Source organism: Chenopodium quinoa, unplaced genomic scaffold, assembly GCF_001683475.1.
Source record: "Chenopodium quinoa cultivar QQ74 unplaced genomic scaffold, ASM168347v1, whole genome shotgun sequence".
Classification (NCBI taxonomy): domain Eukaryota; kingdom Viridiplantae; phylum Streptophyta; class Magnoliopsida; order Caryophyllales; family Amaranthaceae; genus Chenopodium; species Chenopodium quinoa.
The window spans coordinates 1663087-1735175 of record NW_018744718.1 but is presented as its reverse complement, the minus strand read 5'-3'; the positions used below and the strand labels follow the sequence as shown (position 1 = coordinate 1735175).

The 72089-nt window shown below is 38.4% G+C and overlaps 3 protein-coding genes across 3 annotated transcripts; 2 read left to right on the top strand and 1 right to left on the bottom strand.

Moving 5' to 3' along the window:
* Nucleotides 1-43479: 43479 nt before the first annotated feature.
* Nucleotides 43480-47378, top strand: LOC110703306. The gene is made up of 12 exons (XM_021881091.1): nucleotides 43480-44335; nucleotides 44598-44639; nucleotides 44737-44788; nucleotides 44865-44942; nucleotides 45043-45732; nucleotides 45823-45963; nucleotides 46046-46120; nucleotides 46209-46444; nucleotides 46539-46587; nucleotides 46666-46839; nucleotides 46927-47067; nucleotides 47164-47378. Exons 5-12 carry the CDS (start codon nucleotides 45328-45330, stop codon nucleotides 47248-47250), a joined length of 1308 nt encoding a protein of 435 aa, XP_021736783.1. The 5' UTR covers nucleotides 43480-44335; nucleotides 44598-44639; nucleotides 44737-44788; nucleotides 44865-44942; nucleotides 45043-45327; the 3' UTR covers nucleotides 47251-47378.
* A 5804-nt stretch (nucleotides 47379-53182) lies between these two features.
* LOC110703164 lies at nucleotides 53183-54683 on the top strand. Its single transcript, XM_021880907.1, has 2 exons — nucleotides 53183-53868; nucleotides 54042-54683. The coding sequence occupies exons 1-2, from the start codon at nucleotides 53434-53436 to the stop codon at nucleotides 54297-54299; spliced, it is 693 nt and encodes a 230-aa protein (XP_021736599.1). The 5' UTR covers nucleotides 53183-53433; the 3' UTR covers nucleotides 54300-54683.
* Nucleotides 54684-59964: 5281 nt separating this feature from the next.
* LOC110703305 (protein FAR1-RELATED SEQUENCE 8-like) lies at nucleotides 59965-65128 on the bottom strand. The gene is made up of 7 exons (XM_021881090.1): nucleotides 64245-65128; nucleotides 62481-63804; nucleotides 60998-62267; nucleotides 60862-60924; nucleotides 60493-60780; nucleotides 60342-60404; nucleotides 59965-60201 (listed from the first exon to the last, which is right to left on the bottom strand). Exons 2-3 carry the CDS (start codon nucleotides 63776-63778, stop codon nucleotides 61025-61027), a joined length of 2541 nt encoding a protein of 846 aa, XP_021736782.1. The 5' UTR covers nucleotides 63779-63804; nucleotides 64245-65128; the 3' UTR covers nucleotides 59965-60201; nucleotides 60342-60404; nucleotides 60493-60780; nucleotides 60862-60924; nucleotides 60998-61024.
* Between the last annotated feature and the right edge of the window lie 6961 nt (nucleotides 65129-72089).

Sequence of the window (72089 nt, the reverse complement as noted above, 5' to 3'; positions counted from 1 at the left end):
TGATTGAAGCGGAAGCCTATATACAGGCGACTGATCTTTGTAGTACGGTAAAACAGTCAGACGGGAGAAGGTCCGACAAAAGAGAAGGACGACAGAAACAGTCGTCAAACAAAGACGAGAAGAGAAAAGAGGTCTGGGCGGCTGATTCCTCTAAACAGCCGGCCCAGAAGAAGAAAAAAGAATTCAAACCATACTCCCCAAAGTATGCGTTTAACAAGGATAGCCAATTTATCTAAAGGAAATCAAGGGACAGATCTCAATTGAGAAGCCGGTCCCCATGAAGGGTTCTGCAAACAACCGGAACCAAGAAAAATTCTATGATTATCATGAAGATGTTGGTCATCACACCAATGAATGCATCAGTCTCATGCGGTATCTGGACCACCTGGCTGAGCAAGGTGATCTTGACACTTATGTCAAGAAATCTACGGGGAACACTTCCTCGAAAAAGCAGTCGGCCAAAAAGAATCAACAGGCCGACAGCTCCGATACAGATGATGCAGTCGTCTACACCATTGCAGGCGACTTCTCAGGAGGCGGCCCCACTATTAGGGGCAACAAAGACAATATCAGACGGTTAGATTTAAATTCCGTTCACCAAGAACGGCCCTCCAAATATTCATTTCCTGAGATTGTCATCACTGAAGAAGATCTAGGAGGGGTAAGAGGGCCGCATGACGACCCTATCGTTATTGAATGTAAAGTGGCCAACCAAAGAGTTGGCCGAATCCTCATAGATACCGGAAGCTCCTCAGATCTCATCAGTAGCAAATGTCTGTCGAAACTAAAATATCAGACTGATTGCATACATCCGGCATCCCACCCTTTAGTAGGGTTTGGAGGAGGAGGAGTCCACCCAGTGGGACGAGTGGATTTATCCATCCGCCTGGGCGAAAAAGGGGAAGGACGACACATGGTAGTCCGGTTCCTGGTAGTAGAAGAACTCTCGGCCTACAACATGATTCTGGGACGACCAACCCTGAATAATTCCAAGGCTGTTATAATCCCATCTCTTATGTTGCTCAAGTTTGAGAGGGATAATGGAACAGTCGGGTCCCTAAGGGGAGATCAGAGGATGGCCCAAGAGTGCTATCTCTCGGATGTCAAGCCCACTTTTATGGCCACTGGGTCGAGAGGTAAAAAAATAGACCTTGACAATGTCAAGGAGAATGCGCCTGTTCAAGAAGCAGGCTGCAAGAAGAGAAAGGCATCCCAGACGGGGGCCGCAAGAAAAGACAGAAAATAGCAATCATTGGCAGAGGAGCGGTTGGATGAATTCCGCCCTCAGCCAGCTGGTGAGCATACGGACCTGATCTTAGATGACTCGCGTCCTGACAGAACAATCAAGGTTGGGACGACTGCTCTAAGGGACCTGGGTGACGACTTGCACAAACTATTGAAAGAATACAAGGACATCTTTGCATTCAAAGTCCATGAAATGCCAGGCATTAGTCCTGATCTGGCGGTACATAAACTGGCCGTGGATTCGAAAAAGAAGCTGGTACGGCAGAAGAAGCGGAACCATGGCGAAGAACGAAGTCAGGCGGCAGCCGCCGAAGTTAAAAAATTACTTGATGCAGGGTTCATTCGGCAATGTTACTTCCCAGACTGGGTTGCAAATGTGGTGCTTGTTAAAAAGCCGAATGGCACCTGGCGAATGTGTGTAGACTACACAGACTTAAACAAGGCGTGCCCCAAAGACAGTTACCCTCTGCCTAAAATTGATAACCTGGTCGACTCAACAGCCGGCCATGCTTTGATGAGCTTTATGGACGTCTACTCTGGTTTCCATAAAATTCCTTTATGGAAGAAAGATCAGGAGAAGACGGCCTTCGTCACTGATCAGGGGTTATACTGTTACACGGTCATGCCGTTTGGTCTTAAGAATGCCCCGGCCACTTTCCAGCGAATGATAAACACTGTGTTCTTTGATCAGATTGGGAGCGAGGCATATATTGATGATATGATTGTCAAGTCTAAACTTCAGAAAGATCATCTGTCGGACCTCCGAGAAACTTTCGCCACACTCAGGCGGCACCATGTCATGCTCAATCCCAGGAAATGTTTCTTTGGAGTTGAGTCTGGGAAATTTCTCGGATTCCTTATCAATCAGAGAGGAATAAAGGCGAACCCTGAGAAGGTGCAGGTGGTCATCGACATGCAGTCGCCTCGTACCATCCGAGAGGTTCAGAAGTTAACAGGTTGTCTGGCGGCCTTGGGAAGATTTCTAAGCCGATCAGGCGACAAATGCCTATACTTTTTCCAGGCAATTAAGAAAAAGGCAAGGTTTGAATGGGGGCCGGATGCTGAGGCGGCCTTCCAGAAATTGAAAGTTCACTTGCATTCCTTGCCGAGGCTGGTCAGCCCTTTGCCCAAAGAAGTACTCTACATGTACCTGGCCGTCTCTGATCATGCGTTAAGCGCTGTTCTCCTTGCTGAAAGAGACGGCTGTCAGCTCCCGGTCTACTTTGTCAGTCACGTACTGAAAAATGCCGAGTTGAGGTATCCCTTAGTGGAGAAATTTGGTCTTGCACTCTTCATGGCTGTTAAAAAATTGAAGCCCTACTTTTTGGCACATGCAGTCGTCGTGTATACAGACCAACCTATCAAGCGGCCACTGACCATCATGGAGTCGTCAGGCCGAATGATCAAATGGGCCATATAAATACAGAGCCTCGAAGTTACCTTCGAGCCTAGAAAAGCAGTGAATGGGCAAGCCTTTTCTGACTTTATTGTTGAGATGACTCGTCCTCCTGACTCTCAAGTTCCAGACCAAGTCTGGAAGGTATATGTGGACGGAAGCTCTACTTCAAATGGTTGTGGAGCAGGCGTCATATGTCAGTCGCCAGAGGGCGACAGGTACGAGTATGCTCTACGCTTCAGTTTTCAGGCCTCAAACAATGAGGCAGAATATGAAGCTTTACTAGCCGGAATCCGCATGTGCAAGGCGGCAGGGGCAAGAAAAATAGACGCATGTTCCGATTCACAATTGATAGTGAGTCAGTACAATGGCGAATACGAAGCAACCCATCCGGCCATGATCAAGTATTTACAGGCGGTCCGACAAGCAGTCGGCTCCCTTGAGGATTTCCATCTGACCCAAGTGCCGAGATCAGAAAACAACCAGGCGGATGCACTTTCAAAATTAGCATCATCCGCCTCCTGTGATACTCCTCGAACTGTTTTTTGGGAAGTAATGGAGAAGAGAAGCATCGAGGAAGACCCTATTGGAATCCTAGACAGAAGCTCAACCTGGATGGATCCAATCAGGGCATATCTGACAAACGGTACCCTGCCGGATGATCATCAACAGGCGGCAGCACTGAGAAAACGAGCAACCAGTTTTGAAATAATAAAGGGAGAACTTCACAAAAGGGGGTACCTTCAACCCTTCTTAAAGTGTGTTACTCCAGAAAAGGGACGAGAGATACTAGACGATCTTCACTCTGGTTACTGATATACGTGTTTTATACAATGGTTTTCCCCGGTTTTATTGCATGATTTTGTATGGTTTTGAGCTCTACGGAGCTATTTCTTGCTAACAATCTCTTCTTTAGTGTATTCGATTGTTTTAGTAAGCTTTTCAGGAATATGAAGCGTTTCTAGGCAATTGGACGTGTTTTTAGTAGATTCGGAAGAGTTGATAGCCAAGAACTGAAATTTATGTGGAATGCCCGATCGGGCAGGCTTCGCCCGGTCAGACCGGGCGATGAAGAAATCAAGTTATGAGATGCAATTTTGGAAACGTGTTACGCGCGCCCGACCGGGCGAGGTTCGCCCGGTCAGACCGGGCAAAGAAGGAAAACTGTCGTATTTTACGCAGCCTTCCTCCGCCCGATCGGGCGAGGTCCGCCCGGTCAGACCGGGCAAAGCTCAAGAACGCGTATTTTCTTATTTTTCCGAAATATTATCTTTTGGGGGTATAAATACCCTTTTGTAATTAACTTTTAGACAGTTAGTTTTTCATTAGTTTTCTCCTTAAGCCCTAGAAAACTCTCAAGAACCCTAGTTTTATTTTCTTAAGCAATTTCAATCTTTAATCCTAGTTTTATTAATTGTTCCTCAAGAATTCAAGATCATCAATTGAAGTATTTGGTATTTCTTACTTTCCATCTCTTTTATTTATTTTATAGTTCTTTAATTATGTGTTCTCTATTAGATCTTGTTTTTGATTTAATTATGATTTGTGAGTAGTTTCCTTAATCCGGGATCTTGCTAAGCCCGATTATGATTGATGTATAAAGTAGATCTTTAAATTCCCCAATAATAATCCCAATTGACATGCTTAATTGATTGTGTTTATGCCAATACTAGATTAGGGATAATTAGTATTGTTATCATCCCTTTGTTCTTATTGCAACGGAAGTTGGGTATTAACGGGATTAGGTTATTTCAATTAAGGGTTTGAAGATCATCACGGAAGTAGATGATTGAATAATTAGGAATCTAGGCATGGTGTTTAATGTCCCTTATTCGCTTGATTCCACGGAAGTAGGCTTGATAGTTAATTTGGGAAGCCATTGATAACTCGGAAGAGACCTTTGGTATTATTATTAGGGATTGCTTTTCTTCTTGTCAATTGATTTATATATTGGGGGTAGATTTATTAGTTTATCAATCATAATCGTGGTGATGCTTGATCTTGGATGCTTTAGTTTATTGATTAATATTTCCTCTAGTTAATTGTGTTATTTAATAAATTAGTTGATTATTATCATCCATTATTGATTGGTCACGTGCTTAGTGATTAATTGAGTCTGATTAATTGAATGAACCATAGTCTCTTGGGATTCGATCCTTACTTGCCCTACTACACAGTTAGAAGGAATAGTTAGGTTATTTTTGTTAGGTACGCGATAAGCCTATCAAATTTTGGCGCCGTTGCCGGGGACTAACGGTTTTCATCTAATTATTTGTGATTCGTTTTTGCTAAGATTTTGGTTTGTTGCTTTGGCTATTATTAACTTCTTTTTCTCTTATGAGTTGATGATATACATGCCTTGGAGATGGATGATTTATTGTCACGTCTTGCATCTGGCCATTGTTCTTGTTATTATCTTTATCATGAAAACCCTGATTGCCCTTATAGTGAGTATTTTGTTCGAGCTCCGGATGATTTTAGAATCTTTCCATTCATATATGATTATTCTAAAAAACGGTTTGTTCTAAATGAAATTTATTGGAGGATTCATGATGAATATTATCATAATTTGTATAATACGTCGGAGGAAGAATCATTTGTTGAAGAACCGATGGTTAAAGAGTCATTGGTTATAGAATCAGTGGTTGAGGTATCATTGGTTCCAATAGAAGAAGAATCATTAGTTGTAGAACCATTGGTTGAAAAGTCATTGGTTGTAGAACCAATGGTTGAAAATTCTTTTTCTTTTGCTAATGAACTTATTCGTGAGCGTAAAATAATAGAGACGTTATTGGGTGATGATAAAGAACAAGACTACCTCCATGTTCGTTCTATTAATTCTAAATTTTTAGCGGAGGAAGCAGAAGGTTGTGGTGTATCTTCATCTTTTTCTTTTGATTTTTCTTTTTACCTTGAGTTATCTTTGTGTGCTCCTAATCTTTTCTATGTAAGGATTACTGTGCTTGCAATTGAGCCCTATATAGTGCTTAATGAAATGTTTGCAGGAGCGTATGATAAGTTACTCAAGGCGTTAAGTTCTTCTGATGGAAGGAGAATGGTCAAGCTTAAGACCTTGATAAACTAGCGCTTTACGGGAGGCAACCCGTATTTCATTATTTTTATTTTAGTCTTTTCTAATTTTTGTGTTTTCGTTTGTTTTATTTTAGAGAGGTAAGGAGAGGATATTTTATTCTTGTGGGAGTTTCTATATGTGTAGGTTTTGATCTAGAAAGGTTTCGATTTTAAAGGAGAAGAAAGCTGGATTGTACTCGGGTTCGCTCGGGCAGAGCTCGCCCGATCGGGCGCGCGTACGGATCAGCAAAACTGCTCAAGTTCAACAGGCCGTAACTTTTACGTTTCTTATCGGATTTTTGCGTGTGACCTATTGTTGGAAAGCTCTTCAAGTCTACTTTCCAACACAATTAGAATCACTGCATTATAATTTATACAAAAAAAGTTATGATCAGAATAGTACGCATAACTCAATTTTTATATTTTTCCCACTAACACTTTGTTTCATTCTTGCCCAAATTTGTTCCAAAGAGATGCATTGAAATCCTCGAGGCTTTGGTGACATTGTTGTGGTGATGATGATAAGTAGTAGTCGCCTTGACTACTAGCTTCCCTTTAAGACAATGAGGACATTGTCTGATTTTGGCTTGGGGGAGATTTTTGGATTAAGGTATCTTTCTTTTCTCTCTCTTTTTGTTTTTTGACGTATTCAGTTTAGTTTTATTTCTTTCATAGTCTAGATTTTATTGCTTTCTAGGTTAGATTTTATTGCTTTGAAAAAGAAAAAAAACATACAAAAAAATACGATCCAATGAATAATAAATCATGCTTCCCTGTGCCCCATTCATGAAAATTGTTTTAATTCTTGGTATATGATGACGAGTATTGTGGATAGGTTAGCCATGATTTGATGTTTGATTGCTTGGATGTCTTAACATGAGTCAATTTTGCCCAACTACTTGTGAATATAGTGCTTGACTAGTTGATTTGGTTAGGAATGTGTGTTAGTTCCTGGTATGTCAATGAAGTTGAGTATTGGTTTATAACTTTGAGTAACGTTTGCATGACTCATTAATATGCACATTGAGGAGGACGAAGGCATTTGTTCCTCTAGGTGGCCTTCAGACGATATTAGATACATTTGTTCCCTTCTTGCTACCCATGTTGTTGCTTGTGCCCTTTTATTGTTTATTTTGCCACATTACAAGCCTATTTAAGCCCCATTGGTTACTAGTCCCAAGCTTGGCTTGGGGGAGCTAATAGTGAGTGAGGTGAGGGAGTTGTAGTGTGCATGTAATTTGCACAATTTTGGGTGGATTTGAGAAGTTTTTTATTTGTTCTTATTGTTGTGGATTGAAAAAAAATTGAAAATTTATTGTGCAAAGAAAAAAAAATTCCAATGTGAGATAAAAAAAAGAAAAAGAAAGAGCAAAAGAAAAAAAATTGTTTCAATGTTCAAGTGTTCTAATTGAAGGCTGCTCAAGAAAAAAAAAAGAGAGTTCAAAGTTTGTTTGTTCACTCAAGTTCTATAATTTTATATTTTGTATATATGAGTGAAATTTTAAGTGTTGGAAATTTTTAATATAATTGGATGTTTGGTGAATTTTTGGTAGAGTTGAGTTGTGTTGGAGATGATTTGGTCATTAATTTATTTTGACCTTGGTTTTATTTATTAGGATTTTGGCTCCCTTAAGCATAGCTTTACTCTTACATTTTCCCAAATATTTCCTACCTTTTACCCTAGCCTTACATTACAAGCTTTGAAGACCTTCTGACCTTTGTGCATAGAGTTGTGTGAATGTGAAATTAGTTGTTTTCCAATGCAAAGAATGATTTGATATATTTCGAGTCGACTGCTAGGTTGAGTGCTTGTTTTCTTAAAACACACGAGTGCGTGAGCTTGGGAGGGCATTGTTCACATTTAAAGGAGTTGGATGGAGAGCGACCGAGTATATCTTTTACTCGCCACATAAATGAGAGTTGAGTGTGTGAACACTAGTCTTGAATTCTATATGCTCTTGTGGTTTGCTCTATTTGACCATTGTCAGACAGGATGAGTAGTTAGATGGATTTGATTGGTTGACTTTGATGCATAACTGTCGAGTTTACCTTTAATCGTATTTATTGATTTGAATTGCTTTTGGGGTGAAGTATTGATTTATTTATTCATTGCTTTGCTTAGGGACAAGCAAAGGTTTAGCTTGGGGGAATTTGATATACGTGTTTTATACAATGGTTTTCCCCGGTTTTATTGCATGATTTTGTATGGTTTTGAGCTCTACGGAGCTATTTCTTGCTAACAATCTCTTCTTTAGTGTATTCGATTGTTTTAGTAAGCTTTTCAGGAATATGAAGCGTTTCTAGGCAATTGGACGTGTTTTTAGTAGATTCGGAAGAGTTGATAGCCAAGAACTGAAATTTATGTGGAATGCCCGATCGGGCAGGCTTCGCCCGGTCAGACCGGGCGATGAAGAAATCAAGTTATGAGATGCAATTTTGGAAACGTGTTACGCGCGCCCGACCGGGCGAGGTTCGCCCGGTCAGACCGGGCAAAGAAGGAAAACTGTCGTATTTTACGCAGCCTTCCTCCGCCCGATCGGGCGAGGTCCGCCCGGTCAGACCGGGCAAAGCTCAAGAACGCGTATTTTCTTATTTTTCCGAAATATTATCTTTTGGGGGTATAAATACCCTTTTGTAATTAACTTTTAGACAGTTAGTTTTTCATTAGTTTTCTCCTTAAGCCCTAGAAAACTCTCAAGAACCCTAGTTTTATTTTCTTAAGCAATTTCAATCTTTAATCCTAGTTTTATTAATTGTTCCTCAAGAATTCAAGATCATCAATTGAAGTATTTGGTATTTCTTACTTTCCATCTCTTTTATTTATTTTATAGTTCTTTAATTATGTGTTCTCTATTAGATCTTGTTTTTGATTTAATTATGATTTGTGAGTAGTTTCCTTAATCCGGGATCTTGCTAAGCCCGATTATGATTGATGTATAAAGTAGATCTTTAAATTCCCCAATAATAATCCCAATTGACATGCTTAATTGATTGTGTTTATGCCAATACTAGATTAGGGATAATTAGTATTGTTATCATCCCTTTGTTCTTATTGCAACGGAAGTTGGGTATTAACGGGATTAGGTTATTTCAATTAAGGGTTTGAAGATCATCACGGAAGTAGATGATTGAATAATTAGGAATCTAGGCATGGTGTTTAATGTCCCTTATTCGCTTGATTCCACGGAAGTAGGCTTGATAGTTAATTTGGGAAGCCATTGATAACTCGGAAGAGACCTTTGGTATTATTATTAGGGATTGCTTTTCTTCTTGTCAATTGATTTATATATTGGGGGTAGATTTATTAGTTTATCAATCATAATCGTGGTGATGCTTGATCTTGGATGCTTTAGTTTATTGATTAATATTTCCTCTAGTTAATTGTGTTATTTAATAAATTAGTTGATTATTATCATCCATTATTGATTGGTCACGTGCTTAGTGATTAATTGAGTCTGATTAATTGAATGAACCATAGTCTCTTGGGATTCGATCCTTACTTGCCCTACTACACAGTTAGAAGGAATAGTTAGGTTATTTTTGTTAGGTACGCGATAAGCCTATCAGTTACTGTGCTTCCCATATAGGCGGTAGGACGCTTGATCAACGGGCAAGGCGGCAGGGCTACGGAGATGGTGAAAAAATGTGACAAGTGCCAAAGGTTTGGCAAGCTAATTCACCGTCCGGCTACTGACCTCACTACCATTCATAGCCCACTACCATTTTCTAAGTGGGGCATGGATATTCTGGGTCCATACACGCCTGCTACAGGCGGAAGGAGGTACATACTTGTTGCCGTCAACTACTTCACTAAATGGGTAGAGGCGGAGGCTGTAAAGGGAATCAAGACGAAGGATGTAATTTCATTCATTTGGAAAAATGTCATCACTCGGTTCGGGGTTCCCATGTCTATGGTTTTTGATAATGGTCCCCAATTTGAGACGCCTGGTCTCAAAAGCTGGTTGGGTGACCAAGGAATTGCACACTACTTTGCATATGTCGGCCGTCCACAAGCAAACGGCCAGGTAGAAGCCTTTAATAAAATCATCTCAGACGGTCTCAAGAAAAAGATTGAACGAGCAGGCGGCCTATGGGCGGATGAATTACCACATGTTCTCTGGGCCATTAGGACGACTGAAAAAGGGGCGACTGGAGAAACTCCATTCCTCCTAACTTATGGTGCGGAAGTTGTTCTTCCAATAGAACACTACGAGCCGACTCTTCGAGTAATGCTATATGACGAAGAGGCAAACTGGGAAGCCATGCGCCTGGCATTAGACTCACTTCCTGAAAGGAGGGGCAATGTTGTCTTGCGCCATGAAATTTACCGCCTGAGAATGACTAGATCATACAACAAAAAAGTACACAGGCGTCCACTCAAAGTGGGGGACTTTGTACTTAGAAAAATGGAAGCAGTTGGAAGGGCTAATGAGTCTGGAAAACTAACTCCCAACTGGGAAGGACCCTACCGAATCTGTGAAGAGGTCAGGGACGGTACCTATCGTCTGGAAACACCAGACGGCCAACCGTTGCCTCGAACTTGGAATGCAGATAATCTTAAGAAATATTTCTTTTGAATGATATAAATAGTCAAGGGCTACTTAATAAAAGTTTGCATACTTAATATTCAATTTTGTACTAAGAGGGGCACGCCTACTAACAAACAGTCGGCTACTCTCCATACTCAGTTTTCATTTTTACTTAAGAGGGGCATGCCTACTGACAAACAGTCGGCTACTCTCCATGTTTAATTTTTATTCTTACTTAAGAGGGGCAGGCCACCTATACATTTACAGTCGGCTACTCTCCATTGAGTATTTTACTCTATCTTCAGAGGGGCATGCCGTCTGTACCTTTACAGTCGGCTACTCTCCATTGAGTATTTTACTCTATCTTCAGAGGGGCATGCCGCCTGTACCTTTACAGTCGACTACTCTCCATTGAATATTTTACTCTATCACCATAGGGGCATGCCGTCTGGATATATAGTCTGCTACTCTCCATAGAAGAGGGCCGACTGGTTCCAAAGCACACAGCCACCCCCCTTATACTTAGCTAAAAATGATCAGGGCCTGGCCGACCCTGTGCCTAAACAGGCGGCTACCCTCCTCTTACTTAGCACCTACGTTCACCAAGAACTAACCAATTCCACAAGCCGAATGATCAGTCCAGGCGCCAAGCCAACTGATCCAATCTTTAAACTAATACGACCTGTCCCAACATCATAGCAGGCGTCCGGCGGCATCCCTCCGGATGAAATTCGTCACAGAGAGCAGCTCCCTTTTGGGTGGAACATTGCACTATAAACTAATTACACGGCACCTATACGACTGTCCCCAAGGGCAACCACGTAGCCGTTTTTGAGACAAGGATAACTCTATCACTAACCAAACCATGGGTAGCAGTTGACATCTGAGTCAGATGACCGCCTGTATTACTTGGGATAAATGCAGGGGGTACCTCTTGAGTTAATAGCCAACAAACATTGGCGAATCAAAAGGTTCAGCCGGCCTCCGCCGCCTGGTACCTTTACTACTCAAGCAGGAGTGACGGCGACTGAGTAACACCAAAGTTAACTCATAGTCACTCTCTCAAACTTAGTATGGAGCCTAAAAGGTATGAGTCGTCCGCCTGTTTTTAGCAAACAGGGGCTCTCAACCACTACTCCTGCTAGGTTAACAACCTATGAGTTAAAAGCCAACAAATATTGGCGAATAAAGGGGAACAACCGGTACCCACCGCTTGATACCTCTACTACTCAGTTACTTGGCGACTAGGTAAAAATCATGTTTACTTGGTCACTCCTTAAAAATTTAGTATGAAACTAAAAAGGTGTTCATACAACACCTGTTCACACTAGATTAAATATGGCGGGAAACAGTCGGCCTAAAGTCTCTAGCCTAAAAGCATGACAAGTAGGAAACAACTTTCCTACTTGGTTAATTTTACAAATGACAGGACCGCCTGCCTAAAGGGGATCCAGTCTTTAAAATGGTTCGAATACCGATTGGATAAATGGCCGACTGATCGTCTAGCCTGGAAACAGACAACCAGTCGTCTAGGGGCATAGGCGGCGTGACTAACTATCCGTACCTGTCTGCAACTATCGGCCATGTAAAACAGTCGGTATAGTGTACAATTGGATATCAGAATATTCAATACTTAAACAAATTTGAAGCAAAACAAAAATATTCATTAAAAAGAAGCCGGTCATTAAAGATCGGCAAAATATTCAGAGCCCCGGCCCCCTGGCCGGGTAAATACAAACAAACGGCACGCAGGCCGGGGAAAGAAGACATAAAGCTTATGAAGGGGGCAGATCTTCAATATTAGCAGCTGCCGCCTGGTCAGCACTCTTTTTGCTGGACTCGGCTTCAGCTGCATCCTTCTGTGATGTATTACCCCCAAGCGGCACAAGCGCCACCACCGGCTGCTCCTCCTCCTCCAGTGCCTCTTCCTCAGCAGCCGCCAGGATCTCTTGATTATATCTATCAGAACACTGGCGGTACGTTTTTTCCTAGGAGGCAAAGTCGGCATTAGGGAAAAGGCGGCCCCAAGTCATGCGCTGGATTTGAACAGAGTCTTCCATCATCTCCCGGACCAGCTCTTTCTTTTCTTGCTCGGCCTTTTCCGAGATCTCCTGAGTAAGACTCTTCTCCTGGGTCACCAGGCGTACCTTTACGCTCGCCAAGGATTTCTCCTAGGTTTTGTATGAGGACATCTTTTGGCGAAGAGGTCTCAGCTCGGCCTTGAGGTTGTTGATGGTCGCCTCCAGCTTGCTATTCCTCTTCTGGGCCGCCTCTAACTGAGCCCGGATAGCGGCGGTAGCCTGCGCCTGATAATAAAGAATATCAATGGTCAGAACTTCATTTTGGGCAATTTGAAACATTGCCTTATCACAGTCAGAGGCGGCCATAGCTTTTGTAGCCTTTACCTCTTTGTTCTTCCGGTCAAGCGGCTTGCGAAGGCCGTTCACTCGGAGCAGGGCCTAAGTAAAAAGGGGAACAAGCGTCAGTTTCCAAACAAAAAAGAAAACAGGCGTCCTGGAATTCAAATACTCAAAAATCTGCTAAGTATACCTCAGCAAGGACCCCTGCAATCCCGTCTAGGTCAAGGGTGCCGACACCCCTGACCGCCTCCCTTTCAGCTGGAGGAACGGCTTTGATCATAGACTTGGCCACTTCGACCAAGTTAGGCTCCTGAGGGCCGGCTGCATCAAGCATAAACAAACGGATTAGACCTAGTAAAGGAGGGAGCAAGTCTAAAATTTACAAGGACAATTTCATACTTCTAGGTGGCCCAGCTGGAGTTTTAGAAGAAGTGGCCGGCTGTTTCTCAGCCGCCACATGTTTCCTGGCAAAACCAGGAGAGCTCGCAACAGTCGTCCTCCGGGCCTTGGGGTCCGGCTGTTGGGAAGAAGAAGCTCTTGGAGCGCCCGTCTAAAAAAGAAGAAAAGAGTCAGTATATGCATAAACACAACTCCAAAAAGAGGGTGAAAGGTTCGAAGCCCACCAAGGGTGCCCCCTTGTTGGGGGAGTCGGTTGAAGACTGTTGCATGATGGAGGCCCGCAACATGGCCGCCGCAGTCTTGGAGGCGGTAATTTTGCTCATGGCGTACGCTGCAAAAACAAATAGCAAAGTTAATAAAAGTCATAACAAGAAATGCATGGAACAACAGAGTATTCGACAGGCCGACTACCTCTTGAGCACCGACTGCTGAGGCCACAGGCGGCCAAAAAGTACTCGTCGTAGAGCCATTTGAAGCTCGGGACGCAGTGCAGGGGTACTTGCTCTCGTACCCCTGAAGTAGAGTTCACCTTCGACTCTACTTTGAAGAGTCCTTTATCTAGGATCTCTTTCTTAGGCTTGGGGGGAACAGGCGGCATGCTGCGGCCGCCTGCAAGAAGGGGCGGATTCCTGTTCCACCTGTTGAAGCGCTTGTTCAGCTCTGTGTCTGAACTCTCAATGATAAGGAAGGTGCTCCGCCAGTCCTTCCATTTGTTTGCTTTACCTTTCGTCATGAGGTAGCCCCTGTGGCTCGTCAATTGATACCAGCCGGTACTGCCTGCCTTAGGGGTCCGGCTGAGGTAGTTCATGTGGGCGAAATCCTCGAAGTTCGGCTCCACCCCGTGCAGTTCGCACCCGGCCACATAGCCGAGTACGTTGGCCCAAGAGTTCGGGGCTAACTGCCATAACCCCAACTCATACCCATCCAAGATCCGCTGAACAGCCGGATGTAGTGGGAAGCGCAGCCCAGCCTTGATGGCCGCCTCGTAGCAGCCAAAGCAGGCGCCATCATAACTGGTACCAGCCGGCCAGACGACTGTGTCTTCTGGATCCGGCACGAACACTAAAAAGTCGGGGCCCATTGTGTGGTTTGCGATAAAGCTCTCCACTTTCTCTTGCATGGCTGTGATCCGGCCCCGAGGTACCGTGCAGTAGTAGGGGGTATTTTGCTCTCGGTGAGAGGCGGATGGCTCCGCCCAATCGTCCCCCTTCTCAACTGCGTGAGAAAGCCTCGCCTCTTGTAGGCGACTGTTTTTCTCTTCTGTGTCTAGAGAAGCATGGCCAGAAGAGCTAGACTCGGAATCTTCCTCTGACGAGTCCGAAGAGGACGACTCCTCCCCTCTCCCGGAGGGGCCCGCCTCCTCTCCTTTAAAAGGAGCAGGAGAGAATGTAGAATTGTCAACTGTAAAATGGGAAGGGGTCACTTTGACTCCTCCCTCAGAACTGCCGGCTTTCAAGCCGCTTTGTTTCACTTCCACATCTGGCGCCTGGTCAGATGTTTCACTAATCGGCACCCTGTGGGAGGAGCCGTCTGAGTTTGAGATCTTGGCAGTCTTTTTTGTTCTGGCCATCATGCTCTGCATAGACACAGATACAGTCGGACTTTGTATAAAGGGCAAAGATGGGTCCAGAAAAGGGCAGGCGGCACTCCTAGTCCTAGATTCAGCCGTCCCCGGTGATCGGCTGATCACTAACCTAGGTCGTGTCGTGTGCTTCCGTGGTGCCATTTCAAAAAAGAATAAAGTAAAGAGAAAATTAAGAGTAAGAGAACCGACGGTTACCTGAACGAGTGACGATTGATGAAGTTCTGAAAATCCTTTGCAGTCGGCTTGTCAGAGCAGGCGGTAGGCAGAAAGGGTCCAAAATGTCAGAGCAAGTTCAGGGGTCCGAATGTTCTCTCACAAAGTTTTCAAGTGTGAAAATGACCGAAGTCAACACTCCTTTATATAGGCGAAGAGAGAAGGCGAAGGGTCACTTCCAGAATTCAAAATTTTGGCGGGAGAATCTCTCGACCTCTCGCCGAGTGACACCTGTAGCAGGTCGTCGCCTGTTACAGGGCGATACCTGTCACAGGTAACACGTGACCAGTCACGTGCCACCTGTGAGGGGCAAATGATTAGGGGATTTTGCTCCCACCAATTGGAATGCGCCACGTGGGCCAATCAGGTCCTGCCAAGTGTCCCCCTCAGGGCTTGCCACGTGGCACACGCTTATTCGTCCACCCTGGACTTATTATGTCATGACACGTGGCATACTCCATGCCTCATGGAGAAGCCGGTCACCTAGGCCCAACTTCCGAGGGAAGCCCAATCAGCCCAAGGTTAACCTAAACCTAGATTGGCACGTTTCTCGAGGTTATAAATACCTCCCTTAAACCTCATTAAGAGAGATTACGCGAACAACGCAGATTACACACATTAAACACTCTCACCTAGAGAGACCCAATCACTTTAATTTCCGCATTAATTACTCCTTAATCAAGTACTAACTTGACCGTCGGAGGCGGATCTCCAACCATCCGGAGCATCCGTTTGTTTTGCAGGTACAGGAGTCCGGTTCCAGTCTCGGAATTGTAACTCTTCCGCAGGACATCAGAAAACCCCGAAACAATGTTGATCTCAGTGTAGGTTGGGTCACTTTTGTGAGAATTTAGGTTATTTTTGAAAAAAAACAAAAACTAATGAGATTTATGGAAATTTTATGTGAAGATATTGGTCACTTTTGTGAAAAAAAAAGGTTACTTTTGTGAAAATATGAGTCACTTTTGTGAAAAAAAAGGGTTACGTTTGTGAAAAAAAAGGGTCACTTTTGTGAAAAAAAATGGTCACTTTTGTAAAAAAAAAAAAAGTCACTTTTCTAAAAATATGAGTTACTTTTGTTAAAAAAAGGGTCACTTTTATAACAAAAAAGGTCACTTTTGTGAAAAAAAAAGTTACTTTTGTGAAAATATGAGTCACTTTTGTGAAAAAAAGGGGTTACGTTTGTGAAAAAAGGGGTCACTTTTGTGAAAATAGGGTCACTTTTGTAAAAAAAAAATCACTTTTCTAAAAATATGAGTTACTTTTGTTAAAAAAGGGTCACTTTTATAACAAAAAAGGGTCACTTTTTGTAAAAAAAAGGGTCACTTTAATGAAAATATTATTGTTCACATGCGCAAAATGTCGATGTACAATAAAATTATTGTAAACCGGGGGCATGCAAAAGTTTTTGAGTGATAAATAGTTAAATATTACATTACTTAGGCCCCGTTCTTTAGAGCTGCTCTGCTCTGCTTCAATCTGCTCTGCTCTGCTCTGATTAAAAATAATAAAATTTGTTCTTCTCTACTCTGGTTCAATCTGCTCTGCTCTGCCCAGAAGCTCAAAAGATCAGGGCATTAGTAGTGATGGTGGAATCCAAGTCAATGAGATGATTAACCGGGTAACTTGGATAACTTAATCAAGTACGTAGTATAAATTAAGTAGTGATAAATTGTTAACTAAATTTAGTATACAACTCTCATGCTTTAACTCTGATCAGATCAGACCAAATTATATAAGGGAGTGCAACTAGGCGCATAGCTTCTATATGTTTAGGATGCATATAGAAGGGTTAATTGGTAAATTCACTTAGTTTTTTAGATTTTTTTTATTGCTACAGTGGTATTTTTAATGTACCATTATACTTACAGTGGAATTTTTAATGTACTAATAGAGTATAAGCTATTTTAATAGTAATAGTGGTAGAAAAAAAAAATCCACCACTCTTTTGTCGTATAGCTGCTATTTACTTGACATGTAAATAGCATACCCAATACTTAACCTGCAAGTACTGGATAAAGCCTCAAGTAAGAGGAGTAATTTATATGGGTATTGGATAACTTGATCAAATACATAGTATGATTGGCTTAAAAAAAAAAAAGTACAGAGTATGACTTAACCAGTCTCTTATGTTCCTGTATCTGTGGCATTCAATTGGCATGCTTCAACTTTGATCTTGTAACTGCTTAAAGGTCTGTTCTGTTCAGCTTAATTTTAGTTTGGTTCCTAATTTTCTTCTTTCATAAACAATATATTTCAGCTCTATTTAGTTTAGTTCAATTTAGTTCAGCCTCAATCAATTCAGTTGTTTTTAATAAATCGGAACATACCTTAAGTTCATCCAACCTTTGCTTAGCTTCAAGAGTTAATGTGTTAAATTAAACTTGAATAATTTAATTAGTTATATAAAGTTTAAAAGCCATCATGTAGAGCATGTTAATTATTCAGTGGCATACAAATATACTTGTAAATTAAATTTCATAGCATGCATTATTATGAATTATGATGGATGAGGAATAATAGCCACTGCACGTCTGATTAATTTGATTATGATGAAATGGATCGGATGTGGAAAAGAAAACACGTCTGTTTGATTATATATTGTACATAAATTATCTGGCCTTATTATAAATGGTTGATCCAATTCGATCCATTAACTAAATTCATCCAGTATAATCAATCTTTGATATTGATAGAGTATAAAACATATTTCCGGGTCTCAACCATCAGTTTAAGCTTTTGGTTGAGATGGTCCATTAATATGGTATCGGAGCCAGTGTGACACAAAGGTCACTCGTTCGAATCTCATCCGCCCCTCCTTCAAAGTGGAATTAATTCGCCCCAAGTATGGGTGGGCCTATGTTGCATCCACATTTCAAGCCCATTCCAGGGCTTCAACCATCAGCTTAACCTTTTGGTTGAGTTGGTACACTAACAGATATAACAAGCTAGAACAAAAAGAAAATGAGTCAAGTCACAAAGTGTATGGTGGTGTTATTGATAGCCATGGTAATAATGCAGCCAATGCTTGTCACGGCCTTTGTCGGCGGCTTAGCCAACGATGTTAGCTGTGCGTTTAGTGGTATATTTGGTGGTCGAGCTTGCAACAGGGATCCACCACCAGCCCCAGTAGTGTTATCCAGGTGGTTGTGTGGTTGTTGGACAACCATAGTTGTTGAATGGAAAAAAAAACCGTAAAATGTCTGGCAATGGATTTGATCCCCCAGTTCCTCCACGGTACGCCATAGGAAACTTTCCAGTTCATGCACTAACCACTGAACTATGGAGATGTATATGGTATAAATGGCTTTTAATTTTTTTTAATTGTAATGCTATATGCAGCCCTTAAGCATTTAATATCCTTTCTTTTTAAATATTAAGTTAGGAATTTAACGACAATTCACGAGTAAATCGGTGTAATAAATGTTTATATATTGCTAATTCTTTTCACTTTTCGCTTCTTTTATGCACATATATATTTTTCCTTTTTTTACCCCTTTTTTTAACCCTTTTTTTCCTAGGTCATATGACCCACCTTGAATAAGGCTGGGTCTGCCACTTCTTGTAATGTATTATTTTTGGTATTCAATTCGCACGCTTCAATTCTGACCTTATAATTGCTTAATTAAATTCATCCAAGGCACGCATGACCAAGTCACCCAAACCTATTTACTACCTCCGTTTCGTATTAATTGCAACTTTGGAATATTTTATATCTCACAAATAATACCCCAAAGTTGCAACTAATAAGAAACGGAGGTAGTAATTAGCTTGGAGGGTAAACGTGCTAAATTAAAGTTGATTAATTTATATTTAAATTGGTTATTAATTAATAGTTTAAAACCCATCATGTACACCATGCTATTCACTGGCATATGTACATATATACTTGTAAATTTCAGATGGCTTGATCGAGGAAACCACAGCACATCTGTTCAATTTGATTTTGAAGTATATGGATGTGGAAACCACGTCTCTTTGAAGAATGTTTGATTATTATAATTAAATTTTACTACCTCTGTTTCTTTTTAGTTGACACGTATTCCTTTTTAGGATGTTTTTTTTAGTTGACACGTTTCCTTTTGAGGTAAATTTTATACCTTGCATTTACAAGCTACGCTCCACTTGTTTTTCATTCTTTCTCACTCTCTATCTCCCCCTTAATATATGTGCCTAAATCAAACGTGTCAACTAAATAAAAACGAATTGAAGGAAGTATATTCTACCACAAGGTAGCCTTAATTATTATAAATAGCTGATCCAATTCCACTTACTAATATTAATTTTATGCATCCGATCAAACACAATCTTTCATATTACAAGAACAATAAGAAAATGAGTCAAGTGACAAAGTGTATGGTGGTGTTATTGATAGCCATGGTTATAATGCAGCCAATGCTTGTCACAACAGACTTATTCGGCGGCATAGGCGACACTGTTGGGTGTATAGTTGGTAATGTATTCGGTGGTCGAAATTGCAGGGATCCACCACCAGACGCAGCACCAGTTATTATACATCATCAACCACTAGAAGTAGGAGCAGTAGTATATGATCCTTATGGTCCTGCAATTTATGCTGATGCAGTTTATCCAGGTGGAGCTTTTCCAGCTGGATATCCAGGTGGACAAGTGGTCATCGGACGACAACCATAATTGTATGAGAGGTTGTTATATACACCGAGTAGCAGGTGCACGATATACCCATGAGCATTTTGTTCTCATTTTAGTTATAGTTTTTCATTTAATCATCAAATGAAGAGAAAAAAAATTAACTTTGGGTGAGCTGGATCACGGTACAAAGGGATGCGTAATATTTCATAATCGTATTGCTGCCTATTTTTCTGCTAAATTTATATTTCTGAATTTCACTTTATTTATCATCATGTAATACATTTACAAGTTTCTTGTTTCTTTTTTTCATTCAACATTATGTACTCGTCAGTACTCGTATGTTATTAATTACGGAGTATAAATCATATTAGTTTTTTTTAAAAAAATAAATAAATTATAAAGCATATTACAAGTACAAGTACTTTATTTTTTTTTGTCAATAAATTAATTTATTGGAAAATTTGCGAGGAAGGTATTTTAAAGTGGTCGACCTTGTGAGAAAAACTCTTTTATTAAAGAGGTGGCATAAAAGATCCTTATATCTCATTTGGGTTGAGTGTAGGGTCCGTTGACCAACCTCGACTAAAATTTATGGCCGAAGAAAGCTTAAGTTACCTTTTTTTTCTTTTTTCTTTTTTCCTTTTCCCTCTTCTTCCCTCAATTTTCCCCTCTCCTCCCAAATGAAACCCTAATTTTAGACCAAAAGTAATCACAAATCTTGAATTCTTATCCTTCAAATTAGGGAAAATCAAGGGAAGAATAGGGAAAAGGAAAAAAAAAAAAAAAAAAAAAAAAAGGTAACTTATATATATATACTCCGTTTTTTTTTTTTTTTTTTTATATTTATATATTTCCAATACCACCCTAAAATGACAATGTTAGGGTAGTACAATACTTGCAAGTTGCAACAGTGCAACACTTTATAAGAGTTAACCACACAAATGAGCTTCACTTTTCACTCTTTTCGATGTTTGAGTACTCTTTTTTTTCACCGTTTGAGTACTCAATTCCGGCCAAATCAATTAAATACATCATAGAGTCTCTCGGGTTAAAAAGAGAGTCCATCGGGTTAACTTAACTAATGTCCAGCTAAGCACATATATCAAGGCACTTATTTGAGGAAAATACGAACCCCGTGGTAAAATGAGAAACGTCGTCGAAAATGATATGTTCTTGTTGGGAAAATACAAATTCAAAATCTGAGATATTTTGCTTCGTTTCTCGTCAAATTCTATTAGTCTCGATTGAAGTGAATATTATGTGTGCCTCTTTGGTGTAGATTTTCGTATGAGAAGTACTTGAAAAGACTACACATACAACTGTTGTATGTGGTCCCTACATACAACCTTAATTTGTCATGTTTTTATTTGCTAAAATTATGGGTCCAAGTTCCATTTGAATTCAATTTTAGATGATATTGTAGCTCTTGCTTTTAATTTCTCTAGTGTAGTTTGGTCTTTTGTTAAACGTGGTGGTAATAAGGTAGCGCACGAGTTGGCTCATTATCAACCTTGGGATGTGGGTAAACGAGTGTGGCGTAATGTAATCCCACCACGAATTTCTGCTTTAGCTACTAATGATATTCCAGCCTAAGCCCTCTTTGGGTTTTTCAAATAAAAAAAAAAATTATATATGAATCCTAGTTTTCTCCCCCTTTTGATGGTGTGTCAAATTTCTAATGGTATTGTATGTAGGGACTACATACAATGACTGTATGTGTATCAACTCTCGAGAAATACTATATTTGATGATTTTCTAGATGTATTTTGAACAGAATCGAAGGGGGTATAATAATGGAGTGTTGATTGAAGTTAATTATAGATCTGATTATGAGGAAGGAAATGAGAGAGTAAAACTTGAGCGGCGGTTAAGTTAAAGAAATAAAAAGAAAGAGGAGAGTTGAAACTGAGTACTTGTTAGGGTTCCTTTGTTTTTTAAATAGGCAAACGCTAACGAAAGCTAATTAAAAGTAGAAAAATTAAATTAAAACTAACATTAATTACACCGATCGTCGATGCGTGATTTTGTCATGCTTTCCCAAATCAATACCACTTTAAGTAAGAATTTAAATGCTTATCCAACACCCCGGGGCGTTCATTAGCCGAGATTTTTTTTTAATCATTAGCAAGGTTTTTTTTTTACAAAAACAAAAAACAATTGTCGATGTTTTAGTAATAATCATTAATTTTTTTTTTTAATTACCACCTACATTTTTCTAAAACACTAAAACTTCCCACCACTTTGTCAAACCCGATGTGTAGGGAATAATTTCAAGCTTTAATCCCACTAGCTTTAACCCCACTGTGATCATACACTAAAGTACGGTGGCGTCCAAAAGGGAAGAAGATAGAGCAAAAGAGTCGCCAACAAGTCTTTAAGGAACTTGTAAACCGTTCATAGGATGAAGGTTACACCCCTTAACGATCCAAGAGATCGTCAACTCCATAAGGTCTAGAACCAAATAAGGGTTCGGGGATGAAGGTACAAATCCAACCTAAAAGAGATTGAACCTGCCCTAATAATAGGCCTCTACTTTATTCTGATCGTATTCATGTGCGCTTTCTGATTAACATGCAATCAATAGGATTAACCCTAAACCTGTTTATCTATGTTGGTTGAATATTAATGCACAAATAAATCTATTATTGGCGATCACTTGAATTATAATCATATTAACCCTAACAAGATTATTAATTATCTTATTAAGCGTGATTACAAGTATAGAATTCCCTTTAAACATGCATAAAGGCGTGATCAAGCAATAACAATAAATATCAAGCAACATAATAAAATAATAATCATAATAATTATAATCATCACAATAATAATCATAATATTCATAATCATCATAAATTATAACAATTAAAATCATAATCATGTTCATGTTAATATTTAAGCATAATAATAATAGCAAGATCCTAGGCATGAAACTAACGAGATTAATAACAAACCCTAGCATGTCACTAAGCAATAAAAATCAAATCTTTAACCCTAACATGATACTAACAATCATAAATATTAGGAAGAACATAGGAAGCATCGTAACAATCATATTAAATATTAAAATTACCCTAGACATGATACTAGGAATATCATAATAACAATATAAACATGATTTCTACATCATAATATCAATTAAAACCATTAAAGCACTTACTTTGATGCCTCGTACCTCTTTCTAATAACAAAAAACACACGTTAGTAACTTCAAGGAAAATAATAAAATCAACAATTAAATTAAATAATTGAAAGAGAGATTTGGGACCAAACCCTCAGAAATTAAACCTTTCACGTCTAGGGCGAAGGCAACTTTGAATATGGCAAGGTGTTTCTAGATCTTGTGAATGCGGAATTTTGTATGGGAAAACAAAGTTTAGAGAAAGAGATAGAGAGAGAATAATAAAGAAAATCTTGATGAGAGTTAGTGAATGAAAACGGAGTTTTTAATACGATATTTATAGAGAAAATCAGCCAAAAAGATAAAATAAACAAAACAGATTCTGACGCACAAAAAATAGAGTTGGCGCAAACCCTGGCTAGCTGGCGCCAGGCACCAACACTAGCGCCAGGCGCCAAGCCTGGTTCCAGGCGCCAAAGCCTGGGGTCAGGCGCTAAGCCTAATTTTAACTCGTTTTCGAAAATTAGATAAGTTTGCCGTACTGGAAGATAAAATCATATAATTTCCTCGAAAATGCCATTTGATTTTGATTAAAACTCTGAAAAGTCAACAAAAGTCAATTTATCAATGCTAATTGAATTAGGAATGAAAAGAACCTTGTAGAAGATTCTAGAAGACTAAAACCATTCCTAATTGCATTAGGAATGATAAATCATATTAGGCCCTCCCCAAGATCATTGGGCCGTACATAAAGCTCAAACTGGGCCCAGTTTAGTAAATTGGCCATAACTTTCTCAATATTCATCGGAATTGGGCTTATAATATATCGTTGGAAAGGTCTTTGCAAGCCCTATCCAACTACTTTACTATTGGACCCATATCATGGATCAACCAAACTGGATTGGCTGTTTTTTTAAAATAAGTTTTCAAAAACAGAGAGAAGAGAAAAGAAATTAAAACTATCCGCAACACTAGACTTTCCACACTTTCACTTCATTCGATTATGATTCGGCGTGAAAGGTACTCATCACTGGGTTTGGTTTTGGGGAGACACAAATGGGTGTCTACAGAAGCCCCCACTTTGACTGAGTTTGGAGAAACGCGAGTTTCGAAAACAAAAGTCAAAGTATCGATAGGGACGGAGAATGATTCAGAACGTTCCGCAATCCTAAATCATTCTTGTAACGCCGATACCTGCAAAACTAGCGTTAGTTAAACAGATAAAAGAGTTAAGAAACGCGTATCTTGCACCGTCGAGCACACGTCTCTGAAAGTAACCGATTTGATGTCGCTTTATTGTTGTTTTGATGACCTCCTGCAAGCTAGAGAATGCCATCCCGCTTGAAAACCGCTACGCCTGTAACTGCTTCCAATTTGGAAGATTACTTCACCTGAAACGATCCTCCTCCGCATTGATAATATTCCACGTCCAAGGAAATACCATCGAAGATTATTTCTCTCGAAACAAACTCCATCCGCATTATGACCATCTTCCATGCCTAAGGGAATATGATCGAAGACAACTTCACCCGAAATTACCTCCAGTTGTTTGTGACAACTTTCCGCAAGCTAGGGAACGTTGTCGAAGATATCCTCTCTTGAAGTCATCCTCATTTGATGCGATAATTTTCCAAAGGAAATTATCGAAGATCCACGCCTGTCGATCTTTAAAAGTTCGCCTGAACTTTGCTCCCGCTATGCCTGTACGTCGGCGCTTCTGTTGCTTTGAACCTGTACGTCGGTGCCCTTTTGCTTTTGAACCTATATGTCGGTGCTTTTTGTTAATGAGCCAATGCTTAGGCGCTTTAAGCTAAGTGAGACGATCTTTCATCAGGTCGATCACTTTAGGTAATCAAGCCGATTACTAAATCATGTCAAATTGCTTAGAGGGGCTAACTGGCATACCAAGGAACCCAAAAATATGCTGCAAAAAGGTAGATCAACCCCACCAAGGGCTGGGTGATCTGGCGCCACTGAAAAGCCATCAGCGCCACTCATTTAGCCTTAGCGCCAGGCGTTGAGATTGGCGCCAGGAGCCAAGCCAAATTTGTGACGCCAATGCATAGGGCTTGGCGCCAGCACGGGGATTTCCTTAAATACCCCTTTCCTCTTCATTTTTCTGGCTGCTCGTCGCGATTTTGCTCGAAAAAATCCGAAAACTTCAATTGCTCGGTTCTTGCTCGTTTCTCAACCAAATTTGCTCAAATTTGTTGAAAATCAAAGCTCTTTTCATCTACTTTCCCGATCTATGTAAGTTTTCTTCAAACTCACATCAGTTTTCATGAATTTTTGGCATGTTTATTCATGAATTTCATGAAAATTCGAAATTTATAATGCTCAATTTGCTTTGTTTGTCAAGTTTTATGCCATGAAATTTCTTGATTTTGTTTATATATTGCCTTGGGAGTAATTTGAGACTTGTTTGACTCAATTTGGCGAAGAAATGAGCAATTTGCCATTGTTGGACCTCTTAAGGTCGTGAAGAACAATGTGACTCGTTCTTGATGTTTTTGCTAGCAATTCTTGTCCAATTTGTCACAATAATTACTATAGTGTTGCAAGAAATTGTTTGATTTCTTGAAAAATTCCGTCATGCCCAATTTGAATTTGTGCTCTGTTTTAGTACTACGTACTCTGTTTTTGCGAACATAGTATCATGCGGCTAGGCGAACCTTAGATACTATAGAACTTTAATTTATGATGATTTTGCACGATGTAGCATGGCTAGACAACGAGGCTCGGGTTCACGGTCCCGAAATACTCGACGGGAGCATGAGCCCGTAGAGGATGATTTAGTGCTAGGGGAATTCGCCGCTCGACGCTGGCAGCGGCTCTTGATGATGATGCGACCACCCGAGAGCAGCGGGTGCGTATCTTTGCGCTGATGTTGTTGTCAGGGACATTCTCCCCTGAAAAAGGTAGTAGGGCGTTGCTTTATTATCTCCCTGCTATCCGTGATCTTCACCGGATCGGGACTTATGACTGGGCCAGCTTGGCCTATGCTGACTTTGTTCGTGCGCTGAGGGACTCGTGTCGACACCGGTCCTTTGGGACGAACGTCTCTTTGTCTGCTTTTTGGAAGGTCGTGGAGGTAAACATTATTTCCTATAAAGTTTAGCTCTACATATTAGTTTAGCATTTACTTACACTTTTAACTCGTTGTAGATCTGGTTCTATGAGCACTTCCCTTCTGCTGCGCCGGCGAGACCATCGCCGCGCGGATTTCCAGTGAGCGCCTCTTGGGGTGGCCGCCACGTGGATATGTCTACTACACATGTTTGGAACTGGATCATTGCGGTACGACTTTTATTGTTTACTTGCTTTTTTGCGATGCTTTAAGTATACTTTCGCCTGATTGATGTTCTTTGTAGGGTCCTGAGGTGGTGTACCAGCCATGGGGCTGTTGGACAGTCCCTGGATTAGCCGCACAGTATTCTGCTGAGCGCCGTTATTTCTTGGGGACTTATGGGGCGATCGTGTACTTAGGGGAGAGGGTTGCTAGACAGCATTCCTTCTATGTCTTCGTCGTTCCTGCTGCTCCACCACGTCATATGTTCGATGAGGCGCGATTGTCGAGCATGTCTGAGGGAGCTGGTACCCCTTGGCGATCTTATGTGATCCCTGGGCAGTGCTATGCTGAGGAGCTACTACCGTTGTTAGCTCCAGCCCCCGTACCGGCCGAGGATGTGAGGGTAAGATTTTTCAGCTTTTACTTTCCATGAAGTAGCCCCCAAGTAATATTTTACTGATTTTTGTTGTTTATCAGGACGGTGCTGCTGAGTTCGTGCCACCCCGTATGTCCATCCACTACCAGGGGATGTACGGGCCGATTGAGGAGATGATTTCTCCTGCTCCCGAGGGCGAGCGCTTCGTAGAGCGGTCGATTCCTCACCACCAGACTCGAGTAAGCCTAGTTATTCACAATTTTGTGTTTATATATCATGCATGTTTACTGACTTATTTTTCTGACAGTTTTCGTGCAAGGTGGTTTCGGCGATGGCACGATGTATAGATGCCTTCTGGAGCCAGCTCATCCGGATGAGGAATGCGGCCACTTGCCGTCGGGAAAACGTCATCCGAGAGGTAGTCTTTCTTCATATTTTTTGTATTACCACTTCAATTTTGTCTTGTTTCTGATTTAATTCTTTTTGCAGGGCCAACCTATTGCTTCTAACACCCGCACGAGACCTGAGGGGCGGAGGGATTCGGCGAGGTCTAGCTCGAGATGTCGTCGTACTTCGTCAGGGGGTAGAGGTGGTCGCTCTGAGGCTGCTCGTGCTGACGTTGCAAAGGGCTCGGGATCTTCTTCTGAGGGTGCTCATGTCGCACCGGTAGGAGAGGCTACCTCGGCTTTCAGAGGTGGTGGGATGTACGAGATAGGCTCGTCATCGCAACAGCCTCCGCAGCCTCAGCCTCAGGTTGATCCTGGGTGGAGTGGTCCTACATTGAGTCTTCCTCCTCCTACGGAGACTGGAGCTGGAGCTGGAGCTGGTGGAGAGGTGACTCCTCGTACGGCGCAATTTTATTATATGATGGGCCTACATCCTCCAGCGCCGTAGTTTGTTCCTGTGTATATTTTATTTTGACTTTTATAGAACTTTGCCTTAGACTCATTATTTATAGACACATTTTGTATATTTATACTATTATGAGTTTATTTGTTTGTTATTATTATGTGTATGTTTGTGTGTGCAAGAGAAGTGTGATAAACAATTTTGCGCAAAAATTCCGTCATTTTTATTATTGATGGAGGGTATCCGACTCTCTCCCCCAAAAGAAAAAAATAAAAAGGAAAAGAATCAAATAAAATGTCGGGTGTTTATAAAAAGAAAAAACTTGGAAATTAATCTAGATAAAATCCAAATAAAAGAACAATATAATTAATATAATAGCTATTTTAATTAATTAAGAAAGAGGATAAAAAAAGATGTTTAGGAAAGATAATCAGAGCCATAAAGTCATTAGTCGACTCGAGTTTAGGATTAAAAACGCAAGTTAAGCACGCGCGTCTGCTGTGACAACTTGGCGCCAGCTGGCGCCAGAATATGGCGCGTGGCGCCAGGCGCTACACTTGGCGTGTGGCGCCAATTGCTGGCGGCTGGCGCCAATTACGGGGTTTTGACGCCAATTGACGCTGATACCGTATTTTATTCAGATTAAAACTTCTCGCGATTTGTGTATAAATAGCCCCCTGCCCAGCCGATTCTTCTCATAATTCCAGCGAATAAAATTATTCTTTGCTTTAGAAATAATAACCATGTCTTTAGTCACCAAAACCTTCACCTAATATACTCATGAATGGTGTCGATCTCTTAATGCCAGGGAGAGAAAAGAATTAGATTTGTTTCACTTGGGAGGAATTTATGGCATCAAGGGGGTAGATCTTGACTTAGATTTCATACATACCGCTCTAGAATTTTGGAATATTGATACTCATTGCTTTAGAATAGGGTATGATGAGATTAGCCCTTTGCCAGGGGAATTTGGTGCTATTTTAGGCTTCCTTGCGATAGACCTTATAGTAATCCCTAGAGTAGATGCATATTATTATAAGGATTTTGAGCGTTTCTTTAAAAGAAAGGGATTTATCAAAAATAGTAGATGGCAACATAGTTAATTTGAAAGAATTTGCACGCCATTATTTTGATAAACCTCTTTCTGAATCTTTTCATATATATAGAAGAAGGGCGTTCCTATTTTGCATGCTTAATCAATTTTTTCTTAGTAGTGGTAAAAATAATGAAGGCCAATAAATTATAACCACTGTTTTAGAACAAATTGAATCAGGGAGAAATCCAATGCCATTGAAAGTTGGAGAGACTATGATTAGTCTTGATGAACTGAAAAGGGACCCAAAAGCACCTTTTCGCGGCTCTCCAATTTTATTACAGGTAGAAAATTAATATTTTTATTACAAAATCAAAAAATATATTTTTGTATTGTAATAATAATTTATTTGCATTGCAATTTTTTACAGATATGGCTAATGGAAAGGCTAGGATTAATTAGCCCTCCGGACGATATTGAGAAGTATACTCCCAATTGCTTCGTGAGGAGGAAGAAACGCTTCCTTAAGATTGGGCGCCATGGGTGGAGAAAAGTCTTCGAATCACGTGATATTGCTATCAAGTGGGTCGTCCCATGGTGGAAAATAGAAAGGATGGTTGGTGTTAACAAGCAACCTTTCTTCCATCTTCCAAGCTTGTCTCGTGTAACTTATTTTTACCCCTGCAGGGTAAAAAGACAATACGGCTTGATTCAGAATATTCCTTCCGGGGATCTTCGTCCTCCCTATGAGTACCCTGTATCTCAAGAAGTAGACAGATTTGATGCTTACTGGAGCGCTAGACCTTTATGGGAAGTGATTACCTAAAAGGTTCCTCCTTCTTTGCCCAATGATGTGAAGAAGTGGTTGCTGAAGAAGTCTTCGAAGGATCAGGGTAGAATTGATGTGAAAAATCGTCTAGGTGACAGGGTGATTCCTGCCAAGGAACGCCTAGGTGCAAGAATTGAATTCAAAACACCTGCAATGCCTAGGAAGAGAGGAGCTACCAAAGATAAAGGGAAAAGGAAAGCTAACACCACGGATAAAAAAGGCTTGGGTGGAAAAGAAACATGGAGTATTAGCTGAAGGGGAGACCATCTACTCTAAAATTGAATGTAGGTCCTCTAAAGGATGCCTACTAGCTAAAGTTATGGATGAGGAGGAGGAAGCAGACAAAAATTGGGAAAGGGCTAGAAAGGAAAAGAAAGATTAGGAGCATTGCTTAACTTTCAATTTATTAGACTTAGTTTATTTTTCATTTAAAGTTAATTTATTTCAGCTTTATTGAAATTCCATCAATAATGTAATTTTATTTTATTAATGAAATTTTAGCTTTTAATTAAATTATGTACTTTAAATTTATTAAAGCAATGAAAACCGAAAAATTAATTTTCCAGAAATTCTTCGAGTACGGAAGTTAAAAATTTTCCGAAAAGCAACGAAATTCGCCCAGAATTTATTTCCAAATTGGCGCCACTTATTGGAAATTGGCTCCTGTCTTTGAAATCTGACGCCAGACGCTAACTTAATCGGCTGGCGCTGATGGCTGTTGGCTGGCGCCAAGTTTTCCTCTGCGACGCCGATAATTCGTCGATCTTCTGTTGAATTTTTAATTAATTCTGGAACGCGAAGATGTCGAAAAATAAAGTGGCCGCATCCGTAAAGGGTTGCCTACGTATCCTTTCTTAAGGAATCAGGCTGAACGTAGCTCTCTTGAGTATCCTACTCAAGTAATTATGGGTAGTATTTCTTAAGTTGGTCAAGATTTGTCATGTTCGAGAATTCATTGCCATCCATATCAGTTAATTTTGCTGCACCTCCTGACAGGATTGTTTTGACAATGTAGGGTCCAGACCAATTAGGTCTAAATTTACCCCTTGGATCTAAAACATTTTTCCTTAGTGCTTTTAACACCAAGTCTCCTACTTTGATATTTCTTGTCTTGACCTTCTTATTAAAATGCCTAGCCATACGCGTCTGGTAACACTGAGTGTGATGTAGAGCTTCTAGTCGTTTCTCATCGAGTAGAATCAATTCTTCATACCTTGCCCTAGTCCATTCAACTTCATTGAGTTTACTCTCCAACGCAATGCGTAGAGATGGTATTTCTAGTTCGACAGGTTGTACGACATACATTCCATATACCAAGGAAAATGACGTATTTCCTGTTGATGTACAGATTGACGTGTGGTAACCCCACAATGCGAAGTGAAGTTTGTCAGGACAATCCTTATAATTTTCCGTCATTTTCTCGATGATAGTCTTTAAATTTTTATTAGTTGCCTCGACTGATCCGTTTGCTTGAGGTCTGTAAGGGGAAGAATGATGATGTTGAATGCCATATTTTTGTAGCAATTCTTCACATTCGGCTTGAAAGTGCGTTCCATTGTCACTTATCATTTCATGTGGGACTCCGTATCGACAAATAATATTTCTCTCGATAAAGAGTGCTACATGTTTTGCAGTGAGTTTAGCGTATCATTGCGCTTCGACCCACTTTGTGAAGTAAACAATTGCTACTAGGATATATTCATGGCCTCCTGTTCCTGGGGGAGTGATTTTGCCAATGATGTCAATTCCCCACGTAGAGAATGGCCATGGCGATGTGTAGGTGTAGAGCAAAGATGGAGGGACATGTTATAAATTGGCATAAATTTGGCACTTAGGGCATTTTTTTACGTATTGATGCCAATCCCTATTCATTGTAGTCCAATAATATCCTTCTCGCATTATCTTCTGGACTAGCATTTTTCCATTTATATGAGTGCCACAGATTCCATGGACCATTCTCATTGCTTTTTGTGCATCCTTCTTTCCTACACATAGGAGAGCTCGACCCTTAGGTACCCTTTTATGTAGCTCGTTGTCTATGAGTACATATTGGGAAGCCAAAAGTCTTAATGCTCGTTTTTCTCTTTTGTCAACATGAGGAGATTATTCTCCATTGGTGACATAATTGAGTATGTCTGTGTCCCACGGTTCTTCTTCTTCTTCTTCTTCTTCTTCTTCTTCGCCTTGGACTATTCATCGTCTTCTATGGCCTGGATGTATGCTGGTTTGTGCCTTTTTTCTATAGTTAGAGGCATTTGCTCGATTTCCGTGGGAATCTTAACCATTGAGGCTAATCTTGCCAAGGCATCATCAAACTGATTTTCCTCTCTAGGTATATATGTATATTCTACCTTGTCTAACTGATCGGTAAGAGTTTCCAGATAGGTTTGGTAAGGGGCTAGGCTTTCGCTCCTTACTTTTAACCTTTTAGATATCTGATTGATGATCAAAGAAGAGTCTCCGAATATCCTTAACTTCTTTACTCCCAATGCCAAAGCTGTTTCAAGGCCTACCACTCATGCTTCATATTCAGCAGCATTGTTGGTAACGTCAAAATCAAGCTTTATGGAGATTGGAACATGCTCCTCTTTAGGTGATACTAGTAGTACTCCAACGCCACATCCCTTTTGGTTTGAGGCTCCGTCAAAGTACAAGGTCCAAGTATCATCTTCAGTAACCATTAGGCCTTCATCTGGAAATTCATTGTCTTGTATTGGCGTCGAGTCTTCTATTGGAAAATCTGCTAGAAAGTCTGACACCACGGATCCTTTGATAGCTTTTTGTGGCATGAATCATACATCAAACTGGGCTAGATTGACTATCCATCTTGATATGCGTCCATTGAGCGTAGATTTCTCGAATAGATACTTTAGTGGATCTAATCGGGAGACTACGAAGACGGTATGCACCAGCATGTAATGTCTTAACTTAGTTGTGGCCCACACCAAGGCGAGGCACAACTTCTCGAGCGGTGTATAGCGTGCTTCGTATTTGAGCATCTTTTTGCTTAGTTAGTATATTGCGTTCTCTTTACCTTCTACCTCTTGTGCTACCATAGCTCCCATTGTCTCTTTGGTAACCGTCAAATATAACCTAAGAGGTATTCCGGGGAGTGCTGGTGCTAATACGGGAGGATTTGCGAGATAGGCTTTGATCTTTTCAAAGGCTTTTTAACACTCGTCATCCCATATTACCGGTACATTCTTCTTGAGTTTTTTGAAGACTGGTTCACATATTGTCGTCAGTTTTGATATGAACCTACTTATGTATTGCAACCGGCCAATAAATCCTCGAATCTGTTTCTCAGTCTTGGGCGGTGGCATTGACATGATTGCTTTGATTTTGGTTGGGTCTACCTCTATTCCCTCTAGATCTTATGACGTAACCTAAGAGCTTGCCTGAGGTGACTCCAAAAGAACACTTAGATGGATTCAACCTCATATTATATTTTCTTAGCCTTTCAAAAAATTTCCTTAAGGCTACTTGATGGCCTGGACGGTCTTTTGATTTTACAATCATGTCGTCGACATATACTTCGACTTCTTTATGCATCATGTCATGGAGTAAGGCAGTTGCTGCACGTTGGTAAGTAGCACCCGCGCTTTTCAACCCGAATGGCATTACCGTGTAGCAGTAAGTGCCCTATGGTGTTATAAAAGTTGTTTTCTCCATGTCTTCTTCTGCCATGAGAATCTGATTGTAACCTGCGTATCCATCCATGAACGAGAGAATCGCGTGATTTGCCGTCTTATCTACCAGAATATCGATGTGTGGCAAAGGGAAGTCGTCCTTTGGACTTGCCTTATTTAGATCTCGATAGTCGACACACATCCTTAACCTTCCGTCTTTCTTCGGAACTGGGACGACGTTAGCGACCCATTCGGGGTATTTGGATACCTTGATGAAACCTGCAGTTATCTGTTTTTGAACATCTTCTTTTATTTTAAGTGCTACGTCGGGTTTCATTCGACGTAACTTTTGTTTTACAGGTTTCATTCCTGGAATTAGTGGTATTGTGTTGAGCTATTTCTCTGTTAATGCCTGGCATATCTTCATATGACCAAGAAAATACATCGATAAATTCTTTAAGTAAGTTAATTAAATCAGTTCTTTCTTGTTTATTCAATGTTAATCCGATTTTAACTTCTCGTTTATGAGTTGAATCATTTGAGATATCAACTGTTTCAGTTTCTTCAATTACCGGTGTTTTCTTTTCGAGTGTTTCCATTGCTTTAATAATCTCTTTGTCTTTTTCATCGTTAGCTAAGCGATGCTCGTCATCTTGGGTTAGAGAAGAACACGAGAGGTAAGGAGAAAGAGAAATATTATTATACTCCGACTCAGACTCTGACTCAGACGACTCCTCAAACATCGGCCCTTGCCCTGTTGTGATGGATATCTTCCTTCCGCTTGGAGTAGTCACCTTGATAGTCTTGCGCCACCCTTGTAGTGATCCTTCAGCTGGAGTAATTAGCTTCGAGGGGTCGAAGCTTTCACTTTGTAGGACTGTTTGAATGAGCGAGGAGTTATCCTCTTTAAAAGTTGGCTCATTCTTTTCTCGCCCAAACAGTAATCCCATGACGTTAAAGTCAAAGCATGGGGGTGCTTTCTCCTTGTGGACGGGAGTTGGGATTTCATCAGTGAAGTAGCAATCCAAGAGAATCTCGAATCCCGGTTGTCGTATGCCGTTTACAACAAATGGCTCGGGAAATTCATGGTATGGATAGTCCTCTCCTTCTTTTATAAACTGACCATTAAGCGTAAGAGGGTACTGATCCATTGGAATTGCTTTCTTTTGAATGCGAGCGTCCCTACGTGCCTTTGACTTTTCCTGGGCTCGCTTGAGATCTTTCCGAGTCGGTTCGAAACCAAGTCCGAAAGTGTCTAACTTAGGGAGGCCAAGTGACTCTAGCGGTTTTGCTATTCCTTTTTTCTTCCATAGGGTCATCCCGGGAAAATGTCCTTGTTTCTTCAGCATGGCGTTGACAATCATGTTGGAATGGGGGTCATGGCAAAGAGGGATCCTTTCATCCTCCTGGATTAAGGAGACTTCTTCGCTAAAGCCCCATAAATCTTCATCATCCTCGTCGTGCTCCACATTAATAATTGGATTCTCTATGGATTAGATTCTCATAGGCGAAGCATCTATGGTGATTGGAATTCCCCCAACTATAGCTTTTACTTGTTGGTGGAGAGATGAAGGGACGACCTTTAGATCATGAAGCCAAGGGCGTCCCAACAATAAGTTGAATGAAGCTTTGATGTCCACTACTTGGAAAGTAGTAGCATGTTCTATTGCTCCTGCCGTTACATTTAGGGTAATCTTTCCAAGAGCTTGACGACGAGTGTTATCGTAGGCCCTTATTCCTTGTGTGGACGGAGTTAAATCTTCGTACCTTATGCCGAGAATCCTCGCAGTTCTAAGTGGACAGACATTGATAGCCGATCCATTGTCTACAAGAGTCATAGGGACATTCATCCTCTTGCAAACTACTGTGAGGTTTAATGCCTTGTAATGTTTGTCACCTTCTGGGGGTAAATCTTTGTCAGAAAAGGTGATCAAATTAATCAGACTAGGAAGGTCACTTGTGAGGAAGTTGGCTAGTCCCTCAGGAGTAGTGTCAGAATCCATCCCGATTTTGTCCAAGGCATTCATTACAGCCAACCTATGCTCTCGAGATGTTGCCAGAAGTTTCCATACACTCATCTCAACCTTTGTCTTCTTAAACTGCTTAACAATGTCATTGTCTTCAATGATAGGTATGGGAATTTGTTGTGTGGTTGGCATAGGTTGTGTTGAAACGGGAGGTTGCATTCTCCCAGATCTTGTGAGGACGTCTATTGATGAGTCTTCTTCACCCCAAATTTCATCTGTGGTATATGACACAGAAGGTGTAGGTCCTATTACATCCTTTAGATAGATATCTTCTTCATCACTGTCCCAAACTCCATTAATGGTTGTATCCTCTTCTTGTTGAACTTGGACTAGGTTCTTTTCATCAATCATTTTCTGTACCAAATCCTTGAATTTGAAACAGTTTTCTATAGTGTGACCCCCTGATTGATGATACTGACAGTAATATCTATCTGTCCTTTTCAATGATTCGAATGGTCTTGGTTCGAGAGGTTTGACCTCGCCACTCTCGGAGAGCATTTCGAACATTTGTGCATACGGGATCCCAATTGGAGTGTAAGTTCTATTGCTCTTCTTGGGTTTTTCAGTGACTTGTAAGGAAAGTGTTTTTCCTCATAAGTCGTTCTCACTGGTGTGAATTCTCTTTTAGGTTCATCTTTCGGAAGTGGAAGCTCATCATATTTCTTATGAAGTTCGTTCATAGCTTTGAGAGCTTTGCGTAGTAGTTGCGATACTTCCCTCATAGACAATGTGAGCAATTGTATATCATCCTTATTTGCCGGTTCTGGAAGGTTATCCTTAACATCGAAAAAGATTTCCTCTTCTTTTTCTATGGCACGGATTTCTTTGACAGGTCTAATGAGAGATGAGGGGTCAACCTCGTTTTCCTCATCGGAGATAGCGAGGGTATGAGCGAGAGGTGCATTGTCAATGCTTGGATTCTTACTGGCAGGGGGCAACGGCAGCTTGTTGTTGTCGATTAAGTCTTGAATAGCTTCCTTAAGCTTCCAACAGTTTTCGGTGAGATGGCCCCTATCTTGGTGATACTTGCAGTGTGCATTGGGGTTCCAATTAGCCGACCTCTTCTCAACTGGTGGGTCCCCAAATGGTCCAATAGGAGTTATAAGACCTTTTGCATTTAATCGATCAAATGTGATGTCATAACTCATACCAATAGGAGTGAAGTTCCTCCTAAATGGTTTCTTCTGTCCTTGATTTTTCATAGAAAGGACTTCTCCTAAATTAAAGGTGGTAACATTGTTTGAGTGGGCGGTTTTGGAAGAAGAAGGATTGTCGTTATTCTTTCCTTTCCAGCCACTGTTGGAGTTATTGTTGGCAGCTTTTGATTTAGCCAAGTCATCTTCAATATTGATCCCAATGTCATAAACGGCCTTGAAGGTATGGAGGTTATTTTGATATTTGAGATGCTTGGAATATTTTTCTTGGAGATTTTTGATGAACAGTCTCACAGACTCTTTTTCACTTGGCACCTCAATCATCTTTGTTGAGGTTTCTCTCCACTTGTTAAAGAAAGAGGTGAAGCCTTCATTCTCTTTCTGTTTGAGGATTTTAAGTTCCCTATGGTCAATCTCGACTTGAATGTTGCACTTGTACCTATCAACGAAAGTGTTTGCTATAGACTCCCAGGTAGAGGTCTTTTCTTTCTCAAGAGAAAAGAACCATTGTTGGCAAACGGTCTCGAGAGATAGTGAGAACAGAGAAGGGAACACTTTCTTATCAATACCCTTGATACTCATTATTGTTTCAAATGCTCTTAAATGAAAGTATGGGTTGTCAGTTGCTCTGAATGTTGGGATGTCGTTGGCGTTGAACTTCTGCGGAAGAAGTTCTTTGTCCACCGAGACCCCTTGTGATGTAAGCTCTTGAAACTTGTAGTCACTAGACAACTTGCTTAAACTCTCTTGCATGAGGTCCATCTGTTGTTGCTTCACGGGATCATCAATCTTGAGTGCGAGAAGCTTCAGTGTCTCAGTCACGGTAGCCATTTGGTTCTTAAGATCATTGACTTCTTCTTGTGTTGCCATTATAGTCTTAGCTTTTCTCTTGCGAGCTATGGGTTTGTCGAAAAGTTGGACTTGTACGAAGAGGTTGTCTTTGATTAACCGTCCTTCCTTTCTTGACCACGCGCTGTAAATTAAACCATTTTGCGTTTTAATTACTCGACTCGAATCAACTTGACTTTACGGTTTATTTTAAGGAGGAAAAAAAAAGAGAAAAAGGGTGCATAAATTTGGCAAAAATAATGCATATTTTTAGGGAACTAAGTATAGTTTTTTTTTTTATTGGAGGATTAATATCCGACTTACCCCCCTAAAAAAATGACGGAAAAAACGCGCACACAAGACTCTCTTAAACATGGTCGAAGTATGTGGATTGGTGTGTGCGTTGAGTGTAAGTGGTATGTTTGGACTCTTGTGTAAAACCATGGACTTAGTGCCGAAACTCGACCATTGACTCGATTAAATACTATTGACAGCAAAATTAACCGAATTAAACAGAAAACTGATTAATTAGATTCGAGGTGATGACTCGACCAATAATCCGAACTGTCGGCCAAGCGACAGGACTGGCGTCACAACGTGGAACTTGGCGCCAGACGACAGAGCTGTCGTCAAGCGCTACACTCCAAAATGTGGCGCTACAGCTCAGACCTTGGCGCCAATATTGGAGCTTCGGTCTGGGACTGTTTCCGGTGTTATTAGTCAATTGGGATATGCCTAAAGTCGTACTAGGTCAATTCAAATTAAAATATTAGACTTTAATGACTCAAATTAATTAATTATTTAATTAAATAGGCGAAGTTCTTTAAGTCATTAATTTTTTAGTCTCAACACAAGTCAACAAACGGTTAAGAGAAATATAGAATATATATGCACAACAAATAATGCACACTTAGTCAAGTAGGCACAATATGATGCAATGCGTTTGCAACCTAACCATGGCTCTAGTTCTCTAAAGTTCGGGATATGGTTTAGTCAAAGAGGGTCCATGGTTAATTGTCCGGATGCACCGCGCGGAAGCCTAACCGTGAAGGGTTGGCGCGAGTGGATGGGACACCGCGAGCTTTAGAAAAAAAACTCGCTTCCATGGTTTGGTGAATTCAACATCTCGGATGTACCCTTTGTCGCACGGAGCGTTCAATCGGGTAGATGGAACATGAATTCCCAGAGGGTTATGTCCATATGTAGAACACATATGGGTTTCAGAAAAGTGAGAAAAAAAATTCAATCAGGAAGTAGGATCGAGCAAACAATACGAAAAACCGGTCGAAATTAGAACGCATATTTCTGGCTCGGTATTGGGGGAAATTGGCGCCAACAAATAGAGACTAGCGCCAGATTTTAACTGTAGCGCCTGGCGCAAATACTAGCGTCTGGCGCAAATACTAGCGTCTGGCGCAAATACTAGCGTCTGGCGCAATACTAGCGTCTGGCGCTACAACTAAAACACTGGCGCCAAGCTCTGGCCCCTGACGCTACTTCCCACATGCCTCAGCAGCTTTCTGTGCTCAATAAAATTTTCCAGTTTCGCGCGGTGTTATTTCAGTCCTAGTTGTGAAAGATATTTCTCAAAATTCCTACGTGTAAAATTTTCCAGTTTCGCGCGGTGTTCATAGGATGAAGGTTACACCCCTTAACGATCCAAGAGATCGTCAACTCCATAAGGTCTAGAACCAAATAAGGGTTCGGGGATGAAGGTACAAATCCAACCTAAAAGAGATTGAACCTGCCCTAATAATAGGCCTCTACTTTATTCTGATCGTATTCATGTGCGCTTTCTGATTAACATGCAATCAATAGGATTAACCCTAAACCTGTTTATCTATGTTGGTTGAATATTAATGCACAAATAAATCTATTATTGGCGATCACTTGAATTATAATCATATTAACCCTAACAAGATTATTAATTATCTTATTAAGCGTGATTACAAGTATAGAATTCCCTTTAAACATGCATAAAGGCGTGATCAAGCAATAACAATAAATATCAAGCAACATAATAAAATAATAATCATAATAATTATAATCATCACAATGATAATCATAATATTCATAATCATCATAAATTATAACAATTATAATCATAATCATGTTCATGTTAATATTTAAGCATAATAATAATAGCAAGATCCTAGGCATGAAACTAACGAGATTAATAACAAACCCTAGCATGTCACTAAGCAATAAAAATCAAATCTTTAACCCTAACATGATACTAACAATCATAAATATTAGGAAGAACATAGGAAGCATCGTAACAATCATATTAAATATTAAAATTACCCTAGACATGATACTAGAAATATCATAATAACAATATAAACATGATTTCTACATCATAATATCAATTAAAACCATTAAAGTACTTACTTTGATGCCTCGTACCTCTTTCTAATAACAAAATACACACGTTAGTAACTTCAAGGAAAATAATAAAATCAACAATTAAATTAAATAATTGAAAGAGAGATTTGGGACCAAACCCTCAGAAATTAAACCTTTCACGTCTAGGGCGAAGGCAACTTTGAATATGGCAAGGTGTTTCTAGATCTTGTGAATGCGGAATTTTGTATGGGAAAACAAAGTTTAGAGAAAGAGAGAGAGAGAGAGAATAATCAAGAAAATCTTGATGAGAGTTGGTGAATGAAAACGAAGTTTTTAGTACCGTATTTATAGAGAAAATCTGTCAAAAAGATAAAATAAACAAAACAGAGTCTGACGCACAAAAAACAGAGTTGGCGCAAACCCTGGCTAGCTGGCGCCAGACACCAACACTAGCGCCAGGCGCCAATGGCTAGCGCTAGGCGCCAAAGCCTGGGGTTAGGCGCCAAGCCTAATTTTAACTCGTTTACGAAAATCAGATAAGTTTGCCGTAGTGGAAGATAAAATCATATAATTTCCTCGAAAATGCCATTTGATTTTGATTAAAACTCTGAAAAGTCAACAAAAGTCAATTTATCAATGCTAATTGAATTAGGAATGAAAAGAACCTTGTAGAAGATTCTAGAAGACTAAAACCATTCCTAATTGCATTAGGAATGATAAATCATATTAGGCCCTCCCCAAGATCATTGGGCCGTACATAAAGCTCAAACCGGGCCCAGTTTAGTAAATTGGCCATAACTTCCTCAATATTCGTCGGAATTGGGCTTATAATATATCGTTGGAAAGGTCTTTGCAAGCCCCATCCAACTACACTACTATTGGACCCATATCATGGACCAACAAAAATGGATTGGCTGTTTTCTTAAATTAAGTTTTCAAAAACAGAGAGAAGAGAAAAGAAATTAAAACTATCCGCAACACTAGACTTTTCACACTTTCACTTCATTCGATTATGATTCGACGTGAAAGGTACTCATCACTGAGTTTGGTTTTGGGGAGACACAAATGGGTGTCTACACGATGACATCATGCTTGCTATTTCCCTTCTTTTGTTTTTCTCTTCTCTCGATTTTCACTTCCTTGTTCTTCTTCCACTTCCGTCTTAATTCAGGCATAGCTTGAAATCGAATTGCTAAAAACAAGCTTTAGGTTTTACCGTTTTAATAATCACTTCTCCTACTGAATTGCTTTGCGCTTCTCCAGTATATAATTCAATAAAGAAAGGTAATTAAGTTTGCTTGATTGCTAGGTTTAGGTACTAAATTTGGAGGTTTTAAATTGAATTTTGGGTTTAGGGTTTTCGGTTTGAGAATTTAATTACCAGATTAGGGTTTTCAATTTGAGAATCTAATTACCGGTCGATTTTGGGTTTGAGATTAATTGGGGGTTTTCAATTGAATTGAATTTAGGGTTTGGGGTTTTCAATTTCATTAAAACTAAACAAAAATTGATTTAACCCTAATTTCAGTTGATTAATTTCGACAACGTAATCAAATTCCCAAATTGAATAAATTCTTAGATCAATCACTACTAGAAAAAAGGTCAATTTCTGATGGATGTATTTGGACGGACATGAAAATCCGTCGAAAAAAACGAATTTTCAGACGGATTTAAATTCTGTCAGGAATTTTCGACGAATTTTTATTTTCAGTCGAAAATTTCTTAATTTTCGAAAGATTTTCTATCGCAAAGTAAAAAATTTTTGACGGAAGAAGAATCCATTGGGAATTTCCGACGGAATTACCATCCAAAACCCTACATGAACTACATGAACAACTGCCCCCTCTTATTCCCCTTCATTTCACTTTCTCCTCTCTTTTCTCCCCTTCTCTCTCTTCTCCTTCCTCCTGCTCTTATCCTTGCTTCTCGTCCTTTCCCTTCTCTTTCATTTTCTGATCTTCTCCTTCTCCTTCTCGTTTAATTTCTCTTCTGATCTACTCAATCTATTTCAACTCCTCTGTTAGTTGAGACGATTAATACAGGAGAGGGGGTGAATTGTATAGAGTTCCTAATGACTACTTTCTGCGGATAAATAAACAATGTGTATAGGAACTTAATAAAACACACAAATTTTACAAGGAAACCTTCCAGGGCTCAACTGGAAGTAAAACCTCGACCCTACCTTAGGGATTTCAGACACAAAACATTTCACTATAATAGGGCAAACACCAAGTTACAACCTATTAGACACAGACCTTTATTTCACAAGTTCCTCATTGGACTTGCTACTTGATAGGACCCTATCCTACCCAATATAAGTACCACACTTAGATTCACTCATACCACCAAAGTACTATACGTACTGCCAAAGTACAACTACTCGTACCACTCAAGTACAAAAACTCACAGCCTTTCCTAGAAGCCAACACAAAATTGTATATAACACAAACTATAAATTCACCCAAATAACCCAACCAATACAAATATATGACACCTAGTATGATAGTAAGCAATGCACGAAATCCAAAACTAATATGACAAGTTAGAAGCTTGGTAAACTTACTCAATTATAGCACTGTGATTTCTCCACGCATAAACTCACAAAAACCTAAAATCATTTTGCCCTCTACTATTTATACAAGTAACACTCGTATGGAAAGTAGGTTTTCTAAAAGATAAATAAGTAAACTTAACTTATCTTTTAAACACGTTTTTAGTAAATCAAGTGGAATAAAATCTTTTCCGGAAAATAAGCTTAAAAAGATATTTATTAAGAAGACTTATCTTTTTAACAAACTGATTTTAAAGAAAATAATCTTTTTAGAAAATCTTTTCCTAAAATTTATCTTTTATTATTTTCCATATTTATTTTATTTACCAAGCAAGCTTATCACGTTTCTAATAAATTTCGTGCACTAACCTACTTAACATATTTACAATAATTTATAAGATAAAAACCTTAAGTAAATATTATTGCTGCGCCGCACTTTGATCAGGTAGATTACTTGGGCTCCAAGCATATTAAGTTCCACCAAAGAACTTAAACTGCTTGTCTTCAAGTTCCTGTTAGGGAACGCTCCTGTTAGGGAACTTAGTTCTTGTTAGAGAACTCTTCCTCTGATTTGTTTAACTTCTTCAATAAAGATCTTCTTCATGTCTTCTTAGTTTCAGATGGTTCTTCAATCACCATGATCAATCTTCACCTTGACTAATCACACACTAGAGAATCTTTATTAGTTGAGTTTGCTTTTAGTTCAAGTTCTTCATCATCAAAACCATTATGCTTCAACAATTTCCCCCTTTTTGATGATGACAAACTTAAGCAAACTCTACAACAAGTTAAACAAAATAGAAGGTCGTATTTTTTTATTATTTTTTTTATTTACAAAAAGTAAACACTCACAGAAACAAGACAAATAAAATAAAAACAAAAATAACAAAAATAAGCAAAAGTAGACAAAACAGAAATAAGCTAACTACTGCTGCATCATATCTGAGAAATTTCTAATACTATCTTAACTAGAACCCAGAACAACTTTAGCCTCCAAGTTTGCTTCTTGTTTTCCCCCTTTTGGCATTATCAAAAAGTCTTGTTTTTCAAGTTATTAAGCATCTAGCCACATCCCCACAAGCAATTCACCGAGTGTGGGAAACTGAAGGCAGCGCTGCTAACTTTCCTTAAGTTAGTTCCACTTTCTTGCATAAGCATTCATAACATACAGATACACACATGCATAGACAGTTCCAAAAGGCATTCATTTAAAAACCAAAGATAAACATCCTGTTAAAACATAACCTTACAAACCAAAATAAATTGTTCAAGCATTAAAAACTAAAGTTGAAAATGTTCATGACTGCAAAAGGGAGTAAGGATAGGATATAAGCTGAAAGGGGAATGGCTAAGTTTGTAAGAGGCTCAGAATCTGTTTGCTGTCTTCCTTTTGTTGTGCAATGAGAGCTTCCAGCTTGTGCTCAAGACTCTGTATCTGCTGAAGAAACTCCTCCTTTTGTTCCTTCAAAGCCTTGTCTTGTTCCTGCACAAGCTTCTTGATCTCATGATAATGGACTAATTTAACTAAAAACTTAAGCTGATGATTGAAGTCTAAGATTGGTTAATTTATATACTCTAACCATAATGATTTTACAATTACATACCCTGATATATATATCTACATTGAATTCGAGTACTCTTCTTAATTGTGAGGTATACATGGTCGTTGAAGCAATTAAAGAGTAAACTGATGACTTCCAACAGTAATGACCTATAACTATAAATAGAGGTAGCATTAATTTGGGTTGTTTTTTTTTGTAAATTGTGGATTTCATTCCAAGTTAGGTGCACCTAAATTGCACCTAAGGATATTTTATTTTTTGCTTTATCTGTATGTGAAAGTTCTTATTAGGTGCACTATGACCTCTATCCCTATGTGCACCCGGGTGGATGTTATGTTATAATATCTTATATGGATACTAAAATAAGAAAAGCCTAATGGTAACTTATCAAACACCACATGTAAAATCAATTACATATTTTGCAACTAGATGTATAACACTGCTACAACAAAAACCCTGCCAACACTTCCAACAAGACAAGATGCTAATTTGCTTACAAACCAGACAGATAAGTTCAATGCTTTGCTTAATTAGCTTCAAGAGTTAACGTGTTAAATTAAACTTGAATGATTTAATTAGTTATTAAAAGTCTAAAAGCCATCATGTAGAGCATGTTAATTATTCAGTGGCATACAAATATACTTGTAAACTAAATTTCGAAGCATGCATTATTATGAATTATGATGGATGAGGAATAGCCGGTGTACGTCTAGCTGTTTAATTTGATTATGATGAAATGGATGTGGAAACCGCGAAATACAAGTTCAGCTCTGTGAGAAACAAAAAATGTTTCTCACAGGGGTAAAAATGTCATCAAAAATAAAGTGCAGGGCTGAACTTGTAATTACATAAGTTAAACGAAGAACGTCTTCTAAAGTTTGACTAACGGTGAAGAACTTCTGGTAAACGAAGTTAACCGCATCAAGCCCTAGGAGAGAGCCTCTGAGTATGAAGGGGGGAATATCGACAATTGGAGCTGGATATGAGTTCATAGGAGTTGGGTTTGTGTTCATTGGAGGTGTTGTGGGGCGAATTTCGACAATTGGAGTTCAAAGGAGCTGTTTGGGGAGAAATAGCAAGAATTTGAGTTCAAAGGACCTAGTTTGTGGCAATTTGCGATATTTTGAGATCGGTTTGGGGCGAGTTGCAACAATTTGAGTTCAAAGGAGCTGTTTTTTTGGCGAATTGCGACAATTTGAGTTCTAAGGAGCTGTTTTTTTGGCGAATTTCGATAATTTGAGTTCAAAGGAGCTGTTTTTTGGCGAATTGCGACAATTTGCGTTCTAAGGAGCTGTTTTTTGGCGAATTTCGACAATTTGAGTTCAAAGGAGCTGGTAAGTGGTCGAATTTCTGTCGAAATTGGTTGTTGAGCTCGTTAGTATGTGTTCTGCTGTTATGTGGTTTAATTCCATATTGAAGTGTTTGTATTCAATCTTGATATGTTAATTCCAGAGTGAAATGTTTTGTATTCAATTTTGCCGATGAATCATATTTGCCTGTATCGATTCCAGACTGATGATATCGATTTATAATGTGATATGTTAAATTTGGATGTCATAGGTTTTTCCATTGATTTTGTTTTCTCAATTTTTGTAGATAATGAGCTCTGTCAAACATGAAAGAGGGATGTCATCAATGGTAAATAAGAATTAAATTTCTTTTGTATTCACTTTGTTCAATTTAGCAGTGTAGGAATTATCTACATAATTGGTCAATTATCTTGGTAACATGGCAGAAATGGATTAGCAGATCCGTGGGGGAAAGTACTACCAACTGAACTTTTTGTGGTAAGGATTTATAAGGAGCGTTGTGTTGGATTCAAATATTGAATTTTTTTATCTTAATTATGGTGTTTTTTTGAAGGATGATCTTATTAGCGTAGGCGGTCAAGTTAAGAGAAAGGGTGAGGTAATCAAGAAGCAAGGGGAATTGTTTGGGAGGGTATGTGTCACTACATTGTTGTGTATGTTTTGTCCTAGCTATTTTAAAGATAGTGAGTGTGTTTCTTATAATTTTGTGTTTCCTCCCTTTTGAATTGCAGCCTCCAAATATGAACTGCCGTATTGAGACCTTTTCTAGAATATGCCACACATTCGATGAGAGAAGAACTCATTGGGTTAATGAAATGGGGTTAGGTGGGTTATTGAGTATTCCAAGCAACATACACTTACCTCGACAGTTAGGGTATTGGATAATGACTCGTATTGATCCTGTGAATAAGGTGCTTATTGCTCCGGATGGCAAATAATTTAGGCTAGCTGCTAATCAAGTGCATTGGGTATTGGGCATTCCTAATTAGGGCCTTACTGTCCCCACTAGTAAATCGATGTCACCTATGTTGCATGATAAGGTTATTAGCATCCAGGAAAAATACGGTCAACCATCTAAGACTAGGTCAAAGAAGTTTGCCGGAAGGGTTTACACATCTATAGGCATACCTGTGAATTCCAAAATTATGGAACGGGTTGAGGGAAAATGGGAGGCGCATGAGGAGGAGGAATTTAAGACATTATTCTTGTTGTTGTCACTTGAAATGGTGTTATGTCCAACACAGTCTCCAAGGTTGGCCTGTGATTTGTTTCCTGCTCTTACCTGTGCAATGAATGCTTCTTGTTACAATTGGTGTGAGTTGGTGTTGAATAAGTTGATGGAGAGTGTTGCCAGTTTTGCAAGGCGTTTTTACTCCACTGGTGTAGCCGGTGGATGTGGTGGTTGTACAATATTTGTTGTGGTATGTAATTCAAATTTCAAAACAAGCCAACCTATTTTTTGTTTTGTTCTGATGTTTATATTGATATTTCATATTTTATGGTTGTGATAGGTATTTTATCTTGACAAGTTAAACCAGTTTCCTGTGCAATGGGGTGAATTTCCTAGAGTTAAGGTGTGGAACATGAATAAGATTGGTGTTGCTGTTAAGCGGGATCGGTTTGCAAGCGGAGGTGATTATGGGAAGTTAGGGGTTAGTGTACAATATATGTTAAAGGTTTCCTTTGGTTGTTTTCACCATTGTGATTAGTGATTATGTCCGTTAATTGTTGTAGAGTTTAGATGTAGCATATGGAGAGAATCATCCCAAGGATGCTAGGGATAGCAATGGCCCTGCGTCTATGACTGAGGTATATTAATTGTTTTCTGTAACTTGGTTTGTATATTGTGAATGTCCTTAATTCTGATGGAGTTGTATATTGTGAATTTCCATTTTAGGGTGTTATTCATGAGTTTGTTCAACCTCCCGGCTATGATAACACGAGGCGGAGGCGTGGTGCTCCAAAGAATTCAATTTCAAATCAAGTAAAACGGACTAAACGTCGACGTCGATCGACTTCTGAAGCAGGCTCTGTGTCTCCAAATCCAACCAATTCCAGTACTCAACCGCCATGTGATGAAGAACCTAACCGTTGTCATGCTATTTCTGTTGTTGGTGCCGGTTCAATGAATTGGTAGGTAACCATGCTAATTACTTTGTAGGTGTTTTATTTGTGTTGTATGTTAGCTCAATTAGCTGATTTTGCTCTCCTCTGATCTCAATTGAAGGACCATTTCTTCAGATTTGGAGTGGCTATTAACTCGACTCCTTATATGGGTAATGTTTATGGAAACTCAATGTTCATAATTCTTTATTAATTTTAAATGTCCATCGCACTTATGGTTTTGTAAACAGTTTCATAATGTGTGTAGGATGGGATTATGCGACGGTCGTAATCTTGTGAGAATGGCTGCTAGTACGCAGACTGAGGTGTTGTTCTGTGGTGCTGCAAATGGATTGCAACTGCTGCGGATTATAAATACCTTTATCCAATCTCCATGTAGTCAGTATCTGGCACTCGTTGCACAGGTTAGTTTTGTGTTTTATTTTTTTAAATGACATGTTCCTCAGAAAATCGGTTGATTTGGGCTTATACGATTGAAACTTATGGACCAGACGCAGGACCGCGATGTTAGACGTAGTTGTACTTGGCTTGTTGCAAAATCAGGAGCGCTATCACTAAATGGAGAGCCTACTCAGTTATGTGTCTTGAGAGCTGACTATCCATCAACATCCTATCATGTTGTAAAGAGCCGTGTAAGTCTGTTAATCATTTCATGTTGTGGCAGAAAGGAAGATGATACGATCTTTGAATGCATTATGAATTAATCAACACTTGTGTTTTGTTTTCAGAGAGGCTCTGCAAAAGAATTTTATGCTGCTATTTATGATGAATGGTCCAAACATATTCCATGTGACGTTATTGTTCTAGCTAAATAAGGTCTTCCCTATATTCATTAATCTGATGGGTTTTTTTATACTATTTATTTTATAAAGTACAATGTGTTACTGTTTTTTTTTTATAAAAGTACAATGTGATGTAATGTACCCATAAAATTTCATTCTTCTTTTTCCGTTTCTTCTTTTATACTCTTGGGTTAATGTTAAATTTTTGGGCTGGCCCACAGTCCAAAAAGATGTAGGTCCAAATTAACCAATTTCATTCTTCTTTTTCCGTTTCTAAAGAGCTCAGTTTATTCCTTATTGACAAAACAAGTAAAGATGATACTTTTGTACCAATAATATACACGTAATAAGAAATAATGTACTCTAATAATTTCTACTTATTTGGTAAAATAACCTTGATCAAATCTGAACATATTGATCAAACTGGCTAAAGTACCAAAATTTTTTATTTATTATTTTTTTTTGGGCCAACCCGGTCAAAATTAATTTGACCAACTTGCATTATTTTGTTTCTGTTAAGAAAGAGCTCATTTTTCAAACAAGTAAAGGACAAATAGTCTGACCTATAGTACCTAAATCCGAGACAATGCACCCTATTTTGTATTTGAACCTTAATTGGCAAGAAAATATTTATTACTTAAAAGAATATCTACTTCAACATTGGAATAAAACATTGCCTTCATCTGAAAATATTGACCATAAATACTAATGATAAGTCTTGGTAGACTTATTAAGCTATGTTGATGTAGTTAATTTCATTGACCTAATAATATTATGTAATGGTCCACTACTTGCGAAACACAAAACACACAGATCATAACAAACAGTGGCGATTAGATTGCCTTAATTCATTACTAACACAAACAAGGGCAATTAGATTGCCTGAATTCATAGCAGTGCTAAGAGGAGTTGTGGAGACCGATTACCACAAACTCGGAGCAAAAGCCACAGAAGTTTTAGTTAATACAAACCACCTAAATACGAATTACATAAACTAAAAACCATAAAAAGAAACAAATCCCACATCCGGGTCAGCAACAACACTTTTTCAGAAATTCCACCTCCAACATCAAGGACCTCATGATCAGATACTAGGCATCTCCACCATTAGCAGCGGCGGCCGAAGCACTACTTTCGTCGCCAACAGTGGCTGCTGAAGAACCACTTGCCTCACCAGTGGCTGGAGTAGCAGGCTGCGTCATAATTAAAACAAAGTAGTTAGTAATAAGCAAAATTATCATATCAAAATATATTACAATAGATAAATTAGGGGGAAATTTGGATTGAATACTAACCATAAGAACACCCAGGACCCTCAAAGGGCTATCACCCATTGCAGCAACAATGAACTCTCCCGAAGAAACCTTCTTGTCATCCCAAATTACAGCCGCGCCACCACATATCCCAATGCTCTCGTCCAGGGACCAGTCAACCTCATATTCAATGACCTTAACAGCTTCTTCAAAGTTCTTCCTACCCACCCTTACTTCGGTTATTATGAAAATGATTGGCTTGTTTTCAACCAAATTCCACTTAAATGAAGGGCGGGTAACACCACGTGCATTCCACACAACAATGGACGACCCTAAGTCAAATGCTAGACTCCCTGTTTTGAAACTACAATCAAGTGCAACATCCACGAACCTAAGAAAAGGGTCAATCTTAATCTTACCAGCAAGAACAGTAATCACAATTTCACTCAAGTTAGCATGAACATAGTACACTTGGAACCCATCACTATAGCTAGCCAAAGAGGATTCTACCTTCCTAGCAGTTAGGGGGGTACACTGGACCAGCTACATCTATGTTAGGGGAATGACCTCACTGACAAACTGAGTGTCATAAGACACATCACCCTTGTTTAGTTTCTGAAAAACATCAATAAGGTCGATTCTACCAACAATGTCAACTAAATTTGGTAAATGAGTGGGACAAGGGATACCTGATGGATCTGCATTCCTTCCAATTTCGACTTCCACGGGCTTTCAGGACTATGAATATTTAGTTTCAATTTTCAGATTTAAAATAAACATAAAACATAACAATGGATACGTTTTAGTACTTTAAACAATTTTTAAAGGAAATTTTGTCTTGCACCTAACATTACTTTTCTTTCCCAACCACAACTTGAGATTCTATTGTTCACTCATTACATATGGTCACAAGCCGACTGAATAGACCAAACATAACATACTTTCCCAATGCATAGGTCACAATATTTTCAAAAGATTTGCTCAATTCTAATGGATATGTCTTTGTACTTTGTAATTAATTAAAAATCATCTAAGTGTTAGAAACCGACAAAAAAGGTAGGGGTTTATTGTTAAATACTGACAATTATGTTGAATATGCGTTATTTACATACATTTATATTTCCTTAATGTCACCGAATACTCTTAAAAAGTTAAAGTCTTCTTATTATTAAATTTTATGTCCTTACACTAAATCATTTATTTTTCTAAAAATAAAACTCAGCTTCAATTAATAGCAATTACATTGATTTTTTCCTTTAAATAAAGCAATCTAATTGCCAAATTAGTGACTAACTAATTTAATCTGAATCATGCAAAAAACTAAATCATTTGCAATTGTTAATAGTCCTTAACCGAACTTTGACTTAATAATCTTTATCTCAAGAATCTCAACCATCCCCTAAATTTTGCAAATCAGGTTATTCTTTCTATGAAACTTGTCCTTGGGTGATATGACCATTCAAGAGTATATGTCCTCACCTTGTGTGCAGCTGAATTACACCCTTATACAACTTTATCAAAACCCTTTTTTTGCTTTCTTAATATCCAGTGGATAAAAGGGAAAAATATAATGTATATTTCAGTAGTATGCATATTCATGATGGAGTAGTATAATTCTTAGAACGAAATTAACCAAATTATGAGCATCATGGTGAACTTGTTTTTTGGTGAATTTATATCAAAGTTAAGGGAATACAAATGTATTCACGTATATGTAGATTTGAACTTTAAAATTTATTTATTTATATTAAGGAAATAACGATGAAACTTAAGAAGACTTAAGAAGACTATGTTATAAAAACCGTACAGAGTACTTTCAAAGAAGATAAATACATAAAGCAAGGATAATTTGGCTTAACAAGCAAGCAAGTTTACTTTTGCTTTTCAGTTTACAGCAAAACCTTGTGTTGTCAAATCAATACAACGTTTGTGAGGGGAATGCCAACTGAATTTTCTTCTTCTTATGCGCAACCTATGACCTTTGGTCATCTTCCCAATGTGACCTGCTAAGATCTGATTTTGTCCTCCCAACCATACAAAAGTAACAACTTCAATTATTTATAAAAAAAAACATGTACGATTTTGCTAGTTAAGATCATACTAGCTTGTTTTTTTTGTTAATGAATCCAAAAAAAAATTAAATACAAAACAAGTTGTTGTAAATTGTTAGGATCATTTCAATTAAAAAAAATATTTAAGGAAAATTCAATCCATTCTAAGGATCAGCTATGATTATACGTCAAGAATTTGTTACTTTTTAGAATGAAGTATTATATGGGTATATGCTCGGTTTTTAAGGAACCAAATTGTTGTAGGTAGTTCTAATAGTTACATATCAACTACATGCAAAATGATGTCCAAGCTGGCAATCCGTTTATCTAACACATCTAATACTGTAGCAACTTTATCATGCATCAATCCTAGGTGGCAATCCGTGTATCAGTTGTTGAAGTGCATCGTTGACCGTTGATAGCTTATGATCATCTTTGTTGATGAATGCTAAGGTGATAACCATGTTTAGTATATCCACAATTGTATTTAATTAATAACAATACCGTGTTTTGTAGTTATTAAATATTATTAAAGGGTTAAGTTTGAATGTACGTATATAAAATGTCATTGACACAGTTCCACCTTAGGTGTAGTCTTTAACAAACAAGCGTCTGGGTTTAGAGTATAGGTTTAAATTCTAAATGGTCTTAGTAAATTACATGATCTACGTTGAAAATACATGATATTACATCAAACTATGTTAACCTAGCTTTGTTGATCATACAAAATTACCAATCAAACCATTCATTGGTGCAATCGATCGAGTCTTGGGGTATTATATGTTCGGTTTAGGGTATCGCCGGTAAAATGACATTGACCCAATAAGATTATAATCAATTGAATGATACAATCCAGGGTTAATCGAACGTAATAATAGTTGTAGTGTGTTTAACATCCATGTTGTACTGAATTTGTCTTCTGAGTTATGATTTCAGGTTTACGGTCGAGGGTTTATGGTATTGGTGGTATGGTATAAGGATAATGATTAAGGGTTTAGGATTTACAGTCCAGGGTCTAGGGTTTTGGTTTTTAGTTTAGTGTTTAGGGTTTATGGTGTAGGGTTTAGGGTTTACGGGTAAGGGTTTAGGGTTTAGTGTTTAGGTTTAGGGTTTTAGGGTTAAGGCTTAAGGGGTTTAGGGTTTATGGTTATGGGTTTAGGGTTTATTTAGGGTTAAGGGTTTAGGGTTTAGGGTTTAGGGTTGAGGGTTTAGGGTTTATTTAGGGTTAAGGGTTTTGGGGTTTAGGGTTTTAATAGACACGTTTTAGGGTTTAGGGTTTAGAGTTAGGGTTTAGGGTTTAGGGTTTTAATAGACACGTTTTAACTACAAAACGAATTATATGTCTCGTTAAATAATTTTTAAAAATTGTTTAATCATTTGCATGATTGGTTTAATATTTTTTTTTGTTGAATTAATTTAGCCCGGTTTGCCAGCTGTTATGATGAAGATCAACGAAATCGCTCTACACGGTGTGGAGGACACGGACAGCGATTAGTACGAGTTCTTCTAATGTGTCATAAGGTAGATATGTAATACCTTTGAACTTTAATATAAATTTAAATATTTTGTCTTTTGGGTGCAAATTCATGTTATCTTTTACAATATTTCAACAGTGAGTAAAATAATCATGTTTAATATAAAATTATTATATTGATTAAATTATTTTATGTAATAATGGGATTATCTATTAGACTATTGATTAAAATTACTAAGACAGAACCATAAACTATTTTACAATTTGATTGCTAATTGAAATGGCATATTATCATTGTGAAAAAAAATTATACAACTGAACTAGCTCTAGTTTAGCAAAACTGATGCACGTAAAGATGATGGATGATGGATTGTTTTATCCAATGAGTATTAAGCGGACCAAGACAACAAAAGGATATGATAATATAAAGTTGGCTAAGGGTCAAATTCAGCTGAACAAAGGTCTAATTTTGAAAGGTCTTATCACCATCAAAATATAATTTTGTAAAAAAGATAAAATTTCCATGTTTTAGGGGATGGTGGTAAGTACCTATTTCCATGCAATTCTTGGATTGGTACTTTTCAATGTTAAAAGCAAAATTGTAAGCAAATTGTACATAGATATTTGTATCTTTACACCAATTTGGCTATTGTTAATATGTGTAAAGACTGTAATAGTGTTGTCTCTAATATTTGATCCGAATAACATTGAAATTAATAGTCTGATCATGAAAATTATCTAATAAAAAAGGTTTATGTATTATAAGAGTAACAACTTGAAAACCCGGACCTCATAAAAAAACAATGAAAAGATAAAATTTGTGGGTGAAAGAAGTTTGAATTTGTGGGTGAAAGAAGTTTGAATTTATAGTAGTTTGATCGGAATAACAATCAAATTAGTAGTTTGATCATGAAAATTACCTTCTAAAAGGATCCTAGGCATACTAATTATTTGCTAAAAATAATCTTAATCCCAAAAATACTAAGATTCGTATTTTAAGAGTACGCTACGCTTTTATTCGTGGGAATAAAACTACACATAATTATATAGTGTTATCATATTATGAAACTCATTTGCTAATCAAGGCGTTGTGAAATATTAAAGCAATTTCCCGCCTTTCACCCTCCAATGTGTTAAGTGGTCATTGGATGTTCATTAGTATAAATGTAATGAAGGTGGGAAACTTTGTATTCACCTCCCAAACATGAAAAAATCATCATCTGTGGTTAGGGTTTCCATGGCTTTACAAAACAAACCTGTTTCTTCTCCCTTGGGACCCAACCACATCAAACGCATCCAAAGACCCAAAATGTTAAGCCTTCTTGTGACCGCCAAAACGGCACGATAGCCACCTCGTCCTATCAAAAAGAGGACTCACAAGAGGTTCTCTCGGAAGCAGAAAAATCTGAGGGTTTGGAGCTTGAACCATAATGCCTCAATGAGGATTATGGAGCATGCACCAGCCAATCGTTCTCCCCATCATGGGTCAAATGCTGCTACATCGAAAGTAATGCAGCAAATGAACGAGGGCGTGGCATTCGTCCAAGCACTGAAAGCAAACAATGATGGTGCTGCAGATGGGAATGAGGGTCTTGTCGTTGAGCAAGATGTGAGGCAGCATGAAGTGGAGGAAGAAGGCGTTGTAAATTCACACACAATAATTGTGAAGAGTAGACAACAATATGACCTTGGAGTTGTTTATGAGGTAAGGGATGATGAAACATTTGAAGCCATTTATGGTGATTATGCTTCCCGTGTGGATCTTTCAACCACGGAGATTGTTCTGAAGAAATTTGGCATGGTAATTGCACCTACGGCTACCGTTTCTAGTGCAAGAATACGTACAGGAGACATAATTTATGTCAGTGGAGTGGTAAAAATGCTTTACTTTGTTTCTCTTTATCTTTTGTGTTCTTATTGTTTAGTAAGTAGATTAGATTTATTTTGTGAATATAAGTGGTGATTATCTTTGTTTTGTGAAAATTATGTGATTTATTTTGTGAATATAAGTTGTGATTAACTTTGTGTTTTGAAAAATTTGTGAAGGATCCTTCGAAGAACATGAACACCAAGTTTAAGTTCTTCTACATCAGGAACACTTGTACTCCTCCGACTGAGTTGAGGGTGTATGGGAAGCTGACTTCTAAGTTATGGAGATTGTTTGACAAATGGGCTGCTGAGGTGAACAAAGACCCGAATTGCTTGAAGTTAATGCATCAGGATTTGGAATTGAAACGCGATAAGATCATTGGACAATCTGGGATTAAGAACTCAGACTATGTTTATGCTTTCCCAGAATTCTAAGTGGTTCGTTTAAGTAGTTATTGGTGGGCAATTAGTTTAAGGTTTGTGTTATGTATGGGTCCATTCTATTTTGGCCCAAAAGGTTTCCACATTGTTTTGGGCAATCTTTTTTTTGGATTAGTTGATGTACTGGAAACCTTTTAATCCCTTTTTTTTTTTATAAAGATTACTAATGTAATGCCACCTCACTACTTTAACTGTTATTATGCAGAATGTTTTAGACTTTATTGGTAATTTATGCGTGTATGCTTATTAAATATTTATATAAAAAAAATATAAGTTAAGAAATATCATTTCATAACTAAATTGATCGACTAATTCGATTGAAACTTATGAAAGTTATGACAATAATAACATTAAAATTATTAAACAAAAAGTGCAAGATAATATAATCACATGCTCTAAATAACTTAGGATACTTAGAGCACTCCCAGCAGTGAGGAGAAAAGCCCTCACGAGTAAAAATAAGGGTGTAAAAAAAATACCCGAGCATTACGTTAGTGAGGGAAAAAACCCTCACCGTTGAAAGCTATGGAAAACGCACAAGAGTTGAGGGGAAATACTCGTGAACAGTAACAAGTGGGCCCCACTCGTACACGCGTCTTTCCCTTTTTTTTTCCCTTCTGGCTTGCAAAACGACGTCGTTTTGCCTTAAAGAAGGGCGAAACGACGCCGTTTTGAGGGGCAAAAAGGGAAAAAAAATAGGGGGCAGCTGGCCTGACGCGCGTCAGACCCAGCCAATGGGGATGCGACACGCGTCAGGCTTTATCCTTCCAACCAATCAGATTTTTTTGCTTTTATTACAACGGTTATATTTTTGTAAGGTAAATATAACCGTTGTAATTATAAAAAAAAAAAAAACAAAATTCACCAACGGATAGATTTTTTTTTTTCTCTATAAATAGACATGCATTTTGATATACTTTCAAAAAACCTATAAATACTACAAATTTCCTTCTTTTCCCAATTTCTTTGAGTTATTTTCATCATTTTTATTATTATTATTATTCGTAAAAAAAAAAAAACCTCAGTTATTATTTAGTATTATTATTATTATTATTATTATTATTTTTATTATAATTATTATTATTATTACTAGTAGTAGTAGTAGTGTTAATTTAAAAAAAGTAGTAGTTTTATTGGTATTCTTATAATTATTATTATTATTATTATTATTATTATTATTATTATTAATTTCTTTATTATTATTTCTGTTAAATTTATTAATCCTTGAAAAAAATCGTATTATTATATTGTCAAAAAAAAGTAGTAGTATTATTATTGTTGTTGTTATTATTATTATTATTATTATTATTATTATTGTTATTATTATTATTATTATCATTATTATTATTATTATCATCATTATTATTATTATTATTATTATTATTTTGCTAATGGATCCTAACAAACCAGATTTTTCTAATTATTTTCTGATTTGGGTGATGATTTTGTCACTAACCCTCGATTTCAAACCTTCCTTCAACGAATAGCTACTCAATATCCACCGCAACAAACACCTCCTCAATTTCCACCACAACAAACACCTCCTCAATTTCCACCACCACAAACACCTCCTCAATTTCCACCTCCTCAATAGCTACTCGTTATTTATGTTTTAATACTCGTGTTTGTATTTTATTTTAGTAGAACCACTTTTATCTAGTTCGTACTTGTACCGTTATTTAACATCCCATGTGTTTGTATTACCGTTATTGAAGTTCCCATGTGACTATTTAATGTGTTCATTACAAAAATGTGCTACTAATTCAAATGTTAAATTATAAATAAAACGTAATTGAAAAATAAAAAAAAATTATTAATTATAATTAAAACGTAATTGACAAATAAATAACAATCTTATTAAGTTATAATTGAAACGTAATTGAAAAATAAATATAAAAATTATAAATTTTTATTATATTATTTTTAAACGTAATTGAAAAGTAAATATAAAACTTATAAATTGTTATTAAATTATACATTTTTATTAAATTATTTTTAAATGTAATTAAAAAATAAATTATTTTCACATATTTTAATTGTATTGGAAAATTAAATATGTAGTATAAACATTATTTCAAAATAAAGATAAAATAAAAAGATGATGTGTATTATGGTGGGGTATAGTAAATAGTGGAGGAAAAAGTGATGAGAGGTTTTTTTTTCTCCTCATTGATGTAGTGAAAAAAACATTTGATGAGAGAAATTGTATGGGAGGAGTGAGAAAGTGGGTAGAGAGAGATTGAGAGGTTTTTTTTTTTCCTCACCGCTGATAGTGGTCTTAGCATAGCAAGTTGCTATTTTACATGATATAAGTCAAAGTAACTGTAATGTTTTGTTAATTACATACGTTAAGTGCCATTGTTTTCCAACCAAAATAGACCCATGCAAAGCAGAGTTTTGATTCCCCAAAATGTAGCACACAAATTAATTAAAAAAAAGGGCATACGAAACATCTAATATAAACATACGCTACTACCGAGTAGCAGCGGTAACAAAATCCCTCCATCTTCATCTTTTCATTCCTCAATGAACAAATCGGCTTCAGGAAATTCAATTTGGCGCATTCTGCAACATGAAAATGGATCTTGTTAAACAAAACATGATTAAGACTTGGAGTTTATAATCAGAACAAGGCTTGGAGTTTATTACCTGCAGCTACCTCGCAATACAACCGTCAAATAAACATCATTATTAAGACTGGGTTTGGAGTTACGCCAAAGAGCTGAACCTGAACTTCGTCATCAACTTCAACCTCCTCATCACGAATGAACTCCAACACTCCTTTTTTGTTGCTGCAAGAAATAATCTTCCTCCTTCGATCCCTCCTGATGTGCATTGTGCCTTCATACTTCTTAAAATGTACATACATATGTACTTTGGTTTCCTTTTCAATGCCGTTGAAATGCTTTTTGGCAAACGGTAGAGGGATGTTCTATGTCAGTAAAATGAGGAAAGAAAGTTAGAAACGATCATATGATGATATTAAAACAAGTTACTAAACATGTACATGTAAAAAAGAAATCAATTTGAACTTACAATTGTTGGTTTCCACCAATAGTTGTACTTGAACTGGAATTTGAAGTGTGAATCTTCGTCTTCACTATCTGATCCAGCATCAGTTCCGGTTATTTCCAGGTCATCCCTCCAAATCCTAACCCGGTATTGAAGGTCCACATAGTTGTACAAGGACATGACAATACGATCTCCAACTTGTAACCTGTTTGAGCTCACAAATTAACCCCAACCTTTGTTTAAAAAAGTCTCTTCTTTCCCATCACCCCAAACAATCTGTTTTAGCTTGACAATCTGTTTAGTGTTGTTATCAGTTCCACGTTGCAGGGTCAGAACAGGCTCTCCACGGTTCACATTCCACGTGGTCCACGCATCCTTAACCCCACGAGCCATACGTTTTGGAATAGGCTAATAAAATTAACCAAGGGTATATCATTATGTAGCAAATGAACATAGTTTCTTATAAACTAGATAGTTATAGGTCAATCAACTCACCACATTTTTAAGTCGCCTAGGAGTATCGATAGTGAATTCAAAATGGTTAACAGACATTGTGCCACCACCTATTAAGCATTGATTCCGAAATGAGCAAGTGCTTACAATTAAGATTAAGGAATTACAAATTAAAGCATCAAATTTTAAACATTAAGGAATAACAAACACCAGAATTATATTTGATTTAGTTAAAATTTAAAAATACAAACATTTTAATCATGCTAAAGCGGAATCAAGCCAAAAGAACCACAAGAATACAACTCTATTACTAGAAATGGTAGATCACCTGAAGACTAGTCATTATGTACTTCCGAAAAACAGATCTAAAAAACTACCCATTCAGGAAACGACATGAGTCTCTTAAAGCAGTTAATTTTAACTTACTTATACTTGATAAACACAAAATTCGCCCTCAAACAAGAAATTAGCAAATTAAATAACCGAAATTAATCAATTTACAAAGGAAATTCCAAACTAAGAATGTAACTCATGTGAATATACCCATTTATCAAAATAAGCGCTAGACTACATATAAGTAATGTAAAATCAAATTCCTTTCATCAATCCAAAAAAAAAAAACATGTCCAACATTCGCAATTTACTAAATATCAAAAAGAACACTTCAATCACATAATGCATGTCCATTTAAAAAAGCAAGAAACCAACGGCTTGAGAGGTCGGAGTATTACCTGGTCGAAGTAAACTGAAATAAAAACGCAAGTTCACAATTGAGAGCGACAGAGTAGATGATGAACAGTGCTTAGGGTTTTGGTTTTGTAACGATGATGGTGTTGGTGTTATGTTTGCAAGGCAAGGTATAATTAGTACTTAAAATTTGAAACGTCGCTCCCAAAAATAAATTTAAATAAAGAATAATGAAAGATGCCACCGCATAATTACATTTTTTAACCATATTGAATCACGATCGTGGAACCGTCCCAATGGTCATTAGAAAACCCCCTACGTTATTCATACCCAACACATCAAAGGTTCGATTCCTTAGAACCCCAACCCCCCCTTTTTATTTTGGTATTTTCTGTATATTAATGTTGTTGTGTTGAAGTTTGTGCTAATTGCCGTACCTGCTTTTCTGCTTTTTTGATAAAAAAAAATTGGTTGGTACTATTTCTATTTGTAAGTTAAACAGAATGTAATGAATTTGTTGTAAATTAGGATGGTTACATATTAGAATCGACGGAAAGATTATGTTGAAAATTTTCAACTAAGTTATGATTAAAAGACTAATTATTAAACTTACTTTGACAGACATGGTACTCTGTTTCTGTTTAGGAACCAGAACCCGGTTCTCAAATCTTAAGAACCTGTTGCAACTAAAAATTAAATTTCAAAGTGTTAAGTAAAAAAAAATTAAAAAAATCTTAACACATTGGACTAAGTAAAAAAAACAAAACAAAAAAAAAAAAAAAAAAAATGCAAGGAATGGGTGTGGTGAATGGCCAATTTTTATTGTCGAATCATACAATGATGAACCTATTAATGGGCCAAATGAGGGTGAGGATGGTGAGGTTGATGGTTGTGGTAACACTAAACCTAAGGGTGAGGGTGCTGGTACAGAAGAGGAACAGGAGGAGAGCCAAGAGAAAGATGAAGGGACAGATGATACGAAGGAGGATAGTGAGGAAGTCGAAGGGACTGCTGACAATTCTCAAAGTTATGATAATTCTGACTCAAACAGTGAAACTGAGAAACTAGTCGCTGTTAATTCAGGCGAATCATTCGAGACAAAGAGCGAAACGTATAATGATGTTGATGATGATAGCAATGGTTCTGATTCTGGGAATATTCATGAAGCAAATGAAGACAGAAGTGAAGATTCTTCCATGTTTCGTATGAGAGTTTCTGATAATTGATTGCATGTTGTCTGTTGCTCTTGATGTTGATTTGCTATGGGTTTTTTTTTTGTTGTTGCGGGGTTTTTTTTTGTTGTTATAGGATGGAAATTCCATATGGGGGTTTTTTGGGCTGATTGTAGGATGGAGTTTCTGATAATCTATGAAAATAGTAGGTTGTAATTACTATAAGTATGATATCAACAATGGCTGAAGTTGATTATAAAAATTACCTGTTTCGTTGACTTATTCGTTGTGCAGCATGAACTAATGTAATAACACAATGCCAAAGTTAAGAGCCCAAAATACAATAACATGTGCAAGAACATGTGTAAGAATAAGTGCAGCCTAACAGATTCTCACAGGCACAGCCTAACAGATTCAATGGCTCACAGGCACAGCACATAATACTCATTTATCAAAGATTACAAGTCAATATGATAACCACAGAGTTGGTTCAGAGTTTAAAACAGAATTTCTTGAGCTCCAGCCTCATTTCATCACTTAGCAAGCTAATTTTGACGCTTCTTGCGCTTGACCTGATGACAAAATTGACACAAACAGGCTTCAGAAATAACTCAAACCTTTAGAGTGCTTTAGAAAATTGAAACCTTTGACACAGTTGAACTGTATAAATAACTCAAATAAAATATAATGAACTGAAACAAATTTCCAATACCGGCTTCTTCACATATTGCTGTGTTTCTGGAGCATCCGTGGGGTGCGTCTGAATTTGACAATCCTGAAGGCATAAACACAATTAATAAATGTATAATAACAAAACGGGGGTAAAAATCTATATGGAATGGTAACAAGTACCCGTGAAATACCTTAGGGGTGTTGTATCCTAACTCAGCAAGAGTTTTGATCCTAGGCTCCTTTGTTTGGCCTCTACGCGTCTTTTTTGAATTCAGATCTCCAATGTTGCAGGGGCTCTTGCTGATCTCTGATTGGTGAGAAGGAGTTGACAATGGACACATGTGATTATTTGCAGGGGGAGAAGTCGGTGAGGAACAATTAAAATTATCCATTAATGGGTCATTGCCCAAGTCTTGAGCTTCACGCGCAGCCTCCCAGAACTCATCATAGGGATTTGGACCCTTTTTCTTACGCCTCACCTGAGTTGACATAATTATAGTTCAGAGCACACTCAAACTTCTACAACATAAAATATATCAGTATAAACAATAGTAATATACCGGCTTCTTCACAAATTGGCTTGACTCTGGAAATTCAGTAGGTTGCGGCTGACTTTTCAAGCCCTTAAGGCAAAACACATAATTAGTCAGTGCCGCTATAAACGTTTTTAACAAATTAAGTATGGAATGGTAATACCTTAGCACTTTTTATCTTGCTGGTCTTTTACCCTAACTCAGCAAAGCTTTTATTCCTAGACCCCTTTGGTCGCCCTCTAGGTTTCTTTTTTATAATCGGATCTCGAATATTGCAAGGGGACTTAGGGGGATGATTGTAATTGCTAATGGGAGTGAACTGGCCGCCTCCTGAAATTTGTGGGCTCAAAGCAGCTAACTCAGTACTGGCAGATAATGGAGTAGTGGGAGCGGGAGAAGTTGTTGCGGAGGGTGTTGCTTGCTGAAGAGGGGATGACATGGGAGTAGGGACAGGAGGAGAAGTTTTTGAGTTAATCTCCGGATTTGGTACCGCCAACTTTTCTAACAATTTTGCACGCTTCTCTTTCACCACCGCATGAAGCTTGGAAATTTCTTTGCGAACAGCCTCAACCGTCTCATCATCTACTACAGACGCATCATCACACAAAGCCTCAAGGTCAGGGATCAAGGAGTTGTACCTTTTGCATTCCGTGGTGTGTGACGGATCATGGTAAGCAACTTTTACACGAGTGTGCCTCCTCACAACATCTTTCCGCCACCGAACAAGTACAAATTTGGGAGGAATATCTTTAACCTTCCTATCATCCCACACTCTTATGATGTGCCTACATAGAATGCCATCCTTCTCAAACTTCCGACAGTCACAAATACTGTCTTTTGTGACAAGATTAAAGGTAACTGAGTACAATCTTTTGAAGTCAGTCAGCTTTTCCTCAGTGGTACCACTTTTTTTAATCCAGACTCTGTCTTCAATTACATACTTAATAGCCTCAGAACTTATAACATCTTGGACCTTGGGAATCACATACAACATGCGCCCACATTCTTTTTGTACTTCTTGGAATTTTACATCAGTGTAGATTTTTTGAAAAAACTTCTCCACTTTGAATCCACTAACAAGCCGCCTGATGTATTTGGAATCCCTATCATCCGCATCAGTCTCATCACTAACCCTCTTCTTCATTGCCTGGCTATACTTTTCAGGGAATTCACATAATTTAGTGTGCTTATCAACAAAACCATCAAAGAAACTGTTTATGCTCTCCACCCTCTGCGTCGTTTTCATCCCCGCCCAAAAGTACTCCTTCATGAAAGCAGGCACCCACATGTGCCGCTCTACAAACAACTCTTGCAGCCACTCATTATCCTCTAGCTTATACAACTTCATTGCTTCACACCATCGTGTTTGGAATTCATCGATAGTTAAGCTATCGTATATAACATTCTTGAGAGGATTTTTGAAGTCATTGTACCTGAAGTATGTAGAAGGGTAAACAACATAAAAACCATCCTTACAAGGATATCACAGCACCAGGACATCACAGCACCTAAGCATTACAAGACTAGCCTATGATGATAATCAGAACAACTAAATGCAGAGTACAATCACATACACTAAATCAGAACAACTAAATGCACATAACAACTAAATGCACATAATCCAGTAGCAAAATAAAAATACTTACAGCTCACACTTCCCAAGTTTTTCTGGAAATTTTTTTAGGATGTGCCATATGCACCATCGATGCCGTGTGTTTGGCATAACTTCAGCTAAGGGCTTCCTCATTGCAGGTGCTTGATCGGTAAGGATGGCTTCTGGTGCTTTGTTGCCCATACAGGACAACCACTGACGGAATATCCAACGAAATGTGTCGGAATCTTCACGAGATATAAGAGCACAGCCTAACAAGAGCGATTGACCATGATGATTAACTCCGACAAAATTACAAAACGGGAGCTCATACTCATTGGTGAGATATGTTGCATCAAAACACACTACATCTCCAAAATCTTCATATGCGGCTATACTACGCGCATCAACCCAAAGTACATCCTTCAAGCGACCTTCTTCATCCAACCGATGGACATGGAAAAAGTTATGGTTGTCCGCTTGCATGTAGTCAAAGTATTCCATCATAGCATTTGCATCTCCCCCCGCCATCTTCGAACGTCTTTTCTTATACACCTCATGTTGCATATCCTTGACATTAGGCAAGTTCTCATTTTCAGTTCCCAAACAACCACGAATTTTAGTCACCGGTAGTCCAACCTCAAAATAATTATTCAACCTCTTACGAACAGTAGATGTCATTTTTTTCATACGATATTCTTTAACTAACTTAGCCATAGCGGGGTCCAACTTATGAGTATGCTCCAATTCAACTGTAACCAAGACCCACAGCCCTTCCCTATTAACACTACCATAAATCCTAGCTTGACACTCACATTTTTTGGATTTTCTTTTGCACCGCGCAAGCTCATCCTCTACTATGTCCCCATTCCTATTGCCAACACTTCCTCCAACTTCCATTAGCCTTGCCCTCTTCCTTGCCTCCCGCTGCGCCCTCAAATTGGGTGGACCCCAACACTCACACTTCCAAGTCATCCCCCTAATCTCTTTCTTATTAAGAGTATAAGCAGTTTGAACTCTACTAATTCCAAACCCACACCGCTCTGCATAAGACTTATAATATACCACAATTTCCTCCCAACCATTGAACATCATTCCAACTTTTGGGGGATCAACAGAGGTCATAACAGAGACCTTAGTTGTTGACACATTTGTTTCAACAATCTCCAAAGACTGAATTGGGGAAGAGGTTTGGATAGGTGTGCGCCAGTTATCATTATTCTCAACATATTTTGTAAGGGAAATATTGTCCAACTCATCATCATTACCATTACTACATTCAACTTCAATCAACTTACCTACCCGATCTACTTCATCTCCATCCCTTAGCATAAACTCATCCGTCTCAGCCATATCACACCATTACTCAACTATCATACCTATCCCAACAACAATACGACTCACTGTTATCACAACAATACTCAAAAAACAAACAAGTACAATTAATTGTAAGCCACTATCCAATTCAGCTACATTACTCAAAAATCAAACAAGTTCAATTAAATGTAAATAACTATGAAATTAAGCAAAAACCACTAAATAAATCCAACGTTTAACAGCCCAACCACAAATTCCAGATTTAAGTTACCAAATACCAGAGTTAAGAACAAAAGATGCACTAGTTCAACATTGTGTTCGACATTATTTCAATCAATATGAAATTTGAAAATTGAAACCATTTCGCCAAAAACAAGAATTACCAATTCAACGACAATTCAAATTAAGAGCTGAAATTAGCTAACAATCCAACATAAAATCACAATTCAGCAACAATTAGCAATTCTACATTAATTCAAACTAAGATTCGAGAGAATTTCACCTGATTTAAGCCGCGAAATGTACATCAGATCTGGGGAAACAGCCTCACCGGAATAACAACAAATGCACGATAAATCAGATCTACACAGCCTCACCGGAATATCAATAAATGCACGATAAATCAGTCTAACACAGCCTCACCGAGCAACTGCAGAGAGAGAGAGACAGAAGAACATTTGAAGAGAGGGTGGAACAACAGTCAAGAGCTGGTGTGAAGTGAAGAAAGAGAAAGAACAAAAGGAACTAACGGTATTAACTTAGAAGAACTAACGGCTACTGGGCCCCATATTTCGCTAATAAGTTAGCTTAACCAATTGTCCTACGTGGAGGGCGAGAGAAACATCAAAATTTCTCACCGAGCTTAACCTGGGCGCCCTCTGTGGAAACCACGTCTGTTTGGTTATATATTCTACATTAATTATCTGGCCTTATTATAAATGGTTGATCCAATTCAATTGGATCCACTAATTAACTTCATCCAATATAATCAATCTTTGATATAACAAGAAGAAAAAGAAAATGAGTCAAGTCACAAAGTGTATGGTGGTGTTATTGATAGCCATGGTAACAACTCAGCCAATGCTTGTCACGGCCTTTCCCGGCGGCTTAGCCGATAGTATTAGCTGTGCGTTTGGTGGTATATTTGGTGGTCGAGCTTGCCAGGGGGATCCACCACCAGCCCCAGTAATTGTACACCAACAAGTAGTATATGATCCATATGGTCCTGCTTTTTATCCAGCCGGAGCTTATCCCGCAGGTGGTCAAGTGGTTGTTGGACAACCATAATTGTATTGCTGCCGTTTTCATTTCTCTTAAATTTATATTGGAGACTTTCATTTTATTTTTCATGCAATATTATTGTTTAGTGTTTACATGTTTTTATATTACGGCAAGTTTACAATATGATTTCATTGAATACTATTTATTTTTTGTTAATTTATTTGATGAATGATGATAAGATTATTATTTTTAAGCATAAAATAAGCGTAAATCGATCATTAATGGGTACACACGCACGCATAAAAAAGATAACAAGGTTAATATTTTATTGAAACTAAGGATTTCAATGCGCACGATATAGCCAGACCTGTAAGAAAAATTATTACCGATGGCCTTTAAGAAGTATAAAATTAATTAAAATCACACATCACGTGCATAAACACTAGTAATAAAAATAAAGGACAATTTACACTACCTATTTGAGCTATGGACAGTCTTCTTTAAACGATCCCAACTATATCAATTAATTCATGACAATACCAACTTTGGGATGACATTTCTTAATGTCCCTAGCATATTATGATCCGGCAAACAGATGTCACGTGTTGAATGTTTAGTGACTGTTTACCATTTTATTAAATAATAATAATCTTTTTAGATGAAAAGAACACAACCTAAACATAGCGAATGGATGTTAGTTCAATACTAGAAACAGGCTAATTTCCAACGGACAAGAAATTCCATCGGAAACATCAGAAATTCCGACGAATTTTTATTCCATCGGTTATTTTCGACATATTGTTAAAATCCGTCGGAATAAATGGGCTTTCCGACGAAATAAACCTTGTTAAAACCCTACGTCCTCATTCTCCCCTTCATTTCATCCGCCCCTCTTCTCTCTATCTCTCCTCCGCCCCTTCTCTTTCTCCTCTTCTCTCTTTCTCTCTCCTCCGCCCCTTCTATTTCTCTTTCCCTTCGCTTCTTCTCTTCCTCTCTCCTCCTCCATCTCTTCCTATCCATCATCTTCTCCTTCTTTCGGCTCTTTCCTCATTTCTCATCTCTTTCGTGTTTTCCATGGTCGAAATTAATGGTTTTTTTGGTCAAATTTGACCATGAAAAGTGTAGATCTAAAAATTTCGTGGTCGATTTTGGCCAATTTATACCAAATTCAAGAATTCAAACCCAATTTTGGTTACTTAGGTATTTTTTCGAGTCTTTAATTTGTTTTTTTTTTTAACATTTTCAATTCAGTTGTTGGTCGATGGGTGTGGATTTGGTGGCTTGGTGCCGTGGTATAGGGATCTGGTGGTTTTCTGATGTGGAGGCTTTTTTAAAAAAAAAAAAAACTTTTTTGGTTATGTTGTATTTTTTTCGTGGTGGGCAAGTCGGGTTAAGGGGGACCGTGGTGGGTGGTTTTAGATTAGGGTTTAGGTGGGCCGTGGTGGGTGGTTTTAGATCTAGGTTTAGTTTGGGAGGGTTAAGGTGATGGTTGTGGTTAGGTTAGGGCTAGGAAGTGGGTTAAGGTGGTGGGTTAAGTTTGGTTCAGTTAGGGTATGTGGTGTGGTGTTTCGGTTAAGGTGGGTATTGGGTGGTGTGGTTCGGTTAGTTGGGTGGGGATGGGGTTGACAACGGCGTTTTGGGTGGTTGGAGGTGGTGATACGTCGTACCGGTGGTGGCGAGGCGTATTTTTTTAATTTCATGAAATAATTTTCCGACGGAATTCCCGTCGGATCGGAAATTTCCGACTGAATTTACTTTCCGATGGATTTTTTCCGGTGCTGGAAAACATCTTACGGCGGAAAATTCGTCGGAAAAGTGTTTTCGACGGAATTTACAACGGAAGAGGCCGTGTTTCCTACAAACGCTTTTCCGACGACCAGATCCGACGGATTTTTTCCGTCGAAAATGGCCGCTTTTCTAGTAGTGGTTTAGAGAAGTGGAGGATTTTTTTTTTTAACTAAGCCTAATAACGAAAACCAGACGACATGCATGCGTAGTGCCACTATTAATTAGTCAAATTGGTCAAAATTTTAATTGAGATTGTTCTAAAGTTACTCATAATTGTTTATCGATAGTTGAGACCTTTTAAACAAGATAAATCATGATTGGGACTGCTAATGTCAATCAAATTGTAAAAAATTAATTATACTCTCATGTTTCATAAAGTTCTTCACATGTGATCTCTTATGCTCTTATTTAGTAATTAAAATCTTTAATCACATATGATCTCTTATGCTCTTATTTAGTAATTAAAATCTTTAATCACATATTTGTTTAAATTATACAAATATCATCCGCACTACTTGTATATATTTAGAAAATTTGCATCCTAATGAATCTAATGAGATCCCATAAGATAATGACATAATGTATAGTACACCATATTATTCGAAAGCATGCATAATGCATTGACTTGATCGACAAAACCAATGCACTTCTGTTTACTTTGATTATGAAATGGATGTACGTAGAAACCACGTCTCTTTAATTATATCTAAATTAAATTATAAATATTCTACAACAGCTTGTACTAATTAATTTCATCCGATCAATCTCTCATATAACAAATTTTTTTTTTTTTTTTTAAATGAGTCAAGTTACAAAGTGTATGGTGGTGCTATTGTTGATAGTCATGGTAATGCAGCCAATGCTTCTCACGGCTGTTCTCGACAACAGCATTGGTTGTTCATCTGGTGGTTTACTTTATAATACTATACTAGATTAGCACTCGTGCGATGCACAATTTTGAATAAAAAATTCAATACGATATAAAATAATTATTTCACAAAATAAGCGATTTGGAAAAAGAAATATCACTAATACGTTTTTGGTTAATTGATGTTCACACTTTAATTATTTTATTAAAAATTATTTTCCCAATATTGAATTTTGGAGAAAAGTATGATAAAAATGATGTCATAAGCAATTTTGGAGGGAAATATTTTATGAGAAATTGACATGTATACAATAGTAATGTAAGCGATTTTTATTTTAGTTATAGTTATAGATTTATTATTATAATTATTAAATATTAAATATTAATTATTATTTAAATATTAATTATTAATATTATTTTTATTATTAAATATTAATTATTATTATTATAATAATTTAATATTAAGTATTATTGTTAAGCACGGCAGGGCAGAGCAGAGCAAACCAGATTTTAGAATAGCATAACAGAGCAGTATAAAGAACAGGGCCTTAATCAAGTATGGAGTATAACTTAACCAGTCTCTTACGTGCCTACGTGCCTGTACGTATTTGTGGCATTCAATTCGCACGCTTCAACTCTGATCTTGTAACTTAAGTTCATCCAACCTTCATTCGCTTAACTTCAAGAGTTAACGTGTTAAGTTAAACTTGAATAATTTAATTAGTCATAAAAAGTTGATTAAAAACCCATGTTAACTATTCAGTGGCATACAAATATACTTGTAAATTAAATTTCAAAGCATGCATTATTATGAATTATGATAAATGAGGAATAGCTAGCTTAGCCACTGCACGTCTAGCTGTTTAATTTGATTATGATGAAATGGATGTGGAAACCACGTCTGTTTGATTATATATTCTACATTAACCATCTGGCCTTATTATAAATGGTTGATCCAATTCAATTGGATCTACTAATTAACTTCATCCAATATAATCAATCGTTGATATAACAAGAACAATAAGAAAATGAGTCAAGTGAGAAAGTGTATGGTGGTGTTATTGATAGCCATGGTAATAATGCAGCCAATGCTTGTGACGGCCGGCTTAGCCGACGGTATTAGCTGTGCGTTTAGTGGTATATTTGGTGGTCAAGCTTGCCACAGGGATTTATCACCACCCCCGGTAATTATACAGCAACAACCACAAGTAGTGAATCCATATGCATTCTTTCCTGCAGTTTATCCAGGCGAAGTAGCTTATCCAGCCGGAGTTTATCCAGCAGGTGGTCAAGTGGTTGTTGGACAACCATAATTGTATTGCTGCCGTTTTCTTTTCTCTTAAATTTATATTGGAGACTTTCATTTTATTTTTCATGAAATATTATTGTTTAGTGTTTACATGTTTTTATATTACGGCAAGTTTACAATATGATTTCATTGAATACTATTTATTTTTTTGTTAATTTATTTCATGAATGATGATAAGATTATTATTTTTAGCATAAAATAAGCGTAAATCGATTAATAATGTACACACACATGAAAAAGATAATATATATTTTATTACTGAAACTACGGATTCCAACAATCCAACGCGCACGCTATAGCCAGTCCTTTAAGAAGAATTATTACCGATGACCTTTAAAAATTATAAATTTAATTAAAATCGCACATCACGTGCATAAACACTAGTAATAAATAAAAGGACAATTTACACCACATGTCCTAGCTAGCTATGGACAATCTTCTTTAAACGATCCCAACTATATCAATTAACTCATGATAATACCTGATTAGGGGATTTTGCTCCCACCAATCGGAATGCGCCACGTGGACCAATCAGGTCCTGCCAAGTGTCCCCCAGTTGGAACTGTCAGGGCTTGCCACGTGGCACGCGCTTATTCGTCCACCTTGGACCTATTATGTCAAGACATGTGGCATACTCCATGCCTAATGGAGAAACCGGCCACCCAGGCCCAACTTCCGAGGGAAGCCCAATCGGCCCTAGGTTTACCTAAACCTAGGATGGGCACGTTTTCCAAGGTTATAAATACCTCCCTTAATCCTCATTAAGGGAGAGAACAGAAACATTACGGAAAAAAACACATTAATTACACACAGTAACAACCGGTTGATCTCGCTAACAAAGCAGATTACCTACATTAAACACTCTCACCTAGAGAGACCAAATCACTTTAATTTCCGCATTAATTACTCCTTAATCAGGTACTAACTTGACCGTTGGAGGCGGAGCTCCCAGGAGTCTCCGTTATTTTGCAGGTACAGGCGTCCGGTTCCAGTCTCGGAATTGTAACTCTCCCGCAGGACATCAGAAAACCCCGAAACATTTTGGCGCCGTCTGTGGGGAGAGTACTTCTGAGATGGCATCCAAGTCTGTACCGACTCCTGAAGAGAGGCGTCCCCTAGACGACCCTCAAGTTCAGTCGGACCATGATACCGAAAGTGAATTTGAAGTTGAAGCTCATACAGCTTCAGACGGGACCCTAAGGGCCCGACGTACCCGTCATACCGAAAGGAGGGAACGGGAGCATCTTCAAACAGGAAGCGAGCCAGCAGGCGCACCGCTTGTTCGGCAACAGCCGACTGATGGGTCTGCTCCCATCACAAGGAACGAACTCATGACCTTCATGAGGGACTTCAAGGGAGAGATTCAAGAGTTGATCAACAAGAAGTCGCCTGCTTCAGTCAAGGAGCAGTCGGCCAAGAAACCCTCCACTTCACTGAAGAGGAAGCCAGTTCAAGGGCGAGAGGCGACTCCTCATCCTAAATCTAGGAAGCGGGAGCCACCTGCCCTTGATTTCACAAAATTCCGTTATCCTACAGGAAATAGGAAACCTGTTCGTCATATTCAGGCGGACGGGTCAAAGCAAACATTCACATATGCTCGGGTACTGCTAGAGCAGAAGAAGAGTGACCGATTGTCAGAGTCGGCCTCTACTTCAAACTTTCAAGACAGTTTGCGAAATGCCTCGATGAGGCATACTCAGACGTACCATGAGAGTCAGTCAGGCGGCACCTCCCGTCAGTCCGGCTTTCATAGTGACCAGGCGGTACCAAACTTACCATTTGTGCCGCAACAACAGTATTTTTTGCAGCCACCTCCGTTTGGTGGACCTGCAGCAAAAAACGTCCAACCTATGGACTGGCAGCTACGGTTGCTTAGACTTGGTGAACAGCCGTCGGCCTTCTCCAAGGAAATTACTGAAGCCGCTCAGCCGGCCAAAGTGAAAAATGTACTAGTAGGCGCCTATGACGGCACTACTAACCCAAAAGACCATCTGATGGCATTCACCAACCTGATGTACCTTCAAGGGTTGGATGATCCCACTTGGTGCAAGTGTTTCCCAGCGACTCTCAAAGGAATCGCACAGCAATGGTTCGGCAACCTGCCGACTGGTTGTGTAAATAGCTTCAGGACGCTTGCTCACTTATTTGCCTCCAACTTCGCCATGAACATCCCTACGAAGAAAACGACCCTTGATTTAGGAACAATTCAGCAGGGCGAGAAGGAGGGGCTTCGTTCTTACATCAGGTGGTTTAACCTGATGAGAATACAGATTCAAGGGTTACCGGATGAGGTAGCTTATGCTGACTTTTTCAGAGGTCTCAAAGACGGGTCTACCTTCAAATTTGATTTGGTTCGAAAAAGGGTGGCGACTCTTCAAGAGGCCTTGATTGAAGCAGAAGCCTATATACAGGCGACTGATCTTTGTACGATAAAACAGTCGGACGGGAAAAGGTTCGACAAAAGAGAAGGACGACAGAAACAGTCGTCTAACAAAGATGAGAAAAGAAAAGAGGTCTGGGCGGCTGATTCCTCTAAACAGCCGGCCCAGAAAAAGAAAAAAGAATTCAAACCATACTCCCCAAAGTATGCGTTTAACAAGGATAACCAGTTTATCCTAAAGAAATCAAGGGACGGATCTCAATTGAGAATCCGGTCCCCATGAAGGGTTCTGCAAACAACCGGAACCAAGATAAATTCTGTGCTTATCATGATGATGTTGGTCATCACACCAATGACTGCATCAGTCTCATGCGGTACCTAGACCGCCGCCTGGTACCTCTACTACTCAATCTAGATTGTGACGAAGACTAAGTAACTCATATGTTAACTTATAGTCACTCAAACTTAGTATGGAGCCTAAAAGGTATGAGTCGTCCGCCTGTTTTTAACAAACAGGGGCTCTCAACCACTACTCCTGCTAGGTTAACAAATTATGAGTTAAAAGCCAACAAACATTGGCAATAAAGGGAAACAACCGGTACCCGCCGCTTGTTATCTCTACTACTCAGTTCCTTGGCGACTAGGTAATACTCTATTTACTTGGTCAGACCACTTTCCTACTTGGTTAAATTTTTTAATGACAGGACCGCCTGCCTAAAAAGGATCCAGACAAAATAGTTCGAATACTGATTGGATAAATGGCCGACTGATCGTCTATCCT

What these genes read in the sequence shown, in the direction of transcription:
- LOC110703306 (XM_021881091.1), top strand. Translation starts at nt 45,328, where the DNA reads ATGTCACCTATGTTGCATGATAAGGTTATTAGCATCCAGGAAAAATAC. An exon ending in GCCCTGCGTCTATGACTGAG is followed by an intron (nt 46,121 to 46,208) that starts GTATATTAATTG and finishes TTTCCATTTTAG; the next exon opens with GGTGTTATTCATGAGTTTGT. An exon ending in GGTGCCGGTTCAATGAATTG is followed by an intron (nt 46,445 to 46,538) that starts GTAGGTAACCAT and finishes TCTCAATTGAAG; the next exon opens with GACCATTTCTTCAGATTTGG.
- LOC110703164 (XM_021880907.1), top strand. Translation starts at nt 53,434, where the DNA reads ATGAGGATTATGGAGCATGCACCAGCCAATCGTTCTCCCCATCATGGG. An exon ending in TAATTTATGTCAGTGGAGTG is followed by an intron (nt 53,869 to 54,041) that starts GTAAAAATGCTT and finishes AAATTTGTGAAG; the next exon opens with GATCCTTCGAAGAACATGAA.
- LOC110703305 (XM_021881090.1), bottom strand. Translation starts at nt 63,778, where the DNA reads ATGGCTGAGACGGATGAGTTTATGCTAAGGGATGGAGATGAAGTAGAT. An exon ending in AAACTTGGGAAGTGTGAGCT is followed by an intron (nt 62,268 to 62,480) that starts GTAAGTATTTTT and finishes TACATACTTCAG; the next exon opens with GTACAATGACTTCAAAAATC.